Source organism: Triticum urartu, chromosome 6 (assembly GCF_003073215.2).
Source record: "Triticum urartu cultivar G1812 chromosome 6, Tu2.1, whole genome shotgun sequence".
NCBI lineage: Eukaryota > Viridiplantae > Streptophyta > Magnoliopsida > Poales > Poaceae > Triticum > Triticum urartu.
The window spans coordinates 77,814,644-77,886,732 of NC_053027.1; positions in this window are offsets into that span (position 1 = coordinate 77,814,644).

Sequence of the window (72,089 nt, forward strand, 5' to 3'; positions counted from 1 at the left end):
GGCCCTATAAACTGAGACGCCTAAAAATAAAAAAACCGAGACGGAGAGGATAGTTCAACACGTATCTTTTTAGATCAATATAGTTGTGATTCACCAAGGAGCAAAACGAAGTGGTAGTCTGCTCCTGTTGTGTTGGCGTAGCAACTCAAGCAGGGTCAGTCCGCACATGAAATGGCGACACACTTAACAGGACCCCTTTGGCTGACATGTGGCTCATCCACCGTCTTGTTCCACATGCGATGCACCAAATTACAGTTCGGAGCAGCGGTTGGAATTGGAGGCACCCCGGTCGTAGCGCCGCAGTAGTAGAAAATGAGCGATGAGGGGTCAAATCACAAAGCCCCACCTTTCCCGCATTAAGATGGACGGACGAAGAAACCATCATTTCACTCTAGGGCGCAAGAGCATAAAGAAAAGAGAAAACAATGATGCGTGCGGCAGCTACCTAGGGCACCCTAGGGTAGGGGTCTCCACTATAGATCCTTTTTTTGAAAGCGCCTCCACTACAAATCGGCTTCTCCCTCGTCCTCTTGAAGAAAACCGATGATGAGTGCGGTGGTAGGGTTTGTAGGAGTACTACGGCGTGCGGGGCCATTTCGTAGTAAACAGGTTCGAGTTGACGCGTTAAATATGTGTGAGCCGCTTGGTTTTACGGGAACGAGGCTTCATTTTGGGTTCGGGGACCAGTGGAGATATGGTACGTACAAAAAATTGTGGACGTAGGTTCGACCGAAAGGCAATGATGCATGGGCCCTGCATTTTGATATACCCAGGGCCGCGTGAAATTTGCTACTCTACTCAAAACTTGTAAGGTACACATGTATTGAACGCATGAGATTTCGAAACCAAATTATGAATAAATACACACTATAGCATGTACAGCTTTGAGTCATATATGCATGATGTAGATGTTCTTTTGTTCCTATAGTTCATCTCATTCAAAATCAATTAGTTTTATAAAAATGTTAAGATTCATGGGGTTGTGCATTGTAAATCATAAAGTAAAAAACAGATAATGGCAATTCATTTAGAAAATAATAATCAATTATGATACAGAAGATTCTAGAACAAAGGAGAAGTGCTTGTGTTTTGAGGTTTGTGCATTATGCTTAAGTTCAACCATGGAGTCTTCTAAATTGTACATGTGGCAGATCCGGTGGAATGTTGATGATATCCAATGGCCAGTAGTGCTCGGATTTGCCTATCTCTACACTGTCGGGTTAGCTTCATCCAGCGACCATCTTTCAAAGTTATTGGCACACTATATAGTTCTTGTGCCATAGTTGCATATTTTGGAAAAAAGCTACTAGTGGGTTGTACTATCTATTTAGGAATAGAAGATGTATACATGTAAGTTGTAGGGAAAGAGATGACATGGAGCATCTCAATTCCTATGAGTAGGGATTGGAAAAGAGATGTCATTTGGTTCACATCATAGGAACTTTTCTATTGAATCTAGAGATGACATGTATCTCAATTCCTATGAGGAGGGATTAGAAAAGAGATGCAATTTGGTTCATATCATAGGAACTTTTCTATTGAATATACACTAATGTTTATTTTCCTTCGAAATTAAGGGAGTATAGGAATCCATTCATATGAACCAAGTGGCTCTAAAGCTATAGAAATGATATCATGTTTATTTCCTTTGAAATGTGGAGTATATGAATCTATTCCTATGAACTAATTGGCTCTAAGGAAAAAATCCTGTAAAAATCATATCATATAGAGTTCCTATGATATTCCTCGACACTAAAGGATGCTTGAAATTGCTGCGGGTGATACGATGGTCTTTCTTTGTAGACTCCTCACCCATCTTTATAGTTACCTCTCGAAGATGAATGAAATGATACATACATGGTATTCTACATGTGTAATTTGTTACACGAAAACTCGGTAAAAGTTTGCGAGGTTCGAATTTTCAATAAAGCTATATGCACTGCATTTCAGAACGCAGGGAGCATACGACAGTTGCTAACACTCACATGGAAGATTTGTGTGTAGGAGGAGTGGCTATTCTGTTAAATGACATGGCAAAACTGACACTGTTGGATGCCGATCTAACGGTTCTTACGACGTTCGTCAGGAAAAGGCTTGTGGCGAACGTTTGTCGGATAATGATTTACGGACACATGCATTGCATTGATATGTTCCCCCCTCTCTCTCACGCACATGCACCCTCACGAGTCATGACTCTCCCGAGTCCTCCCGCAGACTCGCACATCGCACCCACTGTCTATCTGCAGGTAGACGTCACGCACATATGTGCTCTTCACACCCTACCCTCAGAACTTCTAAAAAACAAAAGACGGCGCACACATTTTATTTTAGCTCACACGTCACACACTTATACTATTACTCTTGCGGTGAACGTTCTTTGGGCATAGTATATTGTACTCTCACGAAGAGAAGCGGTGCACGCACGCACTAGTTCTCTCACACCCACTCGCGGGTACACGTAGGAGCGCATTTTTTTGAAGCTGGTACAACAAAATCACTCCACTATATATAAAAGCAGGAGCCTTAGCGCTTGCTTTACTAGGGTTCCTCTCGTTCACTCTCTCATGCTCTCTAGATCTAAGCAACACATAGGTGGCCACACTCTCTCTCAGCTCACGGCTGGTCACAAATCCGGCCGGACAACCTCGACCGGGGCAGGGGTGTAGGTGCATCGTTCATGCTGTCGTCGGCGGCGAGGGAGGAGACCAACGGCTGCCAGCGCGTCCCGATCGGTGGCCGTGCCGTTCTCTTCGAGAGAGCGCCGGCTCGGGAGGGCCTCCGGCCCCTTCTTCCTCCCTGCGGTATTGTGGCCAAGATGCGGTCTCCCGATGCCGTCTTTGCCACATGCCGACGACCCTCAGGTATATATTCCTTCGAAACCTGCTTTACTCGATCTACTGTCCTAGCTCCCTTCGTGTGGATCATTTTCTACTTCCGTCCGCTGTTCCAAAGCCACCTAGACTTCTACTATTATTAGAAGTAAAGCTAGTTCATACAGTCGACTCAAAGCGTTGGTTCAAACAGGGAAGAAAGTGGGAAAGCTGTAGCATGAATCCAGGACTTGGTTCTAAGAGGAAACAGGGGAAAGTAGTAATATTTGTCACTGCTTAAATAACCATATTTCGTATTTGCGCAAACAGGGATGTCTGTCTCCATATCATTTCGGGATGTCTGTCTCCGTACCATTTCTATCCGCGCAATCAAAAGCACACACCTTAGTTTTAGTACAACTGCGCAAAATGAGATGGCTATCCCTCGTTGCCGTCGTCTAACCTCCCGTCTTCAAGGCATCCCTACATTGGTAGTAACTAAGGTAGAATGACCAACGCAATCTAAAAGAAGCTGATTCGTACGTTTTACTTCCTGATTGCAGTGCAGGGACGAGCAAAAACAAATGCATCCTAGTCCGGAATGCACTTTCTACTAGTTCATCCATGGACCGAGGACTAGCTAGCACGGCTGCACGGCGGTTTTTTGGACAGGTGCGCGGACAAGAGGCATTGTGGTGTGCTTATTTATGCAAATAGCGGTGCTTAAATTTAGTGGAATGCATAAGCATTTCAGCTGGTCAGCACACTGCATGGTTCAGTTCAGCATTCCAGCTGAGACCACAATTATAATTGGTTATTCTGGAATGAGAGAACCTAACCCTGGATGGTGGCAACAAGAAAAAATCAGAGTGAACTCCAGGAAATTTAAGCCTGCTGGGAGGCCCTTTGCTCAGAGAAGCCTTGCTTGTTTTTTTCCTGATTTGTAAACCTTCTCACAACTTTGTCTTTTGCTGTGAACTAGTATATGTTTGTTATGTTCTATGAATCATTGAGATGTATAAAATTGCTTAACTTATGCTTTTCAAGTTTTTTATGAAGAGAGTTTAATGTGAGTGTTCCACATGAGCGCTGGACTAGCCTGTGAACGTTTGGAATTTACATTGTGGCCTCAATTAACTGCATGAACCATTGTAACAAGATACATAGTTGCTTATATGTCAGACAACAAATTGTTGATTGTTAGCTGGTCGATAGCCTAGTGTTGAAGCAAGCTGAGCCAATGTGTCGTGTTTTGCACAACTCCTTACAAGTGGGGTAGCACCAACAGTGTTTACAGGTACTTATGTATACGTCGGCGCACGGTTCTCGAACGAGTGCTCTATTTCATCAAAACACACACTGCTCGTATGATAAACCGTGACAACTTATGTCTTACCATGCCATATTCATGAAAAAATTAGTGAGGATGCATCTGTTGTGGCAACAATTACGATGGTTCTCACATGATTCACAGGCACACAAAAGTAGAGCAGTTCCCATAGACGGATTCAAACAGAGTACTAGCCACAGAGGGGTCGATAACAGGCAAGGTTCGGATAATTAGACACAATCCAAACTACTATTAAACACTAGCTGGGACAACTATTTCATGCCTCGATCTAATTTGGGCTGGACACAAGACGGACCTTGCCATGAACATCATCGAGGACGTCTGGCAACAGCTCAATCCTATGAACCTTCTTGAAGACAACCTTGTGGCCTTGCCACTGATAAACTTGTTTGTGGAGGCATGCCACGTCATCTTCTTGTGTAAGCTTGACAAGAACAGCATGCCTCACAAACGAAGGAGTAGCTTTGAACTTCTTGTGCTTCAGTACACCCTGGACAACACGCTTGACAACAGTGAGGCTGGAATACAACTCTTCATTGGTATAACCGCAAATGGCTTCCAGGATCCAACAACCTAAGAACTCTGTTTTCCCACTGCATATATTCAGGTCGTCTGCCTCATAGCGAGTGACATGTACAACCACACAATCCTTGTCTGCATCAGGCCTCTAATTGAAACAGAAACAAATTCTGAATTACTTTTCAGTATAAGAAACACAAGTTATTTAATCCACTATGTATAGCATGGCATCGAAGCTAATACAATTTTGCATTATTAATCACCACATACTTAGATGAAAAACTACAATCAAGATCGGCAAAGAAGGAAATCACCTTGGGCAGCTCAGCGGGGGGGGGGGGACACATCCTTGATTGGGGAAAACCGCTCCTGCAGTGCTACGTGGGCTGTAACCTCAAATGGGGCGCTGACCATCTCAGTAGTGGCCGTGAGCGTATCTGGGGTCGGCTCGGTGGTTGCCTCCATCTTCTTGGAGCTCTCTGTCTCGTGGGGATCAGCCTCCCGCGTCTGCTCCAATATCGGCAGATCTTTGCCTGGTTCTCCTTGGTCCATCATGAAACTGACGAATACTAGGAGACCACTAAAAGGAAAACACAATTGCAATGACAATGAAACAAAAAAGAGAGTGAGGATCGGTTACTGCTTTGCAAAATTTCTTTTTTTTTTCTCTGAATGAAAATATACCAACATCATGGATCCGCTTACCTTCCCTTTGTTTGGAGAGAAGAACCGTGGCAGATGCGAGTGTTGCCTTTCTTGAAGATGGCGAGGGAGAAGGGGATTCAGCGAAGAGTGAAATGATGGTTGCTTTGTCCGTCAAACTTAGACTGCGGGGAGGTGGGGTTTTGTGATACGACGGCTCGTTACTGCCGCGCTACGACCGGGGTGACTCTCCGCCTGCGTACTGCCTTCTAATTTGGTGGATGGCATTTGGGCCCGCGCGCTGCATGGCCCGCATGTCGGTGAACAAAAGTATAACGTCATTCAGTAGAGGGAGATGTTTCAATGACCTAGGAGGAGCCAGAAGCGGTAGAGTGTCCCCACTGTACTAGTAGTAATTGTTTTTCTGGGTAGCTGTAGAGTGTCTCCACTATACTAGTAGTAATTGTTCTCTGGGCCCAAGAAAAAACAGCCCATCCACACTAGTAAATAGTAAAATCAATTCAAAAGCCCATATATTTACTGAATTGATGGATGGGTATGCCGAAGAGAAAAAAAGGAGTTTCGGGTGGGCAAAAGAGCTTCTGAACGTGCCGGGCTTCTATTTACAACATATTGTGGTCATAATCCAGTAAATTTTACGACCCAAGATGTTCATTCTATGGACCTGACCGATCCATTTGACTGTGACTGCCAAAAACAGTGCTGGAGTTAGATGTTGTTGCCCTTTTCAATCTGTTTTTTGGTAAACCTGATGAACAGTTAACCCTCGTGCTTTTGTACAGTTTGTAAGTTTGAGTTAGATGTTCCTGCCCTTTTCAACTCGGCTGTGACTGCCATATTTTCTTTGAAACAAGGCAAATGGCTTGCCATTCGTTTAATTTAGAGTGAAATATTGTAAAAAATCCCAACCAAGGGAAATAACATCACTCTCGCCGGCTGCTTGAGCTCACTGTGCATTACAGAAGCCAAGTGATTAGCCCCCACCAGCACCCACAAACTTATTTCGAACTAGCACATCAAATGGGCTGTAAATTTTCATAGGAAAGGCTGCATAACCGTGACAGATTTGGATTCTAACATTTGGGACCCGCGAGGAAATAGCCTATCCAAGGTGGTGTCGACTTACTAGCCAGTCAACAAACGATTCTGCCTACCAGCCGTTGGATTGACATCCAACATCTGTCGTGTATCTTCTATCTCTTGTCTTCTTCTTCTTCTTCCTCCAGCCGCCCAAACCAAACCACCCCGTCGGCTCCGCCTGCTCCCACCTCCCATGGCTGGCTGCGCCTCCGCCGCCCTACCGTACGTACCCTCCAACGTTGGCCAGTCCCTCCCTCTATTCCCCCACATGTCCTGTTATTCTTCGGCGACGTCAGCCCCAACATGCACCCGCGCCCAAACCAGTCAACCCTCGTACTCCCCTCCGCGTGCGACTGGACCGGCGCATCTTCAATAGCTCCTGTTTGTTCCATCCAAGGCCTCGCTGTCGTCCTCTACCTTGCGGCCTTGGTTCGCTCGCCGTACGCGGTGCGCCGCCCTCTTGCGTTGTCAACGTCGTCAACAACCGAGAGGAACAAGGAGATGACTGTATGTGGAGAGGATGACAGTAGGGACCCACCAGCGTCATGGCAGTACGCAAGCAAGTGCCTCTGTAGTACAAGCCCAAAAACATGGTTCCTCCTAATGGTTGGACATCTGGGGCTCACGCCATTGTCAATGTAGTCAATAAATGAGAGAATTACACTACGAGCGGCTGACACCAGGGACCCAGCAAGTCGCACATTTTTTGAGCAACAAGCAATTGTTATTTATACTAGTTTTAGTGACGGATCAGGGTAACAACGGGGCTGTGCGGGGGCTGTGGCCCGTCTAGCCAGGGTTTTATTTATGTTTACCACATCATGAGCCCAGCTGTGTTTTTTTCTTGCTGAAAATGGCTAGCCCAGTTCTATTTTTTTAAAGCAATACCCAAACAAGGCCTACTTGCTTTATCGGCCCTGCTGGGCTGCAAATCTTTCAAGATGAGGAGAGTTTCATTTGGTTTGCCCAGAAATGGGCAGTACATTTTTAAAACACATCAAACCGGGAATTAGTTTCAATTTTTTTCATTACAAGATCTTAAATTGCATTGATTTTTATGCATGGACAATTATTTGGATTTTATGCATGCCACAATATGGGGTGTAATGCTAACAAAAAGTAGATGGGCTGCAAAAAAATTCTTAAGAATTAGCAAATGGGTTGTACATTATTAGAAATAATGGCAGATGGGTTGTATGCTGTTTTCCGCAGATTTGAGGCTGACTTGTGCACCTACTACAGGTTGACACGTATACTTTCATAAAAAAAAGGTTGACGCACACGCAATGCCCTGTCAACTTAGTCAACACACGAGAGCAGTGACTGTTGGATGTCCATCCAACGACTGTCGTGCTTCTTCAATCTCTGCTCTTCATGCTCCAGCCGCTCAAACAAGCGCCGGCGGGACTGTCTGCTCCCTCCTCCCGTGGCCGGCTATGCTGCTGTGCAGGCCTCACGGCCCCACCATACTCCCATCGCTGGCCTAGACATCCCTCTACTCACCAACACATGCTGTTATTCTCCGGCGACGGCAGACGAACCAGTAAACCCTCGTACTCCTCCACGTGGGAAACAACTGCCGAGTATTCCCTGGCTTCGTGTCGTTCCCTTCCTAGGCCTCGCCGTCGTCCACCGCCCTAGGGCTCTTGGCGCGGCCTGGTCAACATGGTCAATGAACGACATCCATCGGATGTGGACTGTACGTGGAGAGGCTGACAGCTGGGTCCACGGCCGCACGCAAGGAAATGCCTCCTTATTACACGCAAAATAATGATTCCTCCACCTAACAGCTAGGATCCAGAGGAAGGGCCTCTGTATTTCGTGAAAAAAACATTCCCCCCGATGACAAGTCGGACCCACCAACTATATCTTCGCACGCAAGTGCCTCCTTATTACGCCCCAAAAAAATGAATAGCCCCTGCTAGCTGGGACCCACCATATTGTTGGGCTGACTTGTGGGCCTACTAAGTTGACGGGGATAGAGGGCTTTGTCAACTTAGTCAATACTCCAGTGACCGTATGATGTCCATCCAACGGCCATAGTGCTTCTTCAACCTCTGGTCTTCTTGCTCCAGCCGCCCAAAGCAGCGCCGGTCGTGGCGCCTGTTCCTGCCTCCCGTGGCCGGTTGTGCTACCGCGGAGGCCTCACCGCCCCATACTACTCCCACCACTGGCCAGGCCATCCCTCCACTCACCCACACCCCCTGTTATTCTGCAGCAATGGCAGCCTCACACTGCAGCCGTACCAGTGAACGCTCGTACTCCTCGTGCCGTGGGCATCCACTGCCGCGTCTTGCCCGGCTCTGCGTCGTCCCCTTCCTAGGCCTCGCCGTCGTCCACCGTCGTGGTGCTCTCGGCGCGGCGTGGTCAATGTGGTCAACGACCGACTTCCATTGGAAGAGTACTGTACGTGGAGAGGCTCATAGCTGGGTCCACGGCAGCCGCAAGGAAGCGCCTCCTTATTACGCGGAAAATAATTATTCCTCCACCGGACAGTGGGGATCCACCGGACGGGCCACCAGTATTTTGTGAAAAAAAATCGTTTCCCCCTGACTGCTGGGACCCACCGGATGGGCCACCGTATTTCGCAAAAAAAAAAATTCCCCCCGCTGTCAGCTCGGACCCACCGGAAGTGCCTCCTTATTACGCACAAAAAATGAATACTCCCCTGGCTAGCTGGGACCCACCTTGGTGGGAGGCTGACTTGTGGGCCTACTAAGTTGACGGGGATGAAGGGCTTTGTTAACTTAGTCAATATGAACGATTCTAGCTCCAGTGACCGTACGATGTCCATCCAACGGCCGTAGTGCTTCTTCAACCTCTGGTCTTCTTGCTCCAGCCGCCCAAAGCAGCGCCGGTCGTGCCGCATGCTCCTGCCTCCCATGGCCGGCTGTGTTGCCGCAGAGGCCTCACCGCCCCTACTATTCCCACCGCTAGCCAGGCCCTGTGGCGACGGCAGCCTCACACCACAGCCGAACTAGTGAACCCTCGTACTCCTCTCCGAGCGGGCTTCCACTGCCGCGTCTTCCCCGGCTCCGTGTCGTCCCCTTCCTAGGCCTCGCCGTCGTCCACCGCTGTGGTGCTCTCCACGCGGCATGGTCAAGGAACGACTTCCATCGAAAGAGTACTGTACGTGGAGAGGCTGACAGCTGGGTCCACGGCCACATCCCAGTTTTTTTGTGATTTGCCAAGTAAGTTGCTTTCACAGGCCTGTTGGGCTGCAAATCTTTCAAGACGAGGAGAGTTGTCATTCGGCTGGCCGAGAAAATGGCCCATCAGTAATGAGAAATGGGCTTACATTTTTAAAACACATCAAACCGGCAATTAGTTTCAAATATCTTTTTTTTCATTTCAAGATTTTAAATTACATTACTTTTTATGCGCTGAGAATTTGTTGGATTTTATATTGATATACATTTATTTTTAAAATCAGTTTGAATGTGAGTCGAAATTTCGTGATTAAAAACAGTTCGGACCGCACTGAAATATGCAAAATTTCATATAATTTTTTAACCGTGGCCACAATATGGGCTATAATGCTAACAAAAAGAATATGGGCTCCAAAAAAAACCTTAAGAATTAGCAAATGGGCTGTAAATTATTAGAAATAATGGCAGATGGGCTGTATGCTGTTTTCCACATATTTGAGGCTTTCCTAAAAAAAAGGTTGACGCACAAGCACTGACTGTTGGATGTCCATCCAACGGCCGTCGTGCTTCTTCAATCTCTGCTCTTCCTGCTCCAGCCGCTCAAACAAGCACCGGCGGGACTGCCTGCTCCCTCCTCCCCGCGGCCGGCTGTGCTGCCGCGCAGGCCTCACCGGCCCACCGTACTCCGATCGCTGGCCTAGCTATCCCTCTACTCACGCACACCTGCTGTTATTCTCCGGCGACGGCAGACGAACCAGTAAATCCTCGTATAGTTGTACTCCCCTCCGCGTGGGAAACAACTGTCGAGTCTTCCCTGACTCAGTGTCGTCCCCTTCCTAGGCCTCGCCGTCGTCCACCGCCGTGGTGCTCTCGGCGCGACGTGGTCAATGTGGTCAACGACCGACTTACATTGGAAGAGTACTGTGCGTGGAGACGCTGACAGCTGGGTCCACGGCCGTAGCAAGGAAGTGCCTCCTTATTACGCGCAAAATAATTATTCCTCCACCTGACAGCGGGGACCCACCGGACGGGCCACCATATTTCATGAAAAAACGTTTCCCCCTGACTACTGGGACCCACCACCTACACCTTCGCACGCAAGGAAGTGCGTCTGGGCAAAAAAACAAATCGATTCGCCCCCTGACTGCTGGGACCCACCAGCTACATCTTCGCACGCAAGGAAGTGCCTGACAGTCGGGACCCACCTGGCCGAAGCATACGTAGTGTTGTCATTCTGGTCGCGAACGTGTACGTACATATATACTGGTGGATGTAGAGGCGCGCACGTGTTGTAGTAGAGGCGCGTACATGTCATAGTAGAGGCGCGCAAATAGCATGTACACGTACGTACAGCGGCCAGGGTGCAAGAAAGAAAATACAGCCACGTATGTGTACATACGGGCGGGGTCTCGAACGCCTACTCGTGCATACGTACGGCCATGGCTCGTGTACATGGCTGGGTCAGAATGGAGAAACAACATCATCGTCGTGTTCATGGGGAGGCAACGGAATGCGTCGTGTTCATGGGGAAGCAACGGAATGCGTCGTGTTCATCAGGAGGCAACGGAACACGTGGGAGCCAACCGGCTGGGTCGGAATGGAATGCGTGGTCATGTTCATTGGGAGGGCTTGGATGGAACAGGCAATGGAAACGAGGCCTGGCATACCGCACAACGGAGTAAACAGACGTCCTACGTTTGGAACGGGGTCCTGTTGATCGGGATGGGTCTGGCGTACCGCAAAACAGAGGAAACGGACCTCCTACGGTCGAAATGGGGGTCCTGTTGATTGGGATGGCTGTGGCGTACCGCAAAATGGACGAAACGGACTGCCTACGGTCGAAACGGGGGTCCTGTTAATCGAGAGGGGTGTGGCGTACTGCAAAACGGACGAAACGGACCTCCTACGATTGAAACGGGGGTCCTATTCATCGAGAGGGTGTGGCGTACCGCAAAACGGGACTCCACGGGATAATGTTCATCTCCACCGTCGACCTCCTCTAGCCTCCACGGGCTACTGTCGACCTCCTCCAGCCTCCACGGGCTCCTGTTCATCCAGCCTCCACCGCGCGCTACTCCACTGGCTACTGTTCAAGCACCCCTCCACGGGCACCCCTCCACCGTCTACTGTTCATCCAGCCCTCCACACCACGGGGTCCTTTTCAAGCACCTCTCCACCGTCTACTGTTCATCGAGCCCTCCACCACACCACGAGGTCCTGTTCATCCAGAGGCAACACCACCGCTCACTGTTCATCCAACCCCCCTCGCAACGCTCACTGTTCATCCAATCGATCGGCTTCAGTTAGCAGCAGTAGCGAAGGAATCGCTCGATCGGGTTCAGTTAAGAGCCATCGATCGATCGCTCGGGTTCAGTAACGCGTAGCCTGCAGTGCAATCGCTCGGGTTCAGTTAGAGCCCAATGCCTCGCTCGGGTTCAGTTAGAGCCAATGCCTCGCACACACGCGCGTACGTGTACGAGAGAAACGTGCATCGCTCGGCCCCCGACCTCCCACCGTAACCGGGAACTCCCCGAAATTTTCCTTGCCCTCGCTTCTACCTCGGTTTTTTCCGTCATGGATGGCCCAAAGAATGTCATGCAGCTGCGTCTTCGGCCCGCCTAGGATGAAAAGCCCATTTTCTGTCATGATTTTTTGTCATAGAAGTAGGAGCCCACCACATCTATGATGATACCGGGTTTTGTCACAATTATCGTCATAGAAGTGTCATATGTATGAGAGAATTTTTTTTCGTTTCGCCCAAAATGTCATGGATGTGTCTTTTTTGTAGTGAGTGTATATGATATGCTGCTTTGTTCCCAATATTTGCACTGATGGCGAACAGTTAATTAAACTGAACCGTATGCCCTGCATCAAACATGCAACTAAAATCTGAACCGTGTTGGATGCATCCATCATCGCAAATGTTTTGCACCTTTTTAATGGTTTTTTACACCACCGTTTGCGATGATGGCATCGCACACAGTTTCGTCGAAGGGTCTCTAATCGTAGTGTCGCGTTTGGACCATCCCGCAGTAGTGAACATACCGATGACAAAGGGAATGATGTATGTTGTTATGCGGTTTGACCGATAAAGATCTTTGTAGAATATGTAGGAACCAATATGAGCATCCAGGTTCCGCTATTGGTTATTTACCGGAGATGTGTCTCGGTCATGTCTACATAGTTCTTGAACCCGTAGGGTCCGCATGCTTAACGTTCGATGACGATTTGTATTATGAGTTATGTGTTTCTGGTGACCGAAGTTTGTTCAGAGTCCCATATGAGTTCACGAACATGGCGAGGAGTCTCGAAATGGTCGAGAGGTAAAGATTCATATATTGAAAGGTTATATTTGGACATCGGAATGGTTTCGAGTGATTCGGGTATTTTTCCGGAGTACCGAGGGGTTACCTGAACCCCCCGGGGAAGTGTTGGGCCATCATGGGCCTAAAGGGAGAGATAGGGAAGCCCGCGAGGGTGGCCGCGCGCCCCCCTCCTAGGGAGTCCGAATAGGACAAGGAGGAGGGTGCGGCGCCCCCCTTCACTTTCCCTTTCCCTCTCCTTCCTATTCCCTCCGGTGGAGAAAGGAAAAGGGGTGGGCGAATCCTACTTGGACTAGGAGTCCAAGTAGGACTCCCCCATGGCGCGCCCCTCCTGGCCGCCGGCCTCCTCCTTCCCCTTTATATACGGGGGCGGGGGGCACCCCAAAGGCACACCAAGAAATCTCTTAGCCGTGTGCGGTGCCCCCTCCACAGTTTACTCATCCGGTCATCGTGTCGTAGTGCTTAGGGAAGCCCTTCGCGGATCACATCACCATCACCGTCACCACGCCGTCGTGCTGTCGGAACTCTCCCTCGACTATCTACTGGATCAAGAGCTCGAGGGATGTCATCGAGCTGAATGTGTGCTGAACACGCAGGTGCCGTACATTCGGTACTTGGATCGGTTGGATCATGAAGACGTTCGACTACATCAACCGCGTTAACCTAACGCTTCCGCTTTCAGTTTACGAGGGTACGTGGACACACTCTCCCCGTCTCGTTGCTATGCATCTCCTAGAAAGATCTTGCGTGATCGTAGGAAATTTTTGAAATTGCATGCTACGTTCTCCAACAACCACCGACCCCCACCGCACGCGCCGCCCCGACCCCCAAGGCCGCCCGCCGCCCCGGCGCCCATCACCACTCCGCACCCCCGCCGCCCCCGCCCCCTGCCGCCACTCCGCCCCCTGGTGAGGTTTTGCCCTTTATTTTCTTTCTTTTTTTGTTGCAATTTTAGTTTATTTAGTTGCTTTAGGTTAGTTGATTTAGGTTAGTTGCTTTAGGTTAGTAGATTTAGTTACTTTAGGTTAGTTGATTTAGTTGCTTTAGGTTAGTTGATTTAGATTAGTTGATTTAGTTGCTTTAGGTTAGTAGATTTAGTTGCCTTACGTTAGTTGATTTAAGTTTTTTGATTTAGTTGCTTCAGGTTAGTTGATTTAGTTGCTTTAGGTTAGTAGATTTAGTTGCTTTAGGTTAGTTGATTTAGTCGCATTTTTAGGTTAGTATATTTTTGGTTAGTAGATTGTAGATTGTAGGGTAGCTTTTTTTAGGTTAGTTTGTTATATTAAGAAGAAAAGAAGAAAAAGTAGAAGTGGAGAGAAAAAAGGAAAATAAGGAAAATGAAGAAGAAAAAGAAGACAATAGGAAGAAGGAAAAGAAGGAAGAAGAAGAAAAAGAAGCAGAGGAAAAAGGAAAATAAAGAAGAAGAAGAAGAAGAAGAAGAAGAAGAGGAGGAGGAGGAGGAGGAGGAGAAGAATAGAAGAAGAAGAAGACGAAGAAGAAGAAGAAGAAGAAGAAAGAAGAAGAAGATGAAAAAAAGAAGAAAGTTGAAAAAAAGAACATTAGATTATTAGAAGAAGAAATTTTAGGTTAGTGGTAGGTTTAGGTTAGTGCTAGGTTTAGGTTTTGATTATTATTAGAAGAAGAAAGTTGAAAAAATAATATAAGTAGAAGAACAGGAAAAAGGAAAAAAGGAAGAAGAAAGTTGAAAAAAGAACAATAAGTAGAAGAAGGGGAAAATGAGAAAAAGAAGATGAAAGAAAGAAGTAGAAGAAAAAGATGAATGCCGACCCCGACATGACCGATGGTTGAGGGTCAAGCGGAAAAGGGGTCGATGGTCGAGGGGTCAAGGAGCGAGGGTCGCCGAGGGGGTCGAGGGGTCGCCGAGTTTAGTTTAGGTTAGGTTAGTTTAGTTTAGGTTACATTTAGTTTATAGTTTAGTTTAGTTTTTTCCTGTTTTTTTAATATAAAAAAGAAAGATGAAAAAAAGAAGTAAAAGAAGAAGAGGAAGAAGAAGATGAAAAAAACAAGTAGAAGTAGAAGATGAAAAAAAGAAGTAGAAAAAGTAGAAAAAGAGGGTGGCCGATGGTCGAGGGTCGCCGAGGGGTCGAGGGTAGCCGAGTGGTCAAGGGGTCGAGGATTGAGGGGAAAAAGAGATGAGGGTCTAGGGGTCGAGGATCGAGGTGTCGAGGGGTCAAGGGTCGAGGGGAAAAGGGGTCGAGGATTTGCCATCCCGACCCCGACACCCCGACCCCGACATGACACCCTACACCCTGACCCCGACACAACACCCTGATACGTCTCCATCGTATCTACTTTTCAAAACACTTTTGCCCTTGTTTTTGACTCTAATTTGCATGATTTGAATGGAACTAACCCGGACTGACGCTGTTTTCAGCAGAATTGCCATGGTGTTATTTTTGTGCAGAAATAAAAGTTCTCGGAATGACTTGAAAATCAACGGAGATTAGTTTTGGAATATACAAGAAATATTGGAAGAAGAGTCCATGTTAGGGGGCCCACACCCTGTCCACAAGGGTGGGGGGCGCGCCTACCCCTGGGCGCGCCCCCTGCCTCATGGGCCCCCCGATGCTCCACCGACCTCAACTCCAACTCCATATATTCGTGTTCGGGGAAAAAACTTAGAGAGAAGGATTCATCACGTTTTACGATACGGAGCCGCCGCTGCCAAGCCCTAAACTCTCTCGGGAGGGCTGATCTGGAGTCCGTGCGGGGCTCCAGAGAGGGGAATCGGTCGCCATCGTCATCATCAACCTTCCTCCATCACCAATTTCATGATGCTCACCACCGTGCGTGAGTAATTCCATCACAGGCATGCTGGACGGTGATGGGTTGGATGAGATTTATCATGTAATTGAGTTAGTTTTGTTAGGGTTTGATCCCTAGTATCCACTATGTTATGAGATTGATGTTTCTATGACTTTTCTATGCTTAATGCTTGTCACTAGGGCCCGAGTGCCATGATTTCAGATATGAACCTATTAGGTTTTCATGAATATATGTGAGTTCTGGATCCTATCTTGCAAGTCTATGGTCACCTACTATGTGTTATGATCCGGCAACCCCGAAGTGACAATAATCGGGACCACTCCCGGTGATGACCGTAGTTTGAGGAGTTCATGTATTCACTATGTGTTAATGCTTTGGTCCGGTACTCTATTAAAAGGAGGCCTTAATATCCCTTAGTTTCCAATAGGACCCCGCTGCCACAGGAGGGTAGGACAAAAGATGTCATGCAAGTTCTTTTCCATAAGCACGTATGACTATATTCAGAATGCATGCCTACATTACATTGATGAACTGGAGCTAGTTCTGTGTCACCCTATGTTATAGTTGTTCAATGATCGATCGCATCCGACATAATTCTCCATCAGCGATCCAATGCCTACGAGCTTTTCATATATTGTTCTTCGCTTATTTACTTTCCCGTTGCTACTGTTACAATCACTATAAAACCAAAAATATTACTTTTGCTACCGTTACCATTACTATCATATTATTTTGCTACTAAATACCTTGCTGCAGATATTAAGTTTCCAGGTGTGGTTGAATTGACAACTTAGCTACTAATACTTGAGAATATTATTTGGCTCCCCTTGCTTCTGCTATTAATTCCGATATGTCGCATGTTATTGATGATGCCACTTCTGCTATGCATGATACTTATGATGAAACTACTTCTATGCTTGATACTACTGTGCCACTTGGTGAATTTCTTGATGAACAACTTGCTAGGGCTAGAGAGAATGAAATTATTGAAACTGATAATATAGATGAAAGTGATGATGAAGATTCTCCCCCTAGATATGAACTCCCCATTGTGCCTGAGGATTATGTTATGGAAGAAGAAACTGCTAGAGACTTTGTTGCCTGCAATGATTGAAGTGATCTTAAGAAACTATTAGCTAAGCTGAAAGAAAAATCTCTGAATGCTAGAATGAAATATGATCCTGATTATGCTACTTGACCTATCTTTATTACCATTAAGGATTATGATTTCTCAGTTGATCCTGATATAATTACTTTGGTTGAATCTGATACTTTCTATGGCTATGAATCTAAAACTGTTGTGGCACATCTTACTAAATTAAATGATATAGCTACACTGTTCACTAATGATGAGAAAACTCGCTACAATTATATCCTTAAATTATTTCCGTTCTCATTAAAGGGTGATGCTAAGATATGGTTTAATTCTCTTGATCCTGGTTGTGTGCGTAGTCCCTAGGATATGATTTACTATTTCTCTGCTAAATATTTCCCCGCTCATAAGAAACAAGCTGCTTTAAGGGAAATATATAATTTTGTGCAAATTGAAGAAGAGAGTCTCCCACAAGCTTGGGGGAGGCTGCTCCAATTACTCAATTCTTTGCCTGATCATCCTCTCAAGAAAAATTAAATACTTGATATCTTTTAGAATGGACTAACCGATGCTTCCAGAGATTACCTGGATAGTTGTGCCGGTTGTGTTTTCAGGGAAAGAACTGTTGATCAAGCTGAATTGCTATTGAATAATATGTTGACTAATGAAAATAATTGGACACTTCCTGAACCAACTCCTAAGCCAACTCCGAAGAAAACGGGTATTCTATTTCTCAGTCCTGAAGATATGCAAGAGGCAAAGAAATCTATGAAAAAAAGGTATTAAAATTGAAGATGTTAATAATTTACCACCTATTGAAGAAATACATGGTCTTAATTTACCTCCTGTTGAAGAAATACATGGTCTTGATAACCCGACATAGGTAGTAAAGGTAAATTCTCTCTATAGATATGATAAAGCTGAAATCCCTCCTGCTAAGTTTGCTAGCCAATGTTGGGATGAATTTGATAACTTTATGGTTAAGCAAGAAGATTTTAATGCTTATTTTGGTAGACAACTGAAACACAATGCTTATATGATTGAACACTTGAGTGATTATATGGCTAGTGTTAAGGGTGAACTTAAACTTATTAGTAAACATGCTTCTATGGTTACCACTCAAGTAGAACAAGTACTTAAAGCTCAGAATGATTTGCTCAATGAATTGAATAGTAAGAAGAAGGATAATGCTGTTAGAGTTATGACTAGAGGTGGTAAAATGACTCAGGAACCTTTGTATCCTGAAGGCCACCCTAAGAGAATTGAGCAAGATTCTCATAGAATTAATATTGATGCACCTAGTCCTTCTAAGAGGAAGAAAAAGAAAAATGATAGGACTTTGCATGCTTCTAGTGAACCTGTTATTGAAACACCTGAGAATCCCAATGATATTTCTGTTTCTGATGCTGAAACACAATCTGGTAATGAACATGAACCTAGTGATAATGTTAATGATGATGTTCATGTTGATGCTCAACCTAGCAATAGTAATGATGTAGAAATTGAACCTGCTGTTGATCTTGATAACCCACAATCAAAGAATCAAAGTTATGATAACAGAGACTTCGTTGGTAGGAAACACGGTAAGGAAAGAGAACCATGGGTTCAGAAACCCATGCCTTTTCCTCCTAAACCATCCAAGGAAAAGGATGATGAGGATTTTGAGTGCTTTGCTGAAATGATTAGACCTATATTTTTGCGTATGCGTTTGTCTGATATGCTTAAAATGAATCCCTATGCTAAATATATGAAGGAAATTTTTACTAATAAGAGAAAGATACTGGAAGCTAAAATTTCCACCGTGCTTGCTAATTATACTTTAAAGTTGGAATACCAAAGAAACTAGGAGATCCTGGAGTACCAACTATACCATGCTCCATTAAAACAAATTATGTTAAAACTGCTTTATGTGATCTGGGAGCCGGTGTTAGTGTTATGCCTCTCTCTTTATATCGTAGACTTGATTTGAATAAGTTGACACCTACTGAAATATCTTTGAAAATGGCTGATAAATCAACTGCTATACTTGTCGGTATTTGTGAGGATGTGCCTGTTGTGGTTGCAAACATTACTATTTTAACGGACTTTGTTATTCTTGATATTCCCGAGGACGATAGTATGTCTATTATTCTTGGAAGACCCTTTTTGAATACTGTAGGGGCTGTTATTGATTGGACCAAAGGCAATGTCACTTTTTATGTTAATGGTAATGAGCATATGATACACTTTCTAAGGAAACAACCTCAAGTCCACAATATCAATTCTATTGGAAAAATTTCAACAATTACTATTGGAGGTTTTGAATTTCCTCTTCCTACTATCAAGAAGAAATATGATATTCTTATTGTTAGGGATGTGCATATCCCCATTGAGGTAACATAGTGTTATTCGAAATTTCTCCAGTTCCATGTTATTCGGAATGAGTTTGTTAACAAGACTTGATCAACCTTGTTAGTGGATTCCTTTTGATGAGCATGAGATGGATGAAGTTAGAAGGCACAACCTTCTGTACCCTCCTTTTACTTTCTATTATTTATATTAAATAAAGAAAAAAGTATTTTCTGTCTGTTTTCTGAATTATCCGTGCAATAAAAATACCCCGAAAATAAAAGTTCTCCAAATGCCCTGAAAATTAAATATGATTTTTCCTAGAATATTTGAGAATATCTAGCACCAATCCAATGCCTACGAGCTTTTCCTATAGGGTCTTTTATATCTGTGTCCCTAACTCGAACCACCTAATCAGATATACCCCTAATTAGAAAGCCTGCTCAAAAATGCCCCTCCGCCGTTACGTGCCCTTACAGAAATGCCCTTTTGCGCCGTTACCGTCCGGTCAAAGCCGGTCAAAGGGCATTGACCGGCCCCAAAAAAATAGCAAAAAAAATCTAAAAAAATCTGAAAATTTGTGAGATCAAAGATACTCAGGTTCGCAAGGTGCGTGCAATTTTTCGTGATGTTTGGGCATTCCAGGAGCTCGTGTCATAGGAAAAACAGTAAATATGTAAGCCTGTGAACAGTAAATTCAAAAAAATAGCAAGAAAATTCAAAAAAATATGAAATTTTTTGGCATCAAAGAGGCTATGGTCTAAAAGCTGCGTGCCAATTTTTGTTGTGTTTGGACATTGGAGGGGCTTGTGGAGAAAAAAACAAAATCTGGCCCGGGAAAAAACTTGGGAAAAAATGACTATTTTGTTTTTTCTTGCGAGAGCTCCCCACAAGTCATTTGATCACAAAAACTTGCAAGCACCTTGTGCACCCAAGCCTCTTTGATGCCAAAAAATTTCATATTTTTTTGAATTTTCTTGCTATTTTATTTCAAATTTATTGTTCACAAGCGTGCATATTAACTGTTTTTCCTCGCCACGAGCTCCTGGAATGTCCAAATAGCACAAAAATTTGCACGCACCTTGCGCACATGAGTATCTTCGATCTCACAAAATTTTAGATTTTTTAAGATTTTTTTGCTATTTTTTTCAGGACGGTCAAAGTTGTTTGACCGGACGGTAACGGCGCAGAAGGGCTTTTCTGTTAGGGCACCTAACGGCGGAGGGGCAAATTTGAGCAGGCTTTCGAATTAGGGGTATATCTGATTAGGTGGTTCGAGTTAGGGACAGAAATGCAAATGGCCCTTTCCTATATTGTTCTTCGCTTATTTACTTTTCTGTTGCTACTGTTACAATCACTACAAAACCTGAAAATATTACTTTTGCTACCGTTACCTTCGGCTATCGTTACCACTACTATCATATTACTTTGATACTAAATACTTTGCTGCAGATATTAAGTTTCCAGGTGTGGTTGAATTGATAACTCAGCTGCTAATACTTGAGAATATTCTTTGGCTCCCCTTGTGTCGAATCAATAAATTTGGGTTGAATACTCTACCCTCGAAAACTGTTGCGATCCCCTATACTTGTGGGTTATCAAGACTATTTTCTGGCTCCCTTGCTGGGGAGCATAGCTCTATTCTTTGAGTCACTTGGGATTTATATCTGTTTATCACCATGAAGAACCTGAATGATCAAAGAACCGAGATTTTTCCCTCAACTACGAGGGGAGGTAAGGAACTGCCATCTAGCTCTGCACTTGATTCACCTTCTATTTTGAGTGAGCTTGCGACACCTAAACCTGCTTCTGCTATTAATTATGATATGTCGCATGTTATTGATGATGCCACTTTTGCTATGCATGATACTTATGATGAAACTACTTCTATGCTTGATACTACTGTGCCACTTGGTGAATTTCTTGATGAACAACTTGCTAGGGCTAGAGAGAATGAAATTACTGAAACTGATAATATTGGTGAAAGTGATGATGAAGATTCTCCCCCTAGATATGAATTACCTGTTGTTCCCGAGGGTTATGTTATGGATGAAGAAACTGCTAGAGACTTTCTTGCTTGCAATGATAGGAGTGATCTTAAGAAACTATTAGCTAAGCTGAAACAAAAATTTCTGAATGCTAGAATGAAATATGATCCCGCTTATGCTACTTCACCTATCTTTGTTACTGATAAGGATTATGAATTCTCTGTCGAACCTGATATAATTACTTTGGTTGAATCTGATCCTTTTTATGGCTATGAATCTGAAACTGTTGTGGCACATCTTACTAAATTAAATGATATAGCTACCCTATTCACTAATGATGAGAAAAATCGCTACTATTATATCCTTAAATTATTTCCGTTCTCATTAAAGGGTGATGCTAAGATATGGTTTAATTCTCTTGATCCTAGTTGTGTGCGTAGTCCCCAGGGTATGATTTATTACTTCTCTGCTAAATATTTCCCCGCTCATAAGAAACAAGCTTCTTTAAGGGAAATATATAATTTTGTGCAAATTTAAGAAGAGAGTCTCCCACAAGCTTGGGGGAGGCTTCTCCAATTACTTAATGCTTTGCCTGATCATCCTCTCAAGAAAAATGAAATACTTGATATCTTTTATAATGGACTAACCGATGGTTCCGGAGATTACCTGGATAGTTGTGCTGGTTGTGTTTTCAGGGAAAGAACAGTTGATCAAGCTGAAATTTTATTGAATAATATGTTGACTAATGAAAATAATTGGACACTTCCTGAACCAACTCCTAAGCCAACTCCAAAGAAAAGGGGTATTCTATTTCTCAGTCCTGAAGATATGCAAGAGGCAAAGAAATCTATGAAAGAAAAAGGTATAAAAGCTGAAGATGTTAAGAATTTACTGCGTGTTCAAGAAATACATGGTCTTAATTCATCACCTATTGAAGAAACACACGGTCTTGATAACCCGAGGCAGGTAGTAAAGGTAAATTCTCTCTATAGATATGATAAATATGAAATCCCTCCTGCTAAGTTTGCTATCCAATGTTTGGATGAATTTGATAACTTTATGGTTAAGCAAGAAGATTTTAATGCTTATGTTGGTAGACAATTGAAACATAATGCTTATATGTTCGAACACTTGAGTGATTATATGGCCAGTGTTAAAGGTGAACTTAAACTCATTAGTAAACATGCTTCTATGGTCACCACTCAAGTATAACAAGTACTTAAAGCTCAGAATGATTTGCTTAGTGAATTGAATAGTAAGAATAATGACTTTTCTGTTAGAGTTACAACTAGAGGAGGTAAAGTGACTCAGGAACCTTTGTATCCTAAGGGCCACCCTACGAGAATTGAGCAAGATTCTCAGAGAACTACTATAGATGCACCTAGTCCTTCTAAAAGGAAGAAAAAGAAAAATGATAGGGCTTTGCATGCTTCTAGTGAACCTATTGTTGACACACCCGAGAATCCCAATGATATTTCTATTTCTGATGCTGAAACACAAGCTGGTAATGAACATGAACCTAGTGATAATGTTAATGATGATGTTCATGTTGATGCTCAAACTAGCAATGATAATGATGTAGAGATTGAACCTGTTGTTGATCTTGATAACCCACAATCAAAGAATCAACTTTAGGATAAGAGAGACCTTGTTGCTAGGAAGCACAGTAAGGAAAGAGAACCATGGGTTCAGAAACCCACGCCTTTTCCTCCTAAACCATCCAAGAAAAAGGATGATGAGGATTTTGAGCGCTTTGCTGAAATGATTAGACCTATCTTTTTGCATATGCGTTTGACTGATATGCTTAAAATGAATCCTAATGCTAAATATATGAAAGAAATTGTTACTAATAAAATAAAGATACAGGAAGCTGAAATTTCCACCATGCTTGCTAATTATACTTTTAAGGGTGGAATACCAAAGAAACTTGGAGATCCAGGAGTACCAACTATACCATGCTCCATTAAAAGAAACTATGTTAAAACTGCTTTATGTGATCTTGGAGCCGATGTTAGTGTTATGCCTCTCTCTTTATATCGTAGACTTGATTTGAATAAGTTGACACCTTCTGAAATATCTTTGCAAATGGGTGATAAATCAACTGCTATACCTGTCGGTATTTGTGAGGATGTGCCTGTTCTGGTTGCAAACGTTACTATTTTAACAAACTTTGTTATTCTTGATATTCCCGAGGATGATAGTATGTCTATTATTCTTGGAAGACCCTTTTTGAATACTGCAGGGGCTGCTATTGATTGCACCGAAGGCAATGTCACTTTTCATGTCAATGGTAATGAGCATACGGTACACTTTCCGAGGAAATAACCTCAAGTCCACAGTATCAATTCTATTGGAAAAATTTCAACAATTACTATTGGAGGTTTTGAATTTCCTCTTCCTACTGTTGATAAGAAATATGATATTCTTATTGTTGGGGACATGCATATCCCCGTTGAGGTAACCTAGTGTTATTCGAAATTTCTCCGGTTCCATGTTATTCGAAGTTTCTCCGGTTCCATGTTATTCGAAATAAGTTTGTTAACAAGACCTGATCAACCTTGTTAGTGGATTCCTTTTGATGAGCATGGGATGGATGAATTTAGAAAACATAACTCTCTGTACTCTCCTTTTACTCTCTGTTATTTATTTAAATAAAGAAAAAATAGTATTTTCTATGTGTTTTCCGAATTACCCATGCAATAAAAAATACCCCAAAAATGAAAGTTCTCCAAATGCCCTGAAAATTAAATATGATTTTTCTAGAATATTTGAGAATATTTGGCACTGAGAACACAACAGGGGGAGCAAGCACCTGGCCATGAGGGTCCAGGGCACGCCCCTGCCTCGTGGGCCCATGGTGGCTCCCCTCCACTTATTCCAGCTACCACACACTCCTTCTTCCTCCCAAAAAATCACTAACCAGCTCAAGCACGAGTTCTAGCTCATCTTGCTGCCATTTTCGATCTCCTTGCTCAAAGCTCCATTCACAAAACTACTTTGGGGGATTGTTCTTTGGTATGTGACTCCTCCATTGGTCCAATTAGTTTTTGTTCTAGTGCTTTATTAATTGCAAATTTTTGCTGCTTAGGTGACCCTGTTCTTGAGTTTGCATGTCAAATTTATATGGTCAAAAGTAGTTTTAATGCATGATATAGTCTCTAGGAACTTGTGGGAGTAGTTGCTATCAATTTTGTTGAGTTTGGTTCACTTTTATTTTGAATTTACTAAAAATTTCAGAAATTTTTCGAAGGAGGAAATATGTTTAAGAAAATGTACCAAGGTGGTTCTTCAAGGAAGCAAGAACCCAGGCCCGCAATGCGTGAGCCGGACGATGAACCACCGAGGGACGCTCAAGTGCGACCTTGTGAATGGCCGTCAGAGGACTTCATGGTTCGAACAGGAATCAAGGAGGAATTTGACGCATATGTGCGTAATGCTGATCTGGAGAGCTTCGAGGCAGATAAGTGTTGTCAATACCTCTATTTCACTGATTCATCTGTGAGAAGGTTTAAATTTTCATCATCACGCAATTCTCAGACTGTCCTGTTTGATCTTTATGAAAATTCTTATACTATGGACTTAGAAGATTTTAACACTGCTCGTAAACTTCCACAATGGGGTAGCACTAGTGAGCCTTGCAAATCTGAGTTTAGAGATTTTCTTGCTAGTATAACTGTGGGGGAGTCTAGAGATATAACACAAGCTACCACAGGGAGCATTCATTTTCCTGCTATACATTATTTTGTTCTCTTCATAGGTAGGTGCATCAATGGTAAGGATGAAGCATGTCACATATGTGTCCCTGATCTCAGTGTTCTCAGGAGTGCTGTATTAGGAGATAAACATTATAATTTGGGAGCCATTGTTGCACGTAGGTTGCATAATAATCGTATTCATGGAGATTTATTTGGTGGAATTTATGCAACTCGTATAGCTAACTTTCATGAGATACCCATACGTGGAGACGATATTGAGTTGCCTCCTTCTTATCTAGATTATGATGCTATGGTTCGTCATCAGTTTGTTGAGAGGAACGATCAGTTCCTCCAGTACCGACTAATCTTTGACAGACGATGAACCTATCATGTCGCTCTCCCTGCTCCTACTTTCTTTGACTTTCAGGCAAAGGGGAGGTTTGTTATAACCAAGGAGGAGGCGACCGAGTATGAGAGGAGGACGAAGACAACTCGCCTCCAAGCTGCAGCTCATCAGGCAATTGCCGATGCATCTCAGTACGACCCCACTACAACTTTGGATATCCGCCAGGCCAGCCGTGTCCATAGACCAATTTAGGCCAAAAGCCTAAGCTTGGGGGAGTACGTATTTCTCACCTACATTACATTTATGTTCACACACCCATGCTAGTTCTCGGTGCTCATACTTTTCCACTGTATCATCCATGCTAGTTTATTTCCTTTTTATGCTTTCTTCTTGTGTGTTTGATAAACCTTAAGAAAAACAAAAAAATTAGTTGTAGCTTTTAGCTAGTTTACTTTCTTGCTTGTAGTAGTAGTTAAAACAAAACCCAAAAAGATTTCCTGTTCTTCTTTTTCTTGTTGGGAGCTTTCCCGTGTAAATAGTTTTATTTATTTCTTGTTCTTTGGGGGCTGAGAGGAGAAGACCATAATGAAAATGTTAAAGTGGCTCTCATATGCATTATTGTTGATCTAACAAAGAGCCCATATTACCTTGCCTTCTCTCTTGAATTGAATGCTTGCAGATTCCGGCTTAGTCCAATGCACGTGCACTATTATTATTATCCACACCATTCAGTCGTGCAAGTGAAAGGCAATAATGATGATTATATGATGAACTTATTGAGATGAGAAAAGCTGGTATGAACTCGACCTCTCTTGTTTTTGTGAATATGATTAGTTCGTCATTCCTGATTCAGCCTATTATGAATAAACATGTTTGCAATGACAATTAGAGATTGTAGTTGCATATGTCATGCTTAATTAGCTAGGAGCTTATAATGGTTTACCTTGTGTGCCAACATGCTATTAAAATGGTTGTGATGTGGTATGATAGGGTGGTATCCTCTTTTGAACGATTCGAGTGGCTTGACTTGGCACATGTTCAAGCATGTAGTTGAAACAAAATCAACATAGCCTCTACGATATTTATGTTCATGGTACATTATATCCTACTCATGCTTTCATTCGGTGTTGATTAATTTTAATGCATGTTCATGACTGTTGTCGCTCTCTAGCTGGTCGCTTCCCAGTCTTTTTCTAGCCTTCACTTGTACTAAGCGGGAATAATACTTGTGCATCCAACTCCATAAACCCCAAAGTTATTCCATATGAGTCCACCATACCTACCTATATACAGTATCTACCTGCCGTTCCAAGTAAATTTGTATGTGCCAAACTCTAAACCTTCAAATAAAAATTCTGGTTTGTATGCTCGAATAGCTCATGTATCAACTAGGGTTGTCTCTATCTTCCCTGCTAGGAGGGTTATTCTCAAGAGGAGTGGACTCCGCTCCTCACTCACGAGAAAATGGCTCGTCACCGGGATGCCCAGTCCCATGGTTTATGCAAATCAAATCAAAATAACTGCAAACAAAACTCCCCCGGGACTCTTGTTAGTTGGAGGCACTCGTTGTTTCGAGCAAGCCATGGATTGATGCTTGTTGGTGGAGGGGGAGTATAAACTTTACCATTCTGTTTGGGAACCGCCTATAATGTGTGTAGCGTGGAAGATATCGAGATCTCTCAGTTGTTATGTTGACAATGAAAGTATACCTCTCAAAATATTATTCATATCTATTACAAAACCAAGCTCTGGAACCTCTACAAATCCCTGCTTCCCTCAGTGAAGGGCCTATCTATTTACTTTTATGTTGAGTCATCATCCTCTTATTAAAAAGCACCAGTTGGAGAGCACCGATGTCATTTGCATCCATTACTATTAATTTACATTGAGTATGACTGGACTGGATCTCTTTTACCATGAATTACAATGTCTAGTCAGTCCTTGATCTTTAAAGGTGCTCTGCATTTATGTTTTGCGGTCCCAGAAAGGGCTAGCGAGATACCATCTTGTCATATCATATCATGATTGTTTTGAGAAAGTGCTGTCATCCGAGATTTATTATTATTGCTCACTAGTTGGTTATGCCATTGGCATGAGTAAACATGAGACCTAAGTGTTGTTGTGAATATGGTTAGTTCATAATCTTTGCTGAAAACCTGAATGCTGGCTTTACATATTTACAACAATAAGAGCAAACAGAGTTTGTAAAAGTTTTTCTTTATCACTTTCAGTTTATAAACTAAATTGCTTGAGGACAAGCAAAGTTTAAGCTTGGGGGAGTTGATACGTCTCCGTCGTATCTACTTTTCCAAACACTTTTGCCCTTGTTTTGGACTCTAACTTGCATGATTTGAATGGAACTAACCTGGACTGATGCTGTTTTCAGCAGAATTGCCATGGTGTTATTTTTGTGCAGAAATAAAAGTTCTTGGAATGACCTGAAAATCAACGGAGAATTATTTTGGAATATATAAAAAATAGTGGAGGAAGAATCCATGTCAGGGGGCCTCCACCTATCCATGAGAGTGGGGGGTGCGCCCCCTGCCTCGTGGGCCCCCTGACGCTCCACCGACCTCAACCTTGACTCCATATATTCACTTTCGGGGAGAAAAGAACGAGAGAAAAGGATTCATCACGTTTTACGATACGAAGCCGCCGCCAAGCCCTAAACTCTCTCGGGAGGGCTGATCTGGAGTCCGTTCGTGGCTCCGGAGAGGGGAATCCGTCGCCATCGTCATCATGAACCTTCCTCCATCACCAATTTCATGATGCTCACCGTCGTGCGTGAGTAATTCCATCGTAGGCTTGCTGGACGGTGATGGGTTGGATGAGATTTATCATGTAATTGAGTTAGTTTTGTTAGGGTTTGATCCCTAGTATCCACTATGTTCTGAGATTGATGTTGCTATGACTTTGCTATGCTTAATGCTTGTCACTAGGGCCCGAGTGCCATGATTTCTGATCTGAACCTATTATGTTTTCATGAATATATGTGAGTTCTTGATCCTATCTTGCAAGTCTATAGTCACCTACTATGTGTTATGATCCGGCAACCCCGAAGTGACAATAATCGGGACCACTCCCGGTGATGAATGTAGTTTGAGGAGTTCATGTATTCACTATGTGTTAATGCTTTGGTCCAGTAATCTATTAAAAGAAGGCCTTAATATCCCTTAGTTTCCAATAGGACCCCACTGCCACGGGAGGGTAGGACAAAAGATGTCATGCAAGTTCTTTTCCATAAGCAAGTATGACTATATTCGGAATACATGCCTACATTACATTGATGAACTGGAGCTAGTTCTGTGTCACCCTACGTTATGACTGTTACATGATTGATCGCATCCGACATAATTCTCTATCACCGATCCAATGCCTACGAGCTTTTCCTATATTGTTCTTCGCTTATTTACTTTTCCGTTGCTACTGTTACAATCACTACAAAACCCAAAAATATTACTTTTGCTACCGTTACCTTTTGCTATCCTTACCACTACTATCATATTACTTTGCTACTAAATACTTTGCTGCAGATATTAAGTTTCCAGGTGTGGTTGAATTGACAACTCAGCTGCTAATACTTGAGAATATTCTTTGGATCCCCTTGTGTTGAATCAATAAATTTGGGTTGAATACTCTACCCCCAAAAACTGTTGCGATCCCCTATACTTGTGGGTTATCAAGCTCATGTCTCATCTAGGGATATCTGTATCTTCCATGCTAGGCGGGTTATTCTCAAGAGGAGTGGACTCCGCTCCTCACTCACGAGAAAATGACCGGTCACCGGGATGCCCAGTCCCATGATTTATGCAAATCAAATCAAAATAACTGCAAACAAAACTCCCCCGTGACTCTTGTTAGTTGGAGGCACTCGTTGTTTCGAGCAAGCCATGGATTGATGCTTGTTGGTGGAGGGGGAGTATAAACTTTACCATTCTGTTTGGGAACCGCCTATAATGTGTGTAGCATGGAAGATATCGAGATCTCTTGGTTGTTATGTTGACAATGAAAGTATACCTCTCAAAATATTATTCATATCTATTTCAAAACTGAGCTCTGGCACCTCTACAAATCCCTGCTTCCCTCTACAAAGGGCCTATCAATTTACTTTTATGTTGAGTCATCATCCTCTTATTAAAAAGCACCAGTTGGAGAGCGCCGCTGTCATTTGCATCCATTACTGTTAATTTACATCGAGTATGACTTGACTGGATCTCTTTTACCATGAATTACAATGTCTAGTCAGTCCTTGATCTTTAAAGGTGCTCTGCATTTATGTTTTGCGGTCTCAGAAAGGACTAGCGAGATACCATCTTGTTATATCATATTATGATTGTTTTGAGAAAGGGTTGTCATCCGAGATTTATTATTAGTGCTCGCTAGTTGATTATGCCATTGACATGAGTAAACATGAGACCTAAGTGTTGTTGTGAATATGGTTAGTTCCTAATCTTTGCTGAAAACTTGAATGCTGGCTTTACATATTTATAACAACAAGAGCAAACCGTGTTTGTAAAAGTTTTTCTTTATCACTTTCAGTTTATCAACTGAATTGCTTGAGGACAAGCAAAGGTTTAAGCTTGGGGGAGTTGATACGTCTCCGTTGTATCTACTTTTCAAAACACTTTTGCCCTTGTTTTGGACTCTAACTTTCATGATTTGAATGGAACTAACCCGGACTGATGCCGCTTTCAGCAGAATTGCCATGGTGTTATTTTTGTGCAGAAATAAAAGTTCTCTGGATGACTTGAAAATCAACGGAGATTATTTTTGGAATATATAAAAAATATTGGAAGAAGAATCCACGTCAGGGGGCCCACACCCTGTCCACGAGGGTGGGGGCGCGCCTACCCCCTAGGCGCGCCCCCTGCCTCGTGGGCCCCCCGATGCTCCACCGACCTCAACTCCAACTCCATATATTCGTGTTCGGGGAGAAAAAAATCAGAGAGAAGGATTCATCACGTTTTACGACATGGAGCCGCCGCCAAGCCCTAAACTCTCTCGGGAGGGCCGATCTGGAGTCCGTGCGGGGCTCCGGAGAGGGGAATCCGTCGCCATCGTCATCATCAACCTTCCTCCATCACCAATTTCATGATGCTCACCGCCGTGCGTGAGTAATTCCATCGTAGGCTTGCTGGACGGTGATGGGTTGGATGAGATTTATCATGTAATCGAGTTAGTTTTGTTAGGGTTTGATCCCTAGTATCCACTATGTTCTGAGATTGATGTTGCTATGACTTTGCTATGCTTAATGCTTGTCACTAGGGCCCGAGTGCCATGATTTCCGATCTGAACCTATTATGTTTTCATGAATATATGTGAGTTCTTGATCCTATCTTGCAAGTCTATAGTCACCTACTATGTGTTATGATCCAGCAACCCCGAAGTGATAATAATCGGGACCACTCCCATTGATGACCGTAGTTTGAGGAGTTCATGTATTCACTATGTGTTAATGCTTTGGTCCGGTACACATTAAAAGGAGGCCTTAATATCCCTTAGTTTCCAATAGGACCCCGCTGCCACAGGAGGGTAGGACAAAAGATGTCATGCAAGTTCTCTTCCATAAGCATGTATGACTATATTCGGAATACATGCCTATATTACATTGATGAACTGGAGCTAGTTTCTGTGTCACCCTATGTTATAACTATTGCATGATCGATCGCATCCGACATAATTCTCCATCACCAATCCAATGCCTACAAGATTTTCATATATTGTTCTTCGCTTATTTTCTTTTCCGTTGCTACTGTTACAATCAATATAAAACCAAAAATATTACTTTTTCTACTGTTACCATTACTATCATATTATTTTTCTACTAAATACCTTGCTGCAGATATTAAGTTTCCAGGTGTGGTTGAATTGACAACTCAGCTTCTAATACTTGAGAATATTCTTTGGCTCCCCTTATGTTGAATCAATAAATTTGGGTTGAATACTCTACCCTCGAAAACTGTTGCGATTCCCTATACTTGTGGGTTATCACACCCTGACCCCGACACGGCACCCGGACCACGACACAGCACCCCGACCACATCACTGACACCCCGATATGACACCCCGACCCCTGACACCTCTCGAAAAAGGTGCTCTTTGGCCTTCCAGAGGCCGACGGGGTCATATATTTGTGAATTATGTACATATATATATATATTATTAATTAGTTCACGTTATTAGGTATTCAATTTTTTTATTATGTTCATGATGATGATACACACTTAAATATTTTATTATGTTTATGTTGTACTAATTTCGTTTACTCTTTGTGACGGCAGGTGTTGACAGATGGTGGGCGCAGGTCGAGAGCGCTCCGAGCCTCCTTCCTTGGCGCATGCTAGGAGGGGTGCTATTATTCCACCCCAGCACCTTCGGAGAACACTGGTAGATAGTATGACGACACCAGCGGGCGCTTCTTCTTCGGCCGGCAGAGGTCGGGGGAAGACGAAGAGGGCTGCTAGAGGTGGACGTGGCAGAGGGAGAGGTACAAAGGCTCTTGCGCCTTCCTCGCTACCACCCCAGATGATTCCCCCGACCACCGGAGTGCTCCATCTCAGGTGGACCCATCTGACTTTGACCCGTCTCGGACTCTGGTCCATGAGCCTCGGGCCGACGAGCCTCAGGTCCTAGAGTCTTTGTCCCAGGAGACTCGGGTCCTAGAGTCTTTGTCCCACGTGACTCCGGAGGCTAGTGGCCATGCTGATGGTGGCGAGGAAACCTTTTCTAACGATAGCTATAGCGAGGCGAGCTAGTTGAGGGGGAAAGAAGGTCTACCAGCATGGTGGTACAAAGCTCCCGCCCGGGCCGCCGACCCACGATCAGAGGTGGTTGATTGATCCTAACGGGGAGAAGTAAGTCCATTTACTCTTTTTAACCTTTTGCCTTCATGTTTCTTCAAATTAATATCTAATGTGTTGGCCTTGTCATACTGCAAGGGTTGGAAACATGCCCCTGGTCTCTGCAGGCCCAACCAGGTCCTTGGTGTGCTTTGCCGGCACCACTTCCTGGGGTGGGTCAGGTTGCCCAGTGAGGTTCCCCAGCTAGCACTGAGCTAGGAGCTGTACGTGGCTACCCTAGCCCCGCTGGAGGAGAGGGTCGATGGTGTCTTGTGCGAGACGGTGGCCGACATTGTGATCCGGCGTTTTTGAGTAATTTCTCCTTTACAAAATTAAAAATCAACAATACCTAGTGATTGTACTAATCAGTGTTGTCTTGTTTGATTGCATACCTTCTACAGGTGTCTTGAGGAAGACGAGGCAGACGCGACTATGGTTCTCGAAGCCGAGTGCAAGCGCCTATTTCAGAACTTACGGCACGAGGATCGGGTGCATGCTGTTTGAGACTACTACGCCTTGACTAACATTAAGAGGGGCAAGAAGAAGTGCCGTGCCAAGTATCTGAGTAAGGAGAAGTACATGAAGGTAATTACCTATTCTTAGGCGTAGCACTGAAATTTTTCTTTGTCTCACTTAGGTGCCCCTGAGATGGTGTGCGGATAGGATGGACTTTTGGGAAGTGATGGTGGATGAGTGGTGCTCTCCCCAATGGCTAGCCGTCCACAACAAGGCCAGGGATAAGTGTGCCCAAATGCAAGGTGTGCCACACCATCAAGGGAGCTCCAACCTGTTTGAGTATGGGGATCACTGGGTATGTGGTTTGCTTCACGATTCATGCAATTTCATTCTTCATGCTAGCTTGAGCCCTTCACTAATATGTTGTTCCTATCTTTTAGGCGCAACACAACAAGAAGGACATGCCACCGCTGTAAGACCTCTATGCCATGGCCCATAATGCCCCGTACAAGAAGGCCAAGGAATTCTTTGAGTCTGACCTCGATCATCCAGAGAGCTTCACCAACATCTCCTCCCACAACAAGCTCAATACGTACAAAGACGAGGGGAAGACGAGGAAAGGGGAGGACTTTAACCCAAGCCAGAGTCCTATTGATCCAGAGCTGGTGATGATATCTGGTGGTGGGAGGTCCCATGGCTCAGTATCCATTGGGGATGGACTGATACATTGTCCTAGAACTCTCCCGGCGATCAAGAAGCGTCAAACGAGCTCCGATCTTGAGATAAGGCCTCGTCCACGGCCAATGGAGCTCACCATCGAGGTTAGGGCCCATGAGCTTATGGCGGAGGCAAACATGCAGGCAGCATAGAGGGAGAGGGACTTGAAGGAGAGGACGGATAGTCTGTTGGAGGCAGAGAGGAACCAGAACAACACGTCTCACCGGGCCCTATACGAGCTCCTCGTGGTAAGTTTCTCCTGCATATTAGCCAAGTCATGCACGTAATGTTCGTTTCATTACTAACTAATATGAACGACTCATGAAAACAAAATGTGTAGTCCGTGTGCGATAAAAACGGTCAGAGCCCTCTGCCGATGCCCCAGATTGGTATAACGGACACGATGAGTTTCATTTGAATGGTCGTTAGTTACTAGTATTCACATTCAGTTGCATCATGCTAACGAGACATTGGAAATGATCTTTGGTGCAGCATGCCTCCTGAGAAGCATCGACCGATCCTTCTCCATCTCGCATTGGCACAAACCTGACCGGTCCTTCACTTCCGTGATGATGGTAAGTTTTCCCAAGTGTTTTGCTTAATGCATACTTAGCTAAAGAAATGACCTACTTAGCTCCAAAATGACCTATACTTAGCTTATTTTCCTCGAAAATGACATAATAACCTTAATTAGCTCCAAAATGACATACTTTACCTAGGATAGCTATAAAATGGCCTATACTTAGTAGTCCCCCCCCTAAATGACAAAATAACCTTACCTACCCCCAAAATGACCGATTTTAACTAGGATAGATCTAAAATGGCCTACACTTGCCATTTTGTCCTCCAAAATGAAAAAAATATGCTTAGTTAGCTAAAAAATGGCATAACTACCTAGGTTAGCTAAAAATGACCTATACTTAGCTTCTTTAGTTCATTTATGACATACTTAGCATACTTAGGTAAAAAATGGCATGATAACCTTGGTTTAGTTCCAAAATGACATAGACTTAGCTTATTTTCCTCAAAAATGACAAAATAACCTTACCTACCTCCAAAATGACCGATTTTAACTAGGATGGCTCTAAAATGACCTACACTTGCCATTTTGTCCTCCAAAATGAATAAATATGCTTAGTTAGCTCAAAAATGGCATAACTACCTAGGTTAGCAAAAAATGACCTATACTTAGCTTCTTTAGTTCATTTATGACATACTTAGCATACTTAGGTAAAAAATGGCATGATAACCTTGGTTTAGTTCCAAAATGACATAGACTTAGCTTATTTTCCTCAAAAATGACAAAATAACCTTACCTACCTCCAAAATGACCGATTTTAACTAGGATGGCTCTAAAATGACCTACACTTGCCATTTTGTCCTCCAAAATGAATAAATATGCTTAGTTAGCTCAAAAATGGCATAACTACCTAGGTTAGCAAAAAATGACCTATACTTAGCTTCTTTAGTTCATTTATGACATACTTAGCATACTTAGGTAAAAAATGGCATGATAACCTTGGTTTAGTTCCAAAATGACATAGACTTAGCTTATTTTCCTCAAAAATGACAAAATAACCTTACCTACCTCCAAAATGACCGATTTTAACTAGGATGGCTCTAAAATGACCTACACTTGCCATTTTGTCCTCCAAAATGAATAAATATGCTTAGTTAGCTCAAAAATGGCATAACTACCTAGGTTAGCAAAAAATGACCTATACTTAGCTTCTTTAGTTCATTTATGACATACTTAGCATACTTAGGTAAAAAATGGCATGATAACCTTGGTTTAGCTCCAAAATGACATAGACTTAGCTTATTTTCCTCCAAAATGACACAATAACCTTACTAAGCTCCAAATTGACCTATTTACCTAGCATAGCTCTAAAATGACCTACACTTGGCATTTTTACCTAACTTAGCTAAAAAATGGAATTTTACCTACCATAGTTAGAAGAAGAAGAAGATAAAGAAGAGGAGAGGAGAAAAAGAAAGAGAAGAAACAATCTTCTTCTTCTTCTTCTTCTAGCTAGTCTTCTTCTTCTTCTTCTTCTTCTAACTTTCTTATTTCCCAATTTGCAGATTTCGTTTAGATGAGGAAGCTTGCATTGATGGAGTCTACTCTTCTCCTTGTGCTTCCTTTATGTTTTTGGAAATTTGTTGTTGGATATGTATGTATGGATGAAAACATTTTATGTTGGATATGTTGTTGGATAACTTGTTGTTGGAAACTTGTTATATATGTTGTTGGAAACTTGTTATATTTATGTTGTTGGAAACTTGTTATATATATATCTGTGAAATTTTGTGAAATTGAATGAATTTAAGAAAAAACAAGGGCTATACAGGCTCTTTGCCGTCTGCTGGCAGACGGCAAAGAGCTTTGCCATTAGCCAGTAGACAGCAAAGCTGCCACATGGCAGCTACCTGTGCGACCTGGGGGGACTGGGCTGGCCTATATGGTTTCTTTGCCGTCTGTTGGCAGACGACAAATACCTTTGCATCTTTGCCGTCTGCTAGCAGACGGAAAAGCACGCAGTTAACCACTTAACGGACCTAAGCTACCACATGTGTCGTCCAGGCTCTTTTCCATCTGCTAGCAGACGACAAAGGTCTTTGCATCTTTGCCGTCTACCAGCAGATGACAAAGTGCCCTTTGACATAGTTTGTTCAGCCGGATGTGTTGCCGTCTTCTGGCTGACGGCAAAGGACTTTGCCGTTCGCCAGTCATGCCTTTGCCGTCAGCCATGGCAGATGACAAAGTTCCTAATTCTTGTAGTGGAGCACACAACACACCAACGGTAGCTAGGCAACCAAACCGAGCTAACCATGGGACCAATGGTTCAATTACATCATGTCCAACAAGTCAGAGAGCCAGAAACTAACCCTAACATGTACAAATGATATCATCAGAAATATAACCATAAACAATAGCTTTGATCCACTGAGGCAAGCTAGTCAAATGGTGACCAAGGGAAAGCAATTAGTCATGAACATAAACCTACGCAATTACTTGAGAAACAACCACAATTCCTAGAACATCACAAGAACTCAGGCATCAACCCTTGATCACCAGATGACCATCATCACCATATACAACACAAGATCACCAGCATGATGGCCAACACAAGATCAACCGTAGCTCGATGGCTAGGACACATGACATAGAGGAGTAGGAAGGAGCTCATAGTGGCTATTATGTAGTTGAAGCCGAACTCAGTAGGGTGCCGAGATAGTGTCGTGCACCGTCCCGTCAGCGCAACTTGATATAGGAATCCAACTGGTATATGCTCTATTAGGTGTAAAGTGTAGGAAGAGTTGTTCGACAAAATAATCGATGTCAGTTACAAGCGGGGTGGTTGGCTTATAAAGCTCAGCTGAAAACATAAGAGAGTGAACATCGCTGAAAATAGAAATGCAATAGTAGAAGTAAAAAATGATTGCACGGGAGGCGAGCTACACAAGCCATAGGATGTCTTGGCGATCTTTCCTTGTAGCTGTCCTATAACAGCAGGGGAATGACAGTTCTTAACTGAAACAATGCAGACTGACAATGCCTCTCCCGGAAGACGAACTTGTCCTCAAGGAGTTGATCGATTGAACCACCTTTGTAATGTTTTCTTAAAGAACCCCGGGAATGTTTTCTTCATGAAATTTGCATCTTCCCAGGATGCGTCCTCAGGCGGCAAGTTTTCCTATTGGACGAGCCATTGGACAAGAGGCAGATTATTTTGAGGAATCTGCATGTTTCCAACGCCATAACTGGTTCAGTTCGTATCATTCTATCAGGACCAACCAACGGCATATCAACACATGAAACTGCTTGGGGGCCCAAACGTTTTTTTAGTTGGATGATGTGGAACACTGGGTGAATGTTGGCAGAGTCAGGAAATGCGAATTTGTATGCAACATTGCCCACACAAGAGAAAATACGAAATTGTCCGTAGTATTTCCTATGGAGCTTGATACACGCGTGAAGACCAAAGGTATTGTGAAGGTTGATACATCTCCAATGTATCTATAATTTTTTATTTTTCCATGCTATTATAGTATCAATCTTGGATGTTTTATATGCAATATTATATCATTTTTTGGGACTAACCTATTAACTTAGTGCCAAGTGCCAGTTGCTGTTTTTTTGCCTATTTTTGGTTTTCTAGGAAATCAGTACCAAATGAACTCCAAATATGTGGGAGGTACTAGTGAATGATTGTGGTTTAGTAAGAATATTGGTGTTAAGGTTTGTGATTCCCGAAGCATGCATGTGTAGTCTCTTGCTACTTGTGAGCTGCACTGGTATTTCCTCGAAGAGGAGAGGATGATGCAGTACAATAGAGATAAGTATTTCCCTCAGTAAAGAACCAAGGTTATCAATCCAATAGGAGAACCAAACAACACCTTAATGTCGCTTGAACTACGTCGGTATTTCCCCAAAGAGGAAGGGATGATGTAGCACAACTACGGTAGGTATTTCCCTCAGTTATAAAACCAAGGTATCGATCCAGTAGGAGAACCAAGCAACATTATGTAAACGGTACCTGCACACGAAGAACAAATACTTGCAACCCGATGCTTACGAGGGGTTGCCAATCCCTCTTACGGGTAGGGATGGCACCCGCAGGGTTTGGGTATGGGTGGAGCCACCCCATACCCTTACCCGTCATCCCAAACCTTATCCATCACCCATACCCTTCCCATACCCGTCACCCATCAGGGTAAATGGGTATCCGCGGGTAAAATTACCCAGATTTGGAACACATCAATCTGAGCATAACATAGTCATAAACCACAACTTATAATAATAATTTATAAACAACAACACATCATAACAGCAACACATACCCGTTCGTTGGCTGGCTATTGTGGTACGCTGGCCTAACATGAATGCATGATGACGTCTTTTTAGGGCAGTGGGATTTATGCACATATAATATGTTTAATATGTGAATAAAAATAGATATCAAAGGTAAATAATAGATTTGAAAATAAAAGCAAATAAAAATAGATATCAAAGGTAAATAATAGATCGAAACGCAAATATGATAAAGAATCGACCCGAGGGCCGTAGATTTCACTAGTGGCTTCTCTCAAGAAATAGCACACAGTGGGTAAACAAATTACTGTTGGGCAATTGATAAAAAATCGAATAGTTATGACGATATCCAGGCAATGATCAATATATAGGCATCACGTCCAAGATTAGTAGACCGACTCCTGCCTGCATCTACTACTATTACTGCACACATCGACCGCTATCCAGCATGCATCTAGTATATTAAGTTCATGGAGAAACCTAGTAATGCAATTAGAATGATGACATGATGTAGACGAGATCTATTCATGTAGGAATAGCCCCCATCTTGTTATCCTTAATAGCAACGGTACATGCGTGTCTTGCTGCTCTTTCTGTCACTGGGAAAGAACGCCGCACGATCGAACCCATCACAAAGCACCTCTTCCCATGTCAAGAAAAATCGATCTAGGTGGCCTAACCAAACCAAATATTCTAAGAAGAAATACGAGGCTATAAATAATCATGCATATAAGAGATCAAAGAAGACTCATATAATATTCATGGATATAGATCTGATCATAAACTCAAAGTTCATCAGATCCGAACAAACACACCGCAAAAAGAGTTACATCAAATAGATCTCCAAGAGACAATTGTATTGAGAATAAAAAGAGAGAGAGGAAGCCATCTAGCTACTGACTACGGACCCGTAGGTTTGTGATGAACTACTCACGCATAATCGGAGAGGCACCAATGAGGATGATGAACCCCTCTGTGATGGTGTCTAGATTGGATCTCGTGGTTCTGGAATTTGCGGCGGCTGGAATTGTGTTTCGTCAACTCCCCTAGGGTTTCTGGAATATTTGGGGATTTATAGGGCGAAGAGGTGGTGCGGGAGGCCACCGAGGTGGGCATAACCCACCTGGGCGTGCCTGGGCGCCCTGGTGGGTTGTGCTCCCCTCGGAGTCCCCCTCTAGTACTTCTTTGGCCCAACAGGTGCCTTCTGGTCCAGAAAAAATCTCCAAAAAGTTTCCCTGCGTTTGGACTCTGTTTGGTATTGATTTTCTGCGATGTAAAAAACAAGCAAAAAACAACAAGTGGCACTGGGCACTATGTTAATAGGTTAGTCCCAAAAATTGATATAAAGTTGCTATAAAATGACTGTAAAACATCCAAGAATGATAATATAACAACATGGAACAATAAAAAATTATAGATACGTTGGAGACGTATCAGCATCCCCAAGCTTAATTCCTGCTCGTTCTCGAGTAGGTAAATGATAAAAACAGAATTTTTGATGTGGAATGCCGCCTAACATGTTCGTAACATATTCTTTTCCTTTGTAGCATGGACATTTGGACTTTTATATGGTTCAAAGCAATAGTCTAGTTTTGACATGAAGATTTTAATACTCAAGCATATCAACAAGCAACCATGTCTTTCAAAATATCAACAACAAAGAAAGTTATCCCTAGCCCATCATGATCAATCATTAATCCATTCATGAAACACACTCGCATATTAGCTACATTCAATGCTCAAGTACGATCATAGTGATCCCTAGTTGGTGCTTTATAAGAGAAGATGGACACTCAAAAAATAAAAATTGCATAAAGTAAATACGAAGGCCCTTTGCAGAGGGAAGTAGGGATTTCTAGAGGTGCCAGAGCTCAAAGCAAAAATCGAGAGATAAAATAATTTAGGGGGCATACTTTTCCCGTCAACAAAAACGACCGAGTAATTCCTAACACTTTCCATGCTAGATATATCATAGGCGGTTCCCAAATAGAAAATAAAATTTATTCCTTTTTCCACCATTCTTTCACAATTCATGGCTAGCCGTATCCACGGGTGCCTTCCATACCAACACTTTCCAAGGAATTTATTATTTGACAACATAAAGTAAATTTCTTTTTCATTTCGGGACTGGGCATCCCTATTACTGCCGTACTCTTGTGCAATGACAAGTGAATAAACACTCGTCTTGAGAATAACACGTCTAGCATGGACAATATTAGCCACCCCTACCGCTTCATGAGCGGTACGAGCACACAAAAAGGAAATTTATTTTGAAAATTAGAGGTGGCACATACAATTTTGCTTAGAACGGCACGAAAATACCGCATATAGGTAGGTATGGTGGACTCATATGGCAAAACTGTGTTTAAGGATTTTGGATGCACAAGTAGTATTTCTACTTAGTACAAGTTGAGGCTAGCAAATAGATTGAGAAGCAACCAACCAAGAAACGAAAAAACACACAAGCGAGCATTAAGCATAACTAACACCGAATAATGCACCATAAGTAGGATGTAATTTCATTGCATAACTATTGAATTTTATGTTTGCATAGGGAATCACAAACCTTAACACCAATATTCTTACTAAGCATAATTACTCACCAACATGACTCACATATCACTATCATCATATCTCAAAACTATTACAAAGAATCAAGTTTATTTTGTCCAATGATCTTCATGAAAGTTTTTATTATATCCCTCTTGAATATCTATCACTTTGGGACTAGTTTCATATGTTGCTTTTGATAAGCTCAAACAAATTTAAGTGAAGAACACGAGCATAAAATTTTTCTTCTCTCAAAATAATATAAGTGAAGCATGAGAGAATTTATTAAAAATTTACTAACTCCCAAATAAATCTAAGTGAAGCATGAGAGCATTTCTTCAACAATATTAAAGCACACCTATGGGAATCGTTGCCTGGAAAACAAAATTTTTCTACGCACACACAATGATCTATCCATGGAGATGCACAACAACGAGGGAGAGAGTTTCTGTACGTACCCTCATAGATCGTAAGCGTAAGCGTTTCACAATGCGGTTGATGTAGTCGAACTTCTTCGCGCTTCAACCGATCAAGTACCGAACGCACGGCACCTCCACGTTCTAAACACTTTAACCTCGATAACGTCCCTCTCCTTCTTGATCCAACAATATGCCAAGGTAGTAGATGAGTTCCGTCAGCACGAGGGCATTGTGACGGTGATGGTGAAGTGATCCTCGCAGGGCTTCGCCTAAGCACTACGAAAATATGACCGGGGGTGTAAACGATGGAGGGGGGCGCCACACATGGCTAAACAATTGTCTGGGGTGTGCTAGGTGCCCCCACATATATATAGGGGGGAGGGGGGAGGGGAGAGGCCAGGAGGCGCCCCAAGTAGGACCGAATCCTACTTGGGCTCCTCCCAAGCCGCGCACCCCCTGATACGTCTCCAATGTATCTATACTTTTTGATTGTTCCATGCTATTATATTATCAATCTTGGATGTTTTATAATCATTTTATAGTCATCTTATATCATTTTTTAGTACTAACCTATTGACATAGTGCCAAGTGCCAGTTACTGTTTTTTCCCATGTTTTTTACATCACAGAAAATCAATATCAAATGGAGTCCAAATGCCACAAAACTTTATGGAGAATTTTTATGGGCCAAAAGGAACATAACGGGCCCTGGCTGCGCCTGGGGGGTGCCCCGAGGGAGGCACAACCCACCAGGGCGCACCAGGAGGCCCAGGCGTGCCCTGGTGGGTTGTGCCCACCTCGGGTGCCCCTCGGACCGCCTCTTTGCTCTATAAATACCCCAATATTCTAGAAACCCTAGGGGAGTCGACGAAATATTTATCCAGCCGTCGCAGAGTCCAGAACCACCAGATCCAATCTAGACACCATCTCGGATGGGGTTCACCACCTCCATTGGTGCCTCTCCGATGATGCGTGAGTAGTTCTTTGTAGACCTTCGGGTCCGTAGTTCGGAGCCGGTGCGGGAGCCGGTGCAGCTGCAGGTGTTGGTGCAACGCTAGTCGAGCTGCTCCTGAAGAAGTCAGCAAGGGGAAAGTCTGCTGCATTTTTTCTAGATTTTGCCTGCTCCAATTGAAAACGGCCGGAACCAAGGTAGTAGACATATCTACAAGCACCTGTTTTGCGGCAGCTACCGCTGTTGCGACTATCTCAGATGATTTCTTCTCAACCGCAAGCTCAACCTTCTTGTCGATGTTTTCTTCAGTTAACCTCTGTCTTTCCTTTATCTCCTCCATGGTCTCACGGTAGTACTTCCACGTGGCGCCGTCTCTGACACCATGCACGTGTCCATATGATGGTCGAGTCTCCACTGGGAGTCCTTTCAATATGTTCAACGCCCGGTTGAATGGAGTGTCCCACTTGGGCCTCGCCAACGCCTCAGACGGCGAGTCGCTTTCGGCCGCAATCCTGTGCTGCTCTCTCTGCAAAAGGGACAAGGATTGTTTACAAATATGACTAACGTGCAGTCGAATTGATCAGAAACTAAAATTACTAGCAGTCTCATGAACTCCGTCGTGACTGCGTTCGTCTCTAAAACCTTCTTCACTGGGTCCCAACGGTGCCGGGCCCTGAGGACGTCGCGCTCCTGCGGGACGGTGAACTCCGCCAAGGGGTCTGGGATGCCTAGACTCACGGCTTCTGCGTCCTCCTTGGCCCATATGGACCTCTTCCCGCCGTAACCACAGCTTCTGAGGTGGTGGCACCCAATGTTCCTCTGTTGAAGCCCCTTCATGTACTTCGACTTTTTTTGGCAGCTTCGGCCTCGCAAGCCGCCTTGAATATTTGAAAGCGCTCTCCCATGATTGTCGGATTATCCTTTACAATCTCAGAGTAGGGTTCCTTTTTGTTGACGACCCGATATTTCACCCTTGATTTCCAGGCGGCCAACGCGTCGCTAAACATGGTCATGGCATGTTTGTTTATCTTCTTCATTGCCGGGTCCTTAACTTGATCTTTATAATCCTTTTCATTCCGGCCTGGGAACAAGAATATCTGGTGCAGCTTCTTTAGGAGGGAGGGCCTCATATTATCTATTTTCTTTAGTTTCTCATCGTTGATGGTGGCGGTTGTCCATAGGATGCAGCCTATTTGATTGCCGTAGCACGCGCGCGTGCTTCCTTGACGCATTTGGCTCAAAGTTGCCGTCGTCCACCTCCGTGACCACCAGTCTAGTAGTCCTGAGCTTGTTAGGAAGCCGTTGCCTCTTTGCTTTCGGTTCTATACCGGCTCCGCTAGTCTCGGCACCGGTCTCAGTCTCAACGCCGGTCTTGATGACGGTCTCTGTCTCAGCGCCGGTCTCGATGTCGGTCTCAATCTCCGATGTGATAGGTGGACCCAGCAACATCAACTCTTGATCATCGGCTTCCCTCAAAAATTCTTCTATCGTCAGGTAGACGTTGTCACAGTCACCAGAACCCTGTCCTTCATCGTTGCTAGCCATGTTTCCTATGATTAAATCTAGTCAATTAATTCTAGACCTAATAAAATGAATAATGACATAAAAAGGCCTATGCTTTGCAGGAACGTTGACTCCTTCCCGGTGCGGCAAATCCCGGGCACTCGATATGTCCTAGTTTGTAGCACAAGTCATGCCAAAATTCACGAAAAATTTCGGCATGATTTTTGCTAAAAAGTGGACAAATCGAGAACCTGAAATTTGCCGGAACGGAAATGAATCAACATTCTGGCAAAACATTCGGCTTCCTTCCCCGGAAACAACAAAGCCACTTGGGCACAATGGAACCACTTCAATGAAAAGATATAACATGAGAAAACACTATTGAGGAATTTGCATATAACATGGCCACTTCAATGAAAAGATATAATCAACAATAATGGAATATGCAAATGAACATCAATGACATATATCATATAACAACAATCTTGTTTTTTGTTTACATAGCAACAATTAGTTTAACCAAGTTTTTGAAAATAAAAACAATTTTGTTTTTTGTTTATAGCTAAATGCCATAGCTACAGTTTTTTATTTATAGCTAAATACTTTTGTTTTTTGTCTAAAGCTAAAAGTCTAGGAACTCCATTTTCTCTAACCCTTCTAACCTCACCAAAATTTCCACAGCAAGACCTTAGTACCTACACCCAATTTCTTCAAAAATATTCAGGTCCATAGTCCAAATAATTCAAATTTCATTTGAATGAAATTTGGAACAGATTCAGGTCCATAGTCCAAATAATTTTTTATAGCTAAGTGTTTTTTGTATATAGCCTCTATTAATTTAAATCTAAATGCTACTATTATTTACATACCCTCTATTAATTTAACGCTAAATGGAATTACTGTTTAGGCATTTTCATAAAAAAAATTCCCTAGCTAATTTCCTAAAAAAAAATTGCTAATCATTTTTCCTAAATGCTAAAAGATGCCTACTGCCCTAAACAAATCTAGGGTTCATATGAACACCTAGGGTTCATATGAACATCAACACAGCATCAACATATATATGAATTGCCCTAGCAGAGAGAGAGAGGAGGGTAGGGAGAGGAGAGCTAGAGCCTTACGGTCGGCGGCGAGGGCAGGCTCTGGCTTGGGCGGCGGAGGTCCTGGGCAGGCTCGGGTGGCGGCGGTGAGGTCGAGGGCGGCGACGGTGAGCTCAAGGGAGGCGACGGTGAGGTCGATGACGGCCTCGGGCGGTGGATGTCAGCTTGAGGGCGACCTCGGGTGGCGGCGGTGTGGTCGAAGGCGGCCTCGGGTGGTGGCGGTGTGGTCGAAGGCAGCAGGGTGACAACAGCAATGGAGCAGTTGGGGGAGAGGGGGGAGTGGAGGGGGAAGGACTTAGCGAATTTTTTTGCCCGCGCGGCCGGGGGTTAAGTCAAACTAGCAGTAGCGCGTTTTGCCGAAATGCTCTATAGCTACGTAAGCTATAGCGTTTTCCAGTGAAATGCGCTAGAGCTATTCCTTTCTGTTTTATTTTTCTTTTTCTTTTGTTTTCTTTACATTTTCTTTTTTCATTTCTCCTTTTTATATTTCTTTTATTTTCATTTACTTTTCTACTTATTTTTCTATTTATTTTCTTTTTCATAGCAGTAGCGCTCTACAGCATAAACTCGCTGCTACAAAGTTTTTAGCAGTAGCGTGCTTCTGGAAGAACCGCTACTACTATTCCTAGCCTACCGGCACCAACGAGGGAATTATAGTAGTAGCGCTTTTCCGCGCAGACGCGCTACTGCTACAACAATGATTGTAGCGTGCTTTTGTAACCAGCGCTACTAATAAGTTGCAATAGCGCCGTGTTTTGACCAGCGCTACTGCTATACCTATATGTATAAGGTTTTCCCTAGTAGTGCTTGATTCTCAATACAATGGTCTCTTGGAGATCCATATGATGTAACTCTTTTGCGGTGTGTTTGTTGGGATCGATAAACTTTGATTTTATGATCATATCTATCTTTTTATATCCATCAAAGTATTTGAGTTTCTTTGATCTCTTTTTATGCATGATCTCTTATAGCCTCGTATTTCTTATCTAATATTTGGGTTTTGTTTGGCCAACTTGATCTATTTATCTTGCAATGGGAAGAGGTGCTTTGTAGTGGGTTCAATCTTATGGTGCTTGATCCCAGTGACAGAAAGGGAAACGACACGTATGTATCGTTGCTACTGAGGATAAAATGATGGGGTCTATCTCTACATAGATAGATCTTGTCTACATCATGTCATCGTTCTTATTGCATTACTCTGTTTCTCCATGAACTTAATACACTAGATGCATGCTGGATAGCGGTCGATGTGTGGAGTAATAGTAGTAGATGCAGGTAGGAGTCGGTCTAATAATCTTGGACGTGATGCCTATATAATGATCATTGCCTGGATATCGTCATAATTATTTGAAGTTCTTTCAATTGCCCAATAGTAATTTGTTCACCCACCGTTTGCTATTTTTCTCGAGAAAAGCCACTAGTGAAACCTACGGCCCCCGGGTCTCTCTTTCTCATATTATTTGCCTTTGTGATCTATTTTTATTTGCTTTTATTTTTCAGATCTATTAATACAAAAACCCAAAAATACTTTTATGCACTTTATTTGATTTATGATCTATTTATTCAATCTATTACAACTTTCTCCCGCCACGTACCAATTTCTGGCACTGTTACCCGAAAGGGGTTGACAACCCCTTTAACACGTTGGGTTGCGACGATTTGTTATATGTATGCAGGGGCTGTTTACGTTGTGTTGCTTGGTTCTCCTACTGGTTCGATAACCTTGGTTTCATATCTGAGGGAAATACCTACCGCCGCTGTGCTGCATTATCCCTTCCTCTTTGGGGAAATACCGATGTAGCTTCAAGCGACATCAAAAGGAATTTCTGGCGCCATTGCCGGGGAGTATGTTCAACATATACCAGGTTCCTAATCACAAATCTCATCTCCTTGCAATTTACATTATTTTCCATTTTCCTCCCGTTTTCCTCTCCCCCACTTCACAAAAAAATGTCGTTTTATTTTCCTCTCTTCTCCGTTCGCCATTTTCTTGCCGGATTTATTTTCGAGTGCAATCTTGTTGTGTGGTCATCATGACTCAAGAGAACACCAAGTTATGTGATTTCTCAAATACCAACAACAATGATTTTATTGGCACTCCGCTTGCTCCTCCAGCCACTAGTGCAGAGACTTGTGATATTAATACTGCTTTGCTGAATCTTGTTATGAAAGACCAATTTTCCGGTACGCCTAATGAGGATGCCGTGTCCCTCTTAATACCTTCGTGGAATTATGAGATATGCAAAAGAAAAAATATGTGGACAATGATGTAGTCAAAATGAAATTATTTCTGTTTTCCTTGCGTGATTCTGCAAAAAATTGGTTCTCTTCTTTGCCTCACAATAGTATCTATTCTTGGAATAAGTGCAAATATGCTTTTATCACTAAGTATTTTCCGTCCGCAAAAATTATTTCCCTTAGAACCCAGATCATGAATTTCAAGCAACTTGAACATGAGCATGTTGCACAATCTTGGGAAAGGATGAAAATGATGCTAAGGAATTGCCTATCTCATGGGTTAAATCTTTGGATGATCATACAAATTTTTATTTGTGGTTGAATTTTGTTTCTCGTAATCTTTTATATTTCCCCACGGGTGGTACTTTTATGGAAATTACCTTGGGTGAAGCCACCAAATTGCTTGATAATATTATGGCAAATTATGCGCAATGGCATACTGAAACAGCTCCTACTAGTAAAAAAGTTAATTCGGTTGAAGAAATTTCTTCTTTGAGTGAAAAAGTTGATGCTCTTGTGAAATTGGTTGCTATTAGAAGTGCTCCTATTGATCTTAATGATATGCCTTTGTCTACTTTGATTGAGCAAAATAGTGATGCCATAGATGTGAATTTTATCTCTCAAAATAATTTCAACAACAATACTTATAGAGGTAATTTTAATACTAGGCATTTTCATAGTAATTCCTCTAATAATTATGGTAATTCCTATGATCAATCTTATAATAATAATAGGAACACCTCTGATCTTGAGAATAATATTAAAGAATTTATCAATACACAAAAAGTTTTCAACACTTCCATAGAAGAAAAGTTGAGTAAGATTGATGATTTATCTAGACGTGTTGATAGAATTGCTCATGATGTGGAAAATCTCAAGATGAAAATTTTTGTGCCTAAAGTAGATGAATCAATTAAAGCTCTTTATGTTTCTATGGATGAAAGTAGGAAAAGAACCGCTATGTTCATGGAGGGTTTTGGCATGATGAGGTTTTAGGGAATATTCCTATGGATCAAGTGGTCATTAATCCCCACAATGAGAATCTTCGTGCTCCTTATGAAGATGTACATGCTGCCCACAATGACAATGTAAACCATGCTGCTGAGCATATGACCACTGTTTCTGCACCTATTGTGGATGATCATGTGGTGGCACCTTTCATGCAGGAAGCACAGGTTCCTGTTCAGACACACACTACCACACATTATGTTGCTCCTCATGAGACTCTTGGACCTGATTATATCCCAATTAATCCTATGTCCTCTCAGCCAAGTTCCCAGAATGCTCCTAGCCCTGTGTTCATTCCTAAGAACATCAACATGAACTACAATGACATGCACTCTTCAAGTAGTGCATAGCCTGTTCAGACTTGCAACATATCGGTTGAAGGTGTTTCTGAGCATATCAATGTTCTTCAAGATCTTATTGGAAACCTAGTGACCAATGCTCAAGATATTATTCCCAAACTTGGTGGCAGCAAGATTGTCAATGCATCTTGCAATGTGGTGGATGCGGTGGGCTCAAATGGCACTAACAAAAGATGCTATCTGCAGATTCAGACTGTACATAATGAGGCACCTGTGAACACCAGCTCTGTTAATATTGAGGAAATCACCTGCCAAGAATTTGCTGAAGTACAGAAGCCATCCAACAGATAGAAAAAGAAGAAAATCATAGATGACTTGTTTTGCAGGAGGAGCAACATGATTGCTAAGCTCACCAAAGGTTTCAAAGACAAGGCTGCTGCTGAAACATCCAACACAAATGATGATACGGTTGACCCCAGCACTCAACAGTGCTCAAAGAAACTGAAGAAAGCTGTATCTGTTAATCTGGGCCCTCAATTTGATGTTGTGGTTATTAATAAACAGGCTCCTCTTCCACCTGAAATTCCTATGAAGACCCTGTAGGCTGTTGGCACTGGCCCTTGTAAGATGGCACCTCATGAAGTGTCTTCTAGGGCCCTGCATTATGATAGCTATGATGATTAGGTGCTGCTACTATCATGTGGGCTTAGGTGGCTCCCTAAACTGCCATCTAGTTATGATTTTCTTGCATTTTTCTTGTTCTGCTATGTCATTTGGATGCCTGCGTGCATCAGTTATCTGTTTGGTCTGTAATAATCATACTCTATGGAACCTCTGTTTTAGTGGACAACTAGTCAGAACTTTATGCTGCTATATGATCCTAATCAGTTTGAATTTCTTCCTATTTACAATGTTCCTATTCATGATTTCCAGTGCATTTGCTATATCTATGATACTGGCTGCAGCAATAACTACTTTTTTGACTATAAACAGTAGGGTAAACACCCCACTGCAATTTTTATAAATAGTAAATAGCAAAAAGGTCCAGAGTAACAAATAACAAAGGAAAGCAACGGCTTGAGAGAAGCCCCCTAGAAAATAAGAAAGGAGAAGAAGAAAAAAAAGAAGAGAAAAACAAAGAAGCTACAACAACAGAAGAGAGTACAACAAAACTAAGACTAAGGCTAAGGAAGAAAGAAGAACTAGAGAAAAAACCTAGACAGAAAGCTGGGCTGCCAAAGAAAAAAGGAAAAAAATATCCTTGAAGATCCTACCAAGAGATGATTTGATTAGCATGCTTTGGTCTTATTCTGTGTTTGAGTAACTTCAGCTCCATCAAATAAATGTGCTTCCATCCTTGAAATGTGGGGTGAATATGTTCAAAGATCTTGTTGTTTCTGGAAATCCAGATAGCGCAGAAGCTGAGTATTATTATGTCCATGAAGAAGGGAAGTCTCAGCTTTTCCTTGATATCCTGGAAGGCCTCTAGGACAAATAAATTTGGTGATCTAGTGGGACAAATGTGGTCCCAACATCTCTTAGCAAATGAGCACCCCAAAACAAATGATACAGAGTTTCCTCCTCTTGGCATCCCCTGAGAGCACAGTTATAGTCTTCTAGCACAAATGTTTTCCTTCTCAGAAGATTTCTTGTATTAAGTCTGTCATGTAAGAGCATCCAGAAGAACATTTTGTGTTTAGGTTGGCAGGAGGAATTCCAAATCCAGTTGAAGTGTGGTGGGGTTTTCTTGAAATCAATCATGACATTGTAAGCCTTGGCTGAAGAAAAGTGCTCATTACCCCAGATATAGCTCCATGTGTCTATGCAGTTCTAGTACTGTGATTGCCTCATAATGTAGCACATTTCTTCAAGCTATAAAAATTGTTCATGGGCCTCCATTGACAATGGTAGGTGGAATAGGTTTTCCAGGTATTTTGTGGCAAGAACCTGCTGCACTATAAGTCCGTGATTAATGACAAAAGAGAAAAGATGAAGGAACTTATGCTGCAAGAGTTCCTCAGTCCATAAATCATTCCAAAAATAAGCACTTCTGCCATCTCCCAAATTGCACCTTGCTAAAGCTTTAAACTGTTGAATTAATTGCAAGTTTGCCTTCCACCAGAAAGATCCCACTAACTCATCTCCTGGCAACTTGTTTTGAGAGTAATGAGTTTCCCAAATCAATTGTACCCAAGGAATGTCATGTCTGTTATAGAATTTGTGCAAATTTTTCATAAGTAGTGCCTTGTTCTATGTGAAAATATCCATGACTCCTAGCCTTCCTTGATTCTTTGGCCTACAAACAATGGTCCATTTCACCAAGGCTGGTCTATGATCTTCCATATCTGGGCCTCTCCATAAGCAGTGTCTGAAATATTTTAAGATCTGCTGCTTAATAGTAACTGGAACATCCAAACAGGTCATGAAGAATATTGTGAGTGATGCCAGAATAGCTTTAACCATTAACAATCTGCCTGCATAGGTCATAAATGTGGCAATACTAGCCAATCGTTTTGCAACCCTATTAACCAGTGGGAGACATTGTTCCACTGTTGGTGTCTGAAGTCCTATAGGAAGCCCAAGGTATGTGAATGGAAAGTGTCCCATCTGACAATTAAGAGTTACAGCATAGATTTGTGCCCTCTCCTCTTGAATATTAATAGGTACCATGATAGACTTCTTATAATTTACTTTGAGACCAGTGGCAGAAGCGAAAGTGTTCAATAGGGCTTTAAGACAGATCAGTTGTCTGGAATCAGCTTGCATTATCAATAAGGAGTCATCTGCATACTGAACAATTGGAAAATCAGGGAAGGAATTAATTTGCAGAGGTGCATGGAGGAGGCCTACTCCCATTGCTTTATTGATGACTGATTGAAGAAGGTCTGCAGCTATGACAAACAATAGTGGGGATACAGGATCTCCTTGTGGTACTCCCCTTCTATAGTATATTTTTTACCAGGCACTCCATTCAGCATCACAGTAGTTGAGGCAGAGTTAAAGATCATTTCTATCCATGTGATCCACTTATTGCCAAAACCTTTTGCTCCGAGGATGTCTATAATTGCTTGATGTTCAATGGTATCAAATGCTTTTTCAAAGTCTAGTTTTAGCACAGGCAATTCTTTCTAGATTTCAGACATTGATGAATGTAATCATAAGACCACCCAAACAATCTTTAATAACACTGTCTTTAAGAAATCCATATTGGTTAATGTGAAGCATTTGCAGAATAACCTTTTGCAATCTGTTTGCCAATAGTTTAATGATGATCTTAAGCACCCCATTAAGCAAAGAAATTGGTCTAAAATCACTAGGGGTGACAGGAGCATTATTCTTGGGGATTAGTGTGGTATATGAAGTGTTGATGCTCTCAAGAGAGATATTAACATCATGGAAGGCATGAACCAATTTTCTTACATCAGCTCCTATAATGTCCCAACATGCTTTTAAAAACTCATTGTTGAATCCATCTGGCCCAGGAGATTTATCAGTAGACATCTCCTTAAGCACATTATTTATTTCCTCATCTGAAAATGGTTGTTCAATGTTTCTGAAGATATCTGGATTTATCTGATTAGCAAGAAGGTTTTGCAAATCAAAATGCATAGTGTGGCCCTCAAATTTTCCTAATATCTTTTTGAAGGATTCCCAAAGTATGCCAGCATGATCTGTTATTTCAATGTGATCATCATTCAGGAGCATAGCAATTTTATTATGCCTGTAATTAATGGATGCTCTTGTATGGAAAAACTTTGTATTTTCATCTCCAAATTTTACTCCTTTAACTTTTCCTCTCTGCTTCCAGTATATCTTCTGGTTCTTCAGAATAGTCAGCAATTGTTCTTTGAGCAAAGCTCTACAATTCCACTCCATTGTGTCCAATCTTCTAAATACCTCAAAGAAGTCCAGGAGGAAAATACACTCATTAATGTTTGCAATCTGTTTCTTAAGACATGTCAAGCTCTTTGCCCATAATTTTAAAGCCCTCCTTAGGTTCTTAAATTTAGCATTGATCATCTTAGCAGGATTTGTGTAACCCATAGGAATGTCCCAAGCTGACTTAACTACCTCCTTAGTTGTGTTTCAACCAGAAATTCTCAAATCTAAACACTTTTGCTTTAGGAATTGAGGTGCCCACTTTAATCAAACAGGGCAGATGGTCAGAAATAGGCCTTGCAAGTGGAAGAGCAATTGTATCTGGGTATGAAATCATCCAGGAAACAGAGGTGAAGAACCAGTCAAGCTTTTCTAATAGTGGGTTTTCCTATATGTTACTCTAGCTAAATTGTCTACCTTTTAAAGGTAATTCTAGCAAACCCAGGTTACTAATAGCTTCATTAAAAAGAAGCATTTGATTGACACTCCCCTAGTTTGTTCCTATCACTTGGAGATCTGATAAAATTGAAGTCACCCATCACTATCCAATCCACCTCAAGGGGCATTTGAATGTTACTAAACCATTGTAGAAATTCAGCTTTGTCTTCTTGGTTACTAGGATCATAGATGTTTGTCAAAATCCAAGGCTAGTTGGAGATGCTGCAAGTAAATTTCACTGATAGAGAAAACCTATTCTGGAACAAAACTTCTCCTTGGAATAGAGAACCAAGCCAGATGATAATAATTCCTCCAAAAGCCCCAACAGAGGGCAGATACTCAAATTTATTAAATCTGTGAGGGAAGAAGTTATGAACATAAGCCAGATTGAACTCCTCTCTTTTGGTCTCCTGTAAACAAATAATCCCAGCTGCACTTTCCTCAATTTTTTGCTTTAAAGATAAACCATTTTGCTTCTGCATTGATGCCCGTAATGTTCCAGTTTAATATGTTCCAAGATCTTTTATTAATCATTTTGAAACATCTTAGTTATTATATTGCTGTCAAAGACCACCCCTTGACAGACCACAACAAAGCAAATAGTGAACCTGAATATATATTGGGTGCAACATAGAACCTGTATAGATCCAGGTATCGAAACCATCCCCTTACATGTCTCCCAGAAATGAAAATCATTATAGCAAGAGCAACAAATTCTGCATGGAAAGGTGTGAGGCAAGTACATAACGAAATGCCTCTTGCAGTACTTAGAGCCCATAGTCTGAAATACTATTTTAGGAACATTCTTCCTATGATTCCTGGCTTTCCAGCCACAAAATATAGTGATTGGACTAATCATTCTGCACTAGGGCTGGAGTTGTTGTTCTCCTTGGCCTTGGAATTCTTGGCCTCCCCATCAGACTCCTTGCTTTTGGCCCTCTTGGCCAGGTTCTCTTGCAGATCCTCTCCAGCCACCTTGCAAAAAGATGTTGTGATATTTTTAACTACTTTACTATGTAATACTAGGGGAGCAGCATTGCAAGGAAGACATAATTGTCCTGTGCATGAATTTCTTTTGAAACCTTTGTTTGCCTCTCTAATTCTTCCACTTCTCCTTACCTGAGTTTTAACTATAGGTACTTTTCCCCTCCTCTTTCTGGAGATTGCCTCACCAGCAGGTAAGAGAATAACATTAGTTGGAGAAACCATTTTGAGAGGACTGCCTGCTCCAGAAGAAGAGTGAGCTGCTGGGCTGCATCCTGCATTCTTTTTATTAAATCCATATCGAGATTGTAACTTGCAAACTAGAGCCTGAGAGACAGAGCATTTTTCAGGAATGCAAAAAGTCATAGAATCTTCCTCCTTACAGTTTTCAATCAAAATTTGCCATAAGGGTGATTTCAGCAAGTGCAAATTCCAATAAAATTTGTCTGGTGTCAGAAGTAAGTGAAGGATGAAAATGAACCAACTTACTGGAATTTTTGAAGAAACAGAACTTGCCACCTGTGTGGGGGAAGGTGCAAAGTGTTTCCCCCATAGCTCAATACCTTCCTCAGACATAAGATGAGCACAATCAATAACAGAGAGAGCATGTTGTGAGGCCAACTGAAATATTTCTTGTGAACTGATAGATGGTTTAGAAGCATTATCCAAGTTAACATTGTTTAGACCTGCAGAGGGTCCGGCATTCTCCACAATAGGCATAGAGTTCAATGGATCCTCATTCACTTTTGGCCCTTCCTTAGTTAGGCTTTGTTCTGCAGCAACCTGTAAATCATCTGAAGAAACCTGTACTACAACTGAAATAGTAGTTTCATCAGCTCCTGTGGCTTGAGGTTGCAGAGCCTCCTGCTGTGGGATGAGGTCAATGTCATTCCCATTCTCTTCTGCATTGTTCAGACCTTAGGCTGCAGCTCCTTGCTGAACCATTTGCTCAACAGCTCCCAACAGTTGATCCACAGGTGCAATAAATTCACCTGCTTCAAAGTCATTTTCAGCATCATTAGAAGGATAGGCTTGCAGCAAGTTGTGCAGACCAACACCTAGAGGGGCCTCAATGTTTCCCAAAGCAATTTGATTGACCTCTTGGTTCTGGATGTTAGGTCCTCCATTGTGTGAGGATAAACCTTCAGACAAAGAAACTGTTGTGGTAATGCTGCTGTTAGGCATAACTTCATTACCATCTAACTGAACTTCTTCCTGTTGTTGCTGTTGTATTATGTCCATAGGCTGTGCTGCTGGCTGAGGAAAAGCCCAGTGGCCCTGCTAATCCCACTATTCCCACTCAGCATTGTCAGCAGGGGCATTGTTGAGCTACATGTTATGGAATCCTGGAAAGTCATTAGCATTCTGTGGAACTGGATGTGGGTCAACTCCAGGAGGAGGGAAAGGATCTTCATCTGCAGGCCCACCTCCCTGCATTTCCTCCCGCAACACTTCAACTGAACTTGTAAGTGACCCTTCCTCAAAATTCTCTCCTTCAGACCAATGAATGCTCTTTGGAATTTCAATCAGGTCTGTAACTCTGGCCTTGACCATAATCTTGCCCTTTAAAGCATCTTCCTTCTCCCAGTTTATAATTCTCCCAAATTTAGCTATTGCAGTGGCAATATCTTCAGCGTTACAGTGATCAAAAGGCACATCAACAATCAATAGCCAACATACCCTGTTAAACTATACTCTCCTCCAATTTCTGCCCTCGTTGTGCTTGGTAAATGTAATGAATACATCACCAAAAGCATGCAGACTATCCCTGACAATCCTATCTCTGTCATGGATGTGCCTAAACTGAACGTATGCCTCCCCAAAGGGGCAAGGCTGAATTTCTCAAAAATCTACTTGAGCATCTGGATCATTGTGCAGAAAATCTTCCAAGACATCACGGACGTTGGGGAAAAGTACCTCATCCGGTAGTGGCTGGATGGTGGCGATGGACCAATCCTCATGGCGACGCGGACGAGGCGGAAGAACCACCCCGGTGACCCTCGTTCCTTCAATATGCTGAATCTGAAACCTGTGTGGAACAAACGACTGTGGATCGATGGGTATATTGGCCATAATGGCCATAGAAGAGGATTGGTGCTCGGAGTCTGTCAACAATGGCGGAGAGCTTGGATGAGCTTGCACAGAAGGGGAAGTAGGAGTGGAATGCGAGGAGTCTGTCTGCGGTCCCGGTTGGAAGTTTGGGAAATACCCCGAGACTAGCTCTCTAAACGAGGCAACAATTCTCGTCTCCTGGGCCGGCCCAATGTGCCTGAACCAGTCGTTAACAACCCCCTCTGCCCAAGCCTCAGCTGGTGGGCTACTAAAAGTGGCCACTGGTATGAAAGGCCAAAGCCCAGTAAGCTTGGGCTTTGGACAGAAGCGTGCCAGATGACCCACGTCACCACAAGCAAAGCATGCACGTTCAAAATATCGTGTGCTATTATACGGCTCCGAAATGTGCTCCTGCCCCTCACTCATGGACTCATTAACTGCAGTAGTAATATTCTCATTTAGTTGCTGACTCAAATCACGCCCCGTATCAACTGCACGTGATAACCGCTGGAAAACCGACCTACTTTCCCTCACCGGAGATCTACTCTGGCGATTGCCGAACTTAGGAATAATGGCTTTACCCTTACGGCCAACAACAGTCCACTCAGCATTTGATTCTTTGTAGAACAGTGATTCCTCATGACGCCAATTTGGACCCCCATTACCCCAAAGGCTAAAGACCATCTCAAAATCTTTTTCAACCACTTTGCCAGCATTGCAAATATGAAAACCCACTGATTTAGAAGCAACCGAGAACTTGAAAGAACGATCCTTAAGAGAAGACACTCTAAAACCTTTTGGATAACCTCCAAAAGTGGATTGAAGAGCTCAGCATTGAATTCTTTGTAGAACAGTGATTCCTCACGACGCCAATTTGGACCTCCATTACCCCAAAGGCTAAAGACCATCTCAAAATATTTTTCAACCACTTTGCCAGCATTGCAAATATGAAAACCCACTGATTTAGAAGCAACCGAGAACTTGAAAGAACGATCCTTAAGAGAAGACACACTAAAACCTTTTGGATAACCTCCAAAAGTGGATTGAAGAGCAATACTAACCGTGTGCGCCCAACTTGAATGTGGCCCGACAGAATGACACGACCATGAGGAATTCCTTTTGACGAAAACCTCGAGAGAATACCACAGGGTGCCCGAACGTGCTTCTCATTTTTGCTTGAAACTTCTTGCCCCTCTCAAAGTTTAGTGAAAAAGGTGCCATGGTTTCACAGAGCAATAACTACTTCAGTCCCACTGGCAGAACATATTATGCTCTTCATAATATGCCCCTATGCTACCATCAATATATTTACTGTGAATAGGAATTGGAATATTCTAAACTGGAATGTGAGAGGTATAAACTCCACAACTAGATGGAATGATATAAGAAGGAAAATTGAGGAAAGTGCATGCTGCACTATGACATTTCAAGAAACTAAAAGAGAGTTATTTGACAGTGCATATATCAAGAACTTCTGTCCTAAAAGGTTTAACCAAATTTTCTATTCACCATCCAATGGTAGCTCTGGAGGTTTTATTACTATTTGGAATGGCAGCTTAATGAAAGACAGAGTTATTTCCCAAAATTATTATCAGATCACCATTGAGTTTACTTCTAATATGGATAATAGTTGTTGGTATCTTACTAATGTTTATGGGCCCAATAGCGCCGAAGGTAAAATGGTGTTCACTGACTGGCTTATGAGATTGAACATGAGCCAGTCTAAATTATGGATGATACTTGGTGACTTTAATTTTATTAGAAACCCTGATAATAGGAATAAACCAGGTGGAGATCCAACCAATATGATGGCTTTCAACAGTATCATTGCCAATCTGGATCTGGTTGAAATCCCCCTCAAAGGAAGATCCTTCACATGGTCCAATAAACAAGACCAGCCTGTATTGGAAAAACTAGACTGGATATTCACTAGTTCTCATTGGACTACTGCTCATCCATCCACCATGGCTATTCCATTGGCTAAAATCACATCTGACCATGTTCCTATCAAAATTCTAATTGACAGCAACATCCCAAAACGTCAGATATTCAGATTTGAAGAATATTCGACTGAATTTAGTGTATTCATTGAAACTATGGAAAAGCACTGGCTTCACTCCACACATTTCTCTGACTCTGCAAAAAAAAAATCTAAACTCCAAGTTCAAAGCTATAAGAAGAGGTCTGAAAAATTGGAGTAAGCAATATTGTCAACTGAATAAAATTATTGATAATTGTTGTTTCTATGTGAAGTTAATTGATGGGCTAGAGGAGCAAAGACCACTATCCAGGGTGGAAAGGAATTTTAGGATATTGCTCATCAATCATACAAACAAGCTAGTGGAGGCAAAGAGAAAATATTGGAGAAATAGGGCCAACATCAGATGGGCAAACCTTGGAGATGAAAATACTAAAACATTTCATGCCATTGCTACTCAAGTTTTTAGGCACAACTACATCACATATGTTATGACAAGGGAAGGACAACAAATATTTGATCATGACCATAAAGCTGCTATACTTTGGACATCATTCAAGGAAAGGATTGGTACTGAAGTAGACTGCATTCAAAATTTTGATATTTCCCATCTAGCTATGCATGATGATCTATCTGACCTTGACAGGCCTTTCTCCAAGGAAGAAATTGATGATATTATCAAAAATATGCCCAGTGACAAATCCCCTGGACCTGATGGATTTAATGGCCTATTTATGAAGAAATGTTGGCACACCATCAAACATTACTTCTGTAAATTCATCAATGATTTCCATAATGAAAATGTTTCTCTGGCTCGTGTAAACTCTGCTTACATTACTCTGATACCCAAGAATGACAATCCTGAAACTCCTGATGATTATAGGCCTATATCTCTTATAAGTATGCCTATCAAAACACTTACCAAACTACTTGCTAACAGAGCACAACAGATTATTATATCCAGGATTAGCAAGAACCAATATGGCTTTATTAAAGCCAGAAATATTCAGGACTGCCTTGCATGGAGTTTTGATTATATACATATGTGCCACAAATCTAAGAAATAAATTATTATATTTAATATTGACTTTGTGAAGGCATTTGACAAGGTAAATTACAATGCCATTTTATTCATGATGAAACACCTGCGTTTCATCAACAAATGGATTAGATGGGTCACAGCTATTCTATCTACAGCTACTACCTCTGTCATCCTCAAAGGTGTTCCTGGTAAGTGCATCCAATGCAAGTGTGGTGTAAGACAAGGAGATCCATTTTCTCCCTTCCTGTATGTTATGGTTGGAGAATTATTGCAACTTATGGTCAATGAAACATGGAGAAATGGAACCCTATCTTTGCCTATTGAGACCAACTACTCTGAATGCTATCCCATCATAAAGTATGCTAATGATACCCTAATTATTCTCCCTGCTGATGAGGTACATATTAGGAGTTTCATTGAGATCTTAAATAAATTTACCAAATTCACAGGGCTGGTAGTCAACTACAGTAATTCTTCTATGGTGCCAATTAATATCTCTGATGATAAAGCCCAGGACCTGGCTTACACCTTTAACTGCAGAAAAGAAGCCATGCCATTCACATATCTTGGTGTTCCTATGGGATCAACTAGGCCCAAAGTTTCTGATCTGATGCCCATGGTATCTAGGCTTGATCACAGACTAGGTATAGCATCAATGGTGTCTTATTCAGGGAGACTTGTTCATCTCAAATCTATAGTTGCTGCCCTACCCATATTTGCTATATGATCCATCAGAGTCCCTTTCACCATTTTGGATCACTTTGAAAAATCTGGTAGAAACTTTCTGTGGTATGGCAAAGGCATCAACAAAAAAGGAAACTGCCTTGTCAAATGGGATAATATTTGCCTACCAAAAAAAAGCAGGGGCCTTGGAGTGCTAGATGTGACAATACAAAATAAAACTCTGCTTACCAAATTCCTATTCAAATTTTTTAACAAGCATGATATTCCCTGGGTTAAACTTATTTGGAGCAATTATTATGATAATGATGAGGTACCAAATTTCCCTACCAAGGTGGGATCATTTTGGTGGAGAGATTGTTGCTCTATCTTGCAAGAGTTCAAAGATATGACTATATGCTATGCTAGCAGTGGAAACACTATAAAGCTATGGTCAGATAAATGGTTCTCTCATACTCTATCCCACATACTGCCTCAACTGTACTCTTATGCAAAAAATGTAGACATCACTCTAGCATCTGTCAGCAACATGGAGGACAATGAATTTTATGATTTATTTTACTTGCCTATGTCTACCATTGCAGTGCAACAGAGTAACAACCTCAGAGAGCTGATCAATAGTAGAGATAATCAACTCTCACCAGACACATGGAATTTTCCTTAGGGTGGCACTAAATAATTTACTAAAAGAATATATCTAGAATACATGGGAAATCCTACTGAGGCCCCTAAACCCTATTAATGGATATGGAAGTCATGTACCCTTCCTAAGCAGAAATTCTTTTTCTGCCTTCCGTTATAGGACAGATTGAATACTAGAGATCTACTAAACAGGAAGAATTTCTACATTGAGACAAGCAAATGTGTGTTGTGTGATGATGAGCCAAATGAACATATAATGCACCTTTTCTTTAGCTGTGATTTCAGCCAATTTTTTGGATGAACAGTGGTTATCAATGGGATACTGATTATAACCTCAGAGAAATGCTCCTGGAGGTCAAAAAGCAGAATAACACTGGTTGCTACAAACAATGTCTGATTGCTGGATACTGGATTCTATGGAAGCATAGGAATAGCATCATTTTTGACCACAAGACCAAGAATATGGCATACTATTTGGCTACTTTCAAGGAACATTTCTCCATGATCATAAAGAAATCTAAACCTGGATTGAAGGAGGGCATGCAAAGTTGGCTAGACTACTTGTAGTTTATTTTACTTTATACTCTCCCTACTTCCCCACCATGTACATCTTATTTGAGTTACAGTGGGGGTCTTCCCCACTGTTTTTGCTCAAAATGCATAGAGCTAAAAGAGAATTTTTAGAAAAAGCTTTTTCTAGTGATTTCTTCCATAAAAGTGATGAAGATCTTAAAATGATTGGTGTTTCTTCTATTGATTCCTTGTTTAGTAAAGTTAGTATTGATGAAAAAGGGACTGGAGAAGAGTCAACTTTAGGTAGAAGGCATCCCAATATTTCGGAGGGTGAAAGTCTTGTTGAGTAAATTGATGAAAGTAGGTTTGGAGAGGTCAAAACTTTAACTAGTGATGTGCCCACTCTTTTGGATTACACAGACTTTAATTATGATAGTTGCTCTATGATTGATTGTATTTCTTTGTTGCAATCCATGATAAATTCACCCCATGCTTATGAACAAAATAACGCTTTTACTAAACATATTGTTGATCCTATGATGAAAGCTCTTGAAGAAAAATTGGAATTAGAAGTACCAATTCCTAGAAAAGTGCATGATGAATGGGCACCTACTATCAAAGTCAAGATTAAAAATTATGAGTGTTTTGCTTTGTGTGACTTGGGTGCTAGTGTTTCTACAATTCCAAAATCCTTATGTGATGTGCTTGGTCTTACTAATGTTGAAGAATGTTCTTTAAATTTGCACTTGGCGGATTCTACTATTAAAAAGCCTATGGGAAGAATTAATGATGTTCTTATTCTTGCAAATAGAAATTATGCGCCCATATATTTTATTTTTATTGATATTGATTGCAATCCGTCTTGTCCAATTATTCTTGGTAGACCGTTTTTACGCACTATCGGTGCCGTGATTGATATGACAGAAGGCAATATTAAGTTCCAATTTCCTTTGAGGAGGGTACGGAACACTTTCCTAGAACAAGAATTAGGCCACCATATGAATCAATCATGAGGGCATATTATGGATCTCGAACCAAAGATGACAAAACTTAGATCCTTGCTTTATGCCTAGCTAAGGGTGTAAAACTATAACGCTTGTTGGGAGGCAACCCAATAAATAAAATTTATTTTTGCTTTTTGATTCCTGTTATTGAGTGTTAGAACAATTATGCTACTGTTATTATTGTGTTTTTTATTTTTTAATTAGTGTTTGTGCCAAGTAAATCCTATAGGATCTTCTTGGGTGATAGCTATTTGAACTTGCTGAACAAACAGAAACTTTTACGCTCACGAAATTAATTTTCATTTTTTACCAGAGAGCGCTAAAATACCCATTCCACCTGCCATAGATCAATATACAAATTTCTCATGTCATCCTATTTTTTTAGAATTTTTGGAGTTACAGAAGTATTTGAAATAGTCAGATTGCTACAGACTGTTCTGTTTTGACAGATTCTGTTTTCTTTGTGTTATGTGCTTATTTTGATGGCTCTATGGTTTTCTTTGATGAGTTTTTGCAATAGAAAAGTTGGTATACAGTAGATATAATACAAAAACAAAATATGAATTGGTTTGATATAGTACTTATAGTAGTGGTTTACTTTCTTATACTAACGGATCTCACAAAGGTTTTGTTGAGTTTTGTGTGATTGAAGTTTTCAAGTTTTGGGTTATCTTATGATGGATGAAGGAAGGATGGAAGAGCCTAAGCTTGGGGATGCCCCGACATACCAAGATATTATCCAAAAATGAGCAACCAGATAAGCATGGGGATGCCCTCGAGTGGCATCCCCGCTTTCTTCCAACGGTCATCGGTATTTTACTCGAAACTATATTTTTATTCGTCACATGATATATGTTTTGCTTGGAGCGTCTTGTATGATATGAGTCTTTTCTTGTTTTATTTTGTGTTTGAAGTCATCAATCCTTGCTGGACACACCTATTTGGGAGAGCCAAAATTATGTCATGACTTATTAAAATTTCTCTCTATGCTTCACTTAAATTTTTATGAGCAATGCACTTGCCCTAGTGCTTCACTTATATCTTTTTTAGCACGGTGTGCTTAGTATTTTTGAAGAAATGCTCTCTTGCTTCACTTAGATTTATTTGAGAGTTAGTAAAAATTTCAAGAAATTCTCTCTTGCGTGACTTAATTTATTTTGAGAGAAAGAAGAAAAATTATGCTCATAATCTTCACTTATATTTGTCTGAGCTTATGAAAAGGAACACATGAAAATTAGTCCCAAAGTGATAGATATCCAAGAAGGATATAATAAAAAAATTCATGAAGATCATTGGACAAAATAAACTTGATTCTTAGTAATAGTTTTGAGATATGATGATGTGATATGTGAGTTATGTTGATGAGTAATTATCCTTTATTAAGAATATTGGTGTTAAGGTTTGTGATTCCCTATGCAAGTACGAAAGTCAATAGTCATGTACTGAAATTATATCCTACTTGTGGTGCATTATTCAGTGTTATTTATGCTTAATGCTTGCTTATGAGATTATTCGTTTCTTGGTTGGTCACTTCTCAATCTTTTTCTAGCCTTCATTTTGCACCAAGTATGATCACTACTTGTGCATCCAAAAACCATTAAACTAGTTTTGCCACATGAGTCCACTATATCTACCTATATGCGGTATTCTTTATCCGTTCTAAGAAAATTTGCATGTGCCATCTCTAATTTTCAAAATAAACTTCTCTTTTGTGTGTTTGTTTCGCTCGCGGAGCGGTGTGGGTTGGCTAATATTTTCCATGCTAGATGTGTTATTTTCACGATGAGTGTTTATTCACTTGTCATTGCACGAGAGTAAGGCAAAGGTATTAGGGATGCCCAGTCCAGAAATGCAAAAAATGAATTTACTTTATGTTGTCAAATAATAAATTCCTTGGAAAGTGTTGGTATGGAGGGCACCCATGGATACGGTTAGCCATGGAAAGTGAAAATATGGTGGAAAAAGGAATAACCTTTATTTTCTGTTTGGGAACCGCCTATGATATATCTAAGCATGGGAAGTATTGGGAACTCTGTCGTTTTCGTTGGTGGGATGGATACACCTCCCAAAATGTTTTTATCTCTAAGTTTTTTGCTTTGAGCTCCGGCACCTCTACAAATCCCTACTTCCCTCTGCAAAGGGACTTTCTTTTTACTTTATGCAATTTTTATTTTTGAATTTGAGTCTCCATCTTCTCTTATAAAAGCACCAACTAGGAGGCAATATGATCATACTTAAGTATTGGGTGTAGCTAATATTCGAGTGTGTTTCATGAATGGATCAATGGTTGAGCATGATGGGCTAGGGATAACTTATTTTACCGTTGATATTTTAAAAGACATGGTTTCTTGTTGATATGCTTGAGTATCTAAATTATTATGTCAAAACTAGACTATTGCTTTGAACAATATAAAAGTCCAAATGACCATGCTATAAAGAAAAGAATATGACATGACATGTTAGGCAACATTCCACATCAAAAATTCTATTTTTATCACTTACCTACTCGAGGACGAGCAGGAGTTAAGCTTGGGGATGCTGATACGTCTCCAATGTATCTATAATTTTTGATTGTTCCATGTTATATTATCAATCTTGGATGTTTTATAATCATTTTATAGTCATTTTATATCATCTTTTAGTACTAACCTATTGACATAGTGCCAAGTGCCAATTGCCGTTTTTCCCATTTTTTTACATCACAGAAAATCAATATCAAACGGAGTCCAAATGCCATGAAACTTTAAGGAGAATTTGTATGGGCCAAAAGGAACACAATGGGCCCTGGCTGCGCCTGGGGGGTGCCCCGAGGGAGGCACAACCCACCAGGGTGTGCCAGGAGGCCCAGGAGCGCCCTGGTGGGTTGTGCCCACCTCGGGTGCCCCCCGGACCACCTCTTTGCTCTATAAATACCCCAATATTCTAGAAACCCGAGGAGAGTCGATGAAGTATTCATCCAGCCGCCGCAGAGTCCAGAACCACCAGATCCAATCTAGACACCATATCGGATGGGGTTCACCACCTCCATTGGTGCCTCTTTGTTGATGCGTGAGTAGTTCTTTGTAGACCTTCGGGTCCGTAGTTAGTAGCTAGATGGCTTCATCTCTCTCTCTTGATTCTCAATGCAAAGGTCTCTTGGAGATCCATATGATGTAACTCTTTCGCTGTGTGTTTGTTGGGATCGATGAACTTTGAGTTTATGATCAGAGATCAGATCTATCTTTTTATATCCATGAAAGTATTTGAGTCTCTTTGATCTCTTTTATGCATGATCTCTTATAGCCTCGTATTTATTCTCCAATATTTGGGTTTTGTTTGGCCAACCTGATCTATTTATATTGCAATGGGAAGAGGTTCTTTGTAGTGGGTTCGATCTTACGGTGCTTGATCCCAGTGATAGAGAGGGAAACGGCACGTATGTATCGTTGCTACTAAGGGTAAAATGATGGGGTCTATCTCTACATAGATAGATCTTGTCTACATCATGTCATCGTTCTTATTGCATTACTCCGTTTCTCCATGAACTTAATACACTAGATGCATGCTGGATAGCGGTTGATGTGTGGAGTAATAGTAGTAGATGGAGGCAGGAGTCGGTCTACTAATCTTGGACGTGATGCCTATATAGTGATCATTGCCTGGATATCGTCATAATTATTTGAAGTTCTATCAATTTCCCAAGAGTAATTTGTTCACCCACCGTTTGATATTTTTCTTGAGAGAAGCCACTAGTGAAACCTACACCCCCCGGGTCTCTCTTTCTCATATTATTTGCCTTTGTGATCTATTTTTATTTGCTTTTATTTTCAGATCTATTAATCCAAAAACCCAAAAATACTTTGCTTCACTTTATTTTATTTGTGATCTATTTATTCAATCTATTACAACTTTCTCCCATCACGCACCAATTTCTGGCACCGTTACCCAAAAGGGATTGACAACCCCTTTAACACGCCGGGTTGCAAGGATTTGTTATCTGTGTGCAGGGGCTGTTTACGTTGTGTTGCTTGGTTCGATAACCTTGGTTTCATATCTGAGGGAAATACCTACCGCCGTTGTGCTGCATCGTCCCTTCCTCTTTGGGGAAATACCGATGTAGCTTCAAGCAACATCCCCCCCTGCCATATTTGTCGGAGGCGGAAGGAAAGAGGGGGTGGGGGTGGGAAGGAAGGGGGAATCCTATTCACTATTTCCTTTTCCTTCCCCTCTTTCCTTGTCCTATTAGGCCGGCCCATATGGGGGGAGCACCAGCCCCTTGTGGCTGGTGCGTTTCCCCTCTTGGCCCATAAGGCCCATATCTTTTGCTGGGGGTGCCCGGAACCCCTTCCGGTGACCCGATAAGTACCCGGTACCCCCCGAAACACTTCCGGTGTCCGAATACCATCGTCCTATATATCAATATTTACCTGTAGACCATTTCGAGACTCCTCGTCATGTCTGTGATCTCATCCGGGACTCCAAGCAACATTGGGTCACCAAATCACGTAACTCATATAATATTATATCATCATCAAACGTTAAGCATGCGAACCCTACGGGTTTGAGAACTATGTAGACATGATTGAGATACCTCTGCGGTAAATAACGAAAAGCGGAACCTGGATGCCCGTATTAGCTCCTACATACTCTACGAAGATCTTTATCGGTCGAACCGTTATGACAACATATATAATTCCCTTTGTCCATCGGTATGTTACTTGCCCGAGATTCGACCAGCGGTATCTTCATAGCTAGTTCAATCTCGTTACCTGCAAGTCTCTTTACTCGTTCCGTAATACATCACCTCGTGACCAACTCCTTAGCCGTTTGCTTGCAAGCTTATGATGTGTATTACCGAGAGGGCCCAGACATACCTCTTCAATACTCAGAGTGACAAATCCTAATATCGATCTATGCCAACTCAACAAACACCTTCGGAGATACCTGTAGAGCACATTTATAATCACCCAGTTACATTGTGACATTTGATAGCACACAAGGTATTCCTCCAGTATCCGGGAGTTGCATAATCTCATAGTCGAAGGAATATGTATTTGACATGAAGAAAGCAATAGCAATAAAACTAAACGATCATAATGCTAAGCTAAAGGATGGGTCTTGTCCATCACATCATTCTCCTAATGATGTGATCCCATTATCAAATGACAACTCATGTCAATGGTTAGGAAACCTTAACCATCTTTGATCAGTGAGCTAGTCTAGTAGAGGCTCATTAGGGACACGGTGTTTGTTTATGTATTCACACATGTATCAAGGTTTCCGATCAATACAATTCTAGCATGAATAATAAACCTTTATCATGAATAAGGAAATATAAAATAACAACTTTATTATTGCCTCTAGGGCATATTTCCTTCAGTCTCCCACTTGCACTAGTGTCAATAATCTAGATTACATTGTAATGAATCTAACACCCATGGAGTCTTGTTGCTGATCATGTTTTGCTCGCGGAAGAGGCTTAGTCAACGGGTCTGCTATATTCAGATCCGTATGTATCTTGCAAATTTATGTGTCTCCCTCCTTGACTTGTTCACAAATGGAGTTGAAGCGTTTCTTGATGTGTTTGGTTCTCTTGTGCAATCTGGATTCCTTTGCCAAGGCAATTGCTCCAGTATTGTCACAAAAGATTTTCATTAGACCCGATGCACTAGGTATTACACCCAGATCGGATATGAAATCCTTCATCCAGACTCCTTCATTTGCCGCTTCCGAAGCAGCTATGTACTCCGCTTCACACGTAGATCCCGCCACGACGCTCTTCTTGGAACTGCACCAACTGACAGCTCCACCATTCAATATAAATACATATCCGGTTTGTGACTTAGAGTCATCCGGATCAGTCTCAAAGCTAGCATCGACGTAGCCATTTACGATGAGCTCTTTGTCACCTCCATAAATGAGAAACATATCCTTGGTCCTTTTCAGGTACTTCAGGATGTTCTTGACCGCTGCCAAGTGATCCTCTTCTGGATTACTTTAGTACCTCCCTGCCAGACTTATGGCAAGGCACACATCAGGTCTGGTACACATCATTTCATACATGATAGAGCCTATGGCTAAGGCATAGGGAATGAATTTCATTTTCTCTTTATCTTCTTCAGTGGTTGGGCTTTGAGTCTGACTCAACTTCACACCTTGTAACACAGGCAAGAACCCTTTCTTTGACTGATCCATTTTGAACTTCTTCAAAACTTTGTCAAGGTATGTGCTTTGTGAAAGTCATATTAAGCGTCTTGATCTATCTCTATAGATCTTAATGCCTAATATATAAGCAGCTTCATTGAGGTCTTTCATTAAAAACTCCTATTCAAATATCCTTTTATGCTATCCAGAAATTCTATATCATTTCCAATCAACAATATGTCATCTACATATAATATTAGAAATGCTACAAAGCTCCCACTCACTTTGTTGTAAATACAGGCTTCACCAAAAGTTTGTATAAAACCATATGATTTGATCACCTCATCAAAGCATATATTCCAACTCCGAGATGCTTACACCAGTCCATAGATGGATGGCTGGAGCTTGCACACTTTGTTAGCACCTTTAGGATCGGCAAAACCTTCTGGTTGCATCATATACAACTCTTCTTTAAGAAATCCATTAAGGAATGCAGTTTTGACGTCCATTTGCCCGATTTCATAATAATAAAATGCGGCAATTGCTAACATGATTTGGACGGACTTAAGCATCTCTACGGGTGAGGAAGTCTCATCATAGTCAAGCCCTTGAACTTGTCGAAAACTTTTTGCGACAAGTCAAGTTTTGTTATTAGTAACATTACCATCAGCGTCAGTCTTCTTCTTGACGATCCATTTATTCTCAATAGCTTGCCGACACTACAAAAAAAAACACTTCCGTGATGATACGTGTTTGTGACAGTAGGTCACGTTTTCTGTCATGCATGTACATCCATGACAATTTTATGACAGAATCAAGATAGTCATACCTGTGTTGTCGAAGAAGTGTTCCATGACATTACCAAAATTATCATCACGGAAGTGTCCACTTCCATGACGATAAATGGCGCGTCATGGAAGTGCTTTCAACAAGGGTGACCGACACGTGGCATCCACCGTAACAGGTCTCCGTTAAGCTATCAGGTCCGGTTTTGGATCCGATAACCCGCTAACAGCCCAACCAATAAGGATTTTCCATGTGTAAAATTCTCATTGGCCGGAGGAAACACGTGTTGGCTCAATGTTGGGACAGAGGTCATCCATTCATTGGACATGAGGTGCCTATGATACGTCGACACGTGGCACGGCCCAACAGAGGCCCATTCTGGTGAAAAGGCCGACCCGTTTGACTTGGTCAAAAGGTAATGGGCTGGCTGATGTCTACTACACAACCTTCTTCTTGTAGACATTGTTGGGCCTCCAAGTACAGAGGTTTGTAGGACAGTAGCAAATTTCCCTCAAGTGGATGACCTAAGATTTATCGATCCGTAGGAGGTGTAGGATGAAGATGGTCTCTCTCAAGCAACCCTGCAACCAAATAACAAAGAGCCTCTTGTGTCCCCAACACACCCAATACAATGGTAAATTGTATAGGTGCACTAGTTCGGCGAAGAGATGGTGATACAAGTCCAATATGGATGGTAGATAAAGGTATTTGTAATCTGAAAATATAAAAACAGCAAGGTAACGAATGCTAAAAGTGAGCGTGAACGGTATTGGAATGCGTTGAAACAAGGCCTAGGGTTCATACTTTCCCTAGTGCAAGTTCCCTCAACAATACTAACATAATTGGATCACATAACTATCCCTCAACATGCAACAAAGAGTCACTCCAAAGTCACTAATAGTGGAGAACGAACGAAGAGATTATGGTAGGGTACGAAACCACCTCAAAGTTATTCTTTCCAATCAATCCGTTGGGCTATTCCTATAAGTTTCACAAACAGCCCTAGAGTTCGTACTAGAATAACACCTTAAGACACAAATCAATCAAAACCCTAATGTCACCTAGATACTCCAATGTCACCTCAAGTATCTGTGGGTGTGATTATATGATATGCATCACACAATCTCAAATTCATCTATTCAACCAACACATAGAATCTCAAAGAGTGCCCCAAAGTTTCTACCGGAGAATCACGATGAAAACGTGTGCCAACCCGTATGCATAGGTTCATGGGCGGAACCCGCAAGTTGATCACCAAAACATACATCAAGTGAATCACGTGGTATCCCATTGTCACCACAGATACGCACGACAAGACATACATCAAGTGTTCTCAAATCTTTAAAGACTCAATCCGATAAGATAACTTCAAAGGGGAAACTCAATTCATTATAAGAGAGTAGAGGGGGGGAAGAAACATCATAGGATCCAAATATAATAGCGAAGCTCGCGATACATCAAGATCGTATCACCTGAAGAACACAAGAGAGAGAGAGATCAAACACATAGCTACTGGTACATACCCTCAGCCCCGAGGGAGAACTACTCCCTCCTCGTCATGGAGAGCATCTGGATGATGAAGATGGCCACCAGAGAGGGATTGCCCCCTCCAGCACCCTGCCGGAATAGGTCTAGATTGGTTTTCGGTGGCTACGGAGGCTTCTGGCGGCAGAACTCCCGCTCTATTGTTCTTCCCGATGGTTTTAGGGTATATGGAGATATATAGGCAAAAGAGGTACGTCAGGGGGGCCACGAGGGGCCCACGAGGGTGGAGGGCGCGCCCAGGGGGGTGGGCGCGCCCCCCTACCTCGTGGCCTCTCGAAACTTCCCTTACGTGCACTTCAAGTCTTCTAGGCTTCTTTCCTTCCAAAAATGAATTCCGTGAAGTTTCAAGTCAATTGGACTCCGTTTGATTTTCCTTTTGTTCGAAACCCTAAAACAAGGTAAAAACAGAAACTGGCACTGGGCTTTGGGTTAATAGGTTAGTCCCAAAAATGATATAAAAGTGTATAATAAAGCCCATAAACATTCAAAATAGTAGATAATATAGCATGGAGCAATAAAAAATTATAGATACGTTGGAGACGTATCAGCATCCCCAAGCTTAATTCCTGCTCGTCCTTGAGTAGGTAAATGATAAAAACAGAATTTTTGATGCAGAGTTCTACTTGGCATAATTTCAATGTAATTCTTCTTAATTGAGGCATGAATATTCAGATCCATAAGATTCAAGACAAAAGTTTAATATTGACATAAAAACAATAATACTTCAAGCATACTAACTAAGCAATCATGTCTTCTCAAAATAACATGGCCAAAGAAAGCTATCCCTACAAAATCATATAGTCTGGCTATGCTCCATCTTCACCACACAAAATATTTAAATCATGCACAACCCTAATGACAAGCCAAGCAATTGTTTCATACTTTTGATGATCTCAAACTTTTTCAATCTTCACGCAATATATGAGCGTGAGCCATGGATATAGCACTATAGGTGGAATAGAATAGTGGTTGTGGAGAAGAGAAAACGAGAAGATAGTTTCACATCAACTAGGCGTATCAACGGGCTATGGAGATGCCCATCAATAGATATCAGTGTGAGTGAGTAGGGATTGCCATGCAACGGATGCACTAGAGCTATAAATTTATGAAAGCTCAAAAGAAACTAAGTGGGTGTGCATCCAACTTGCTTGCTCATGAAGACCTAGGGCATTTTGAGGAAGCCCATCATTGGAATATAGAAGCCAAGTTCTATAATGAAAGATTCCCACTAGTATATGAAAGTGACAACATAGGAGACTCTCTATCATGAAGGTCATGGTGCTACTTTGAAGCACAAGTGTGGTAAAAGGATAGTAGCATTGCCCCTTCTCTCTTTTTCTCTCATTTTTTCTTTTTCTTTTTTTATTTGGGCCTTTTCTATTTTTTATGTCCTCTTTTCTTTTTCTCCTTTTTTTATTTTTCGTTCAGAATCTCATCCCGACTTGTGGGGAATCATAGTCTCCATCATCCTTTCCTCACCGGGACAATGCTCTAATAATGATGATCATCACACTTTTATTTTTCTTACAACTCAAGAATTACAACTCGATACTTAGAACAAGATATGACTCTATATGAATGCCTCCGGCGGTGTACCGGGATGTGCAATGATGCATGAGTGACATGTATGAAAGAATTATGAACGGTGGCCTTGCCACAAATACGATGTCAACTACATGATCATGCAAAGCAATATGACAATGATGAAGTGTGTCATAATAATGGAATGGTGGAAAGTTGCATGGCAATATATCTCGAAATGGCTATGGAAATGCCATAATAGGTACGTATGGTGGCTGTTTTGAGGAAGGTATATGGTGGCTTTATGATACCAGCGAAAGGTGCGCGGTATTAGACAGGCTAGCAATGGTGGAAGGGTGAGAGTGCGTATAATCCATGGACTCAACATTAGTCATAAAGAACTCACATACTTATTGCAAAAATCTATTAGTTATCGAAACAAATTACTACGCGCATGCTCCTAGGGGGATAGATTGGTAGGAAAAGACCATCGCTCGTCCCCGACCGCCACTCATAAGGAAGACAATCAATAAATAAATCATGCTCCGACTTCATCACATAACGGTTCACCATACGTGCATGCTACGGGAATCACAAACTTCAACACAAGTATTTCTCAAATTCATAACCACTCGACTAGCATAACTCTAATATCACCATCTCCATATCTCAAAAAAATTATCAAGTATCAAACTTCTCATAGTATTCAACACACTCATAAGAGAATTTTATTATTCTTGAATACCTAGCATATTAGGATTTTAAGAAAATTACCATGCTATTTAAGACTCTCAAAATAATCTAAGTGAAGCATGAGAGTTCATCTATTTCTTCAAAATAAAACTACCACCATGCTTTAAAAGATATAAGTGA